Here is a 72,089-nt window from a genome sequence, read left to right as displayed (position 1 = left end):
TTGAAATGTGAAAGAAACACCCCAGACAGCCACTATCCAATCCCTGAAGCCTAGAGCTGAGGCCAGGTGAGCCCAGCTGAGGCCAGCTCAGTTCATAAAAATTACAGCTAACCTGTAGATATATGACTTGAAGGAGAACCCCGCTAGATGACCTGGAGAGCTACAGAAAAGAGGATAAAAGAGGATAAAGGCTTATTATTGGCTATCGGTGAATTTTCAATAATTTGTTAATAAGCAATATTATAACAGGAGTTAACTAACATGGCTACTTTGTAAAGAGGGTTTGTTTTTTGTTTTTGTTTTTGGTGTAGAAAACATTTTTTTTCATTTTTTAATTAATTTATTTTTATTATGTTATGTTAATCACCATACATTACATCATTAGTTTTTGATGTAGTGTTCCATGATTCATTGTTTGCAAAACATGTATGGATTAAATATATATTTGATAAAATTTGCTAAAATTTGATTATGCCAATTTGAATACAGACAAAAAAAATCCATTCAAAATTTTAAGAGTGAGATTGCTTTTAGGTATGTATTATTTAAAAATTGATGGTTTACTTACTGAGTCATTCCCAAAATTCAAATTCAGGACTACTACCAATGGACCCCGTAAATATGAAGAATTGAATAGCCATCTTCCAGGAGAGTGTGAAACAGAACATGCATGCAACTTATGACAAAGTTCTATACCTGCAAAAGCCTCTGTTGTACACGTTCTTCCTGTACAAGGAAGGATATAACTTCTGGTACCTGAAAATATGTAACTAGTATATAACTGTCACCTCAACATTTAGCGGGTACCTTCTGCCTTGAAAGCAAGAATATACTCTTTCATTACCTTTTTAAAAATATTTTATTTATTTGAGAGAGAAAGAGAACATGAGCAGGAGGAGGGGTAGAGGGAGAAGCAGACTCCCCACTGAGCAGGGATCCAGACGTGGGGCTCAATCCCAGGACCCTGGGATCATGACCTAAGCCAAAGGCAGACGCTTAACTGACTGAGCCACCCAGGCACCCCACTTTCGTTACTTTTTTGTATTATTCTCATTTTTTGACTCTGAAATTAGTGAAAATAGCATGGTAAATAATTTTTCTCAAATCTTATAAGGTTCTACATACTACCTTAGGACTGCTAATAACATATGACCACAAACTAGATGGCTTAAAATAATAGACATTTATTTTTGTATAATTCTGGGTGCTAGAGGTCTGAAATTAAGGTATTGACAGGGCAATGGGCTCTCTGAAGACTCCAGGGAAGAATTATTCTGTTCCTCTCCCTAGCTTCTGGGGACTCCCAGAGATCCTTGGCATTCTTTAGCTTGTGACTGCCTTCCAAACTCTGTTTCTATCTTTACATGGTTCTCTCCTCTTGTTATTAAGGACACCAGTTATTGGATTTAAGGCCCCTAATCTAGTATGATCTCATCTTAACTAATTACATCTGATAATATACTATTTCCAAATTAAGATCAAATTCTGAGGTTACAGGTAGACATGAATTTTTGGAGAACACTATTCAACCTCCTGTAGTATGCCCCCTGATCCTCTGCAATTCACATCCGTCCCACATTCAAAATAAATTCACTTCATGTCAACATGTCCCAAAGTCTTAACCTATTCCAGCATTAATTCTAAGTCTAAAATTATATCTAAATATCATCAACTGAAAATATTCCAAATATCTTCATCTAAATCATACATGGGGGAGCCTCTGGGTATAACCCACCCTAAAGCAAGATTTCTCTCCCTCTGTGGGTTTTAAAACTAGAAAGCAAGTTGCTAGCATTCAAAATATAATGGTGGGACAGACATAGAATAGGCACTGCCATTCCAAAATGAAGAAAATAGAAGGAATACATGAATCATTGCTCTAAAATAAGTTTATAACCAAGCCAAGTAAGTCCGTGGAATATAATCTTCTGTGGCTTTATGCTCTGTTCTCTGGGCCCTTGGCAGCAGTGGTAGCCAACTCTCTGCACAACAAACCACATTAAACTTAATGTCTTAAATGACAATTTATTATCATCACTAAAGATGCTGGGGGGTTGACTGGGCACAGCTGGTGGTACTTGCTTGGATTTCTCATGCTGTTACAAAAAAATTGCATCTGGGACTGGAGTCCCCTAAATGCTTGAGTGGTCTGGACAAGCCAAATGGTTTGCTGGAGAAGTTGGTAATTGATATTTACCATTGGATGGGATTGTTTAATGGAACTCATGACAGGGCATCTCCATGTGGTGGGGCTCTCGACATGACATCTGTGTTCTGAAATGGAATGTTCTAAGAATAACAATTTCAAAAAGTAGAAAGCTGAAACTATTGGGAAAACCAGGCACTAGTTCCAAAACTACTGCATGTCACTTCTACCACTGATTGGTCACAGCAATCACAAGCTGGTTCAGATTCAAGAAGGTTGAAAAACAAAATCTGTATCTTGATAGAAAAGTGGCAAAGTTACATTACAAAAGAGAGATAGAATACCACGTCACTTATTTGTGGAACTAAAAAGAGATGGGAGGTGGACGGTGGGCAAAATGGATGAACATGGTCAAAAGGCACAAACTTCCAGATATAAAATAAATAAGTCTTAGGGATGTAATATACAGTGTGGTAAATACAGATAACAATACTGTCTTGTATGTTTGAAAGTTGTTAAGAGTAGATTTTAAAGTTCTCATTGCAAGAAAAAAAAGTTCTTGTGTGGTGATGGATGTTAACTAGACTTATGATGGTGATAATCTTGCAATATATACAAATGCAAATATTGAATAGTTATGTTGTACATCTGAAACTAATATAATGTTATATGTCAATTATATCTGAATTAAAAACAAACCCAAAGAAAATCTACCATATTTTGCCTGCCACATGGTTACAAACCTGAATTCATGTATTTTAGATTTTTGTTATGGAGCAGTTCACACCCAAGTAACAAATTTAATTCCAAGTTATTACAGCTACATAACAAACAACTCTAACCTTAGTGGTGTAAAACAATAAACATTTTATGATCATTTTGGATTCTTTGAGTTGGGCATTTAGACAGGACACAGAAAGAATGTCTTGGCTCTGCTTCTTCATGTCTTGTAACTAAGCTAAGAAGACCTATGTGGAATGGCTGGTGATAAGCTGATTTGTATGGGAGTCAGTGAAATTGTGCTGGAATATCCACTTCCAAGATAGTTTCTTTATTGTTATGTTTGAGACCTTTACAGAATTGGACAGAAAGCTGGGATTAGCTGGGATTATTGGCAGGGAGTTTACATAAAGTATCTTCAGAATGGCAGTAGTAGAGTACTTGAAGATCTTTCCTAATGACTCAAAGTTCTGGCAAACAACGTAGAATCTGCATGCCCTTTTAGACTTCAAAGTCATTTCTGCAGTTCGCTGTGAGTCAAAGCAGTGGCAAACTCATTCATGTTCAAGAATGTTTCAAGAAATTAGTGGTCAAGTTTTAAAACCACCATGATGGGAGTTTTATTTTTATGTATGAAGTGCAGTGGTTCTGCTTCTCTAGAGAACTCTAATATAACTTTTGGTACTGAGAGTGGTTCTACAGGCACTGAACTTTTAGGATGAGTTTCCTGAGTTGGTTTTAAGGTTTCTGGAATTGGCTAAAGTGATTAGATTTAAAAAAATTGTTGGGGCGCCTGGGTGGCTCAGTCGGTTAAGCGACTGCCTTCGGCTCAGGTCATGATCCTGGAGTCCCTGGATCGAGTCCCGCATCGGGCTCCCTGCTCGGCAGGGAGTCTGCTTCTCCCTCTGACCCTCCTCCCTCTCATGCTCTCTGTCTCTCATTCTCTCTGTCTCAAATAAATAAATAAAATCTTTAAAAAAAAAATAAATAAAAAAATTAAAAAAAATTGTCTTTAAAGATTTAAAGACAATAGTGATTATTTTCAGTAGTAAAGAGAGCACAAGCACTCCACTATATGAACTAGTCACAGAGACATGCAAAATACCTATATTGGATACTCCTAATCTACCACTTACCAGAAGCAAATATGAGCTCAGGAATTTGAATTCCCAACTCAAGTAGCATAAAAAATGACCTAAAGATGTCCTTATCTCATGAAGCTGCAGGACTGAGATTGCTGAAAACTAAATAGAGAATCTCATCCTCTGATTGGGTGAATTACGATGCAAGTTGAACTCTCAACTTGGCAGCGGTGTTTACTTTTAAAGTGAGGGTATTGATTGGGAAAAAATGGCATCTTGTAAATCAGGACGGTGACATACAGGAAGACCTGGATGAAGCTGTAGGCATTAAGTCCCTAAATTCTGATTTTTCTTTGCCAGTGGAAGAGGCCTCTGGATTTCCAGCAGTATTAGTCTTTCCACCTCCATCCACATCACCTGAGGAAACTTCCATAGCCTCCCCTGAGGGGGTAGCCATGCAAGACAATGTTGATTCTTCTCAAGATCCACCCCCAGCAGATACATTACACTATGAAAGAATTATCTTAATTTCTAATTTATACAGAGAAATCCAAGAAACAAGTGTGGGAATGGATAGTAAGAGTACCAGACAACAGTGAAAGTCAGATAAAATTAAATCATGCCAAACTTATAGATATGGACTTACTAAGCAGAGATCCTGCATTTAATACTGCAACTCAAGGAGTCAGAAACAGCTGTCACAGTTTAGTTGGTCGGCTGCCTGAAACATAGGCCAAAATGTGGCCTATAGTGAGCAAACTGGAAATGCCCAACCTGGCTTCGTTTAATATAGAAGAAGGGATTCAAAGCCTTAAGGGGATTGGGATGTTAGAGCAGATTTTTTCATTTAAAACCTACTCACCCACATTAGGAGGGCCCAGAAAACATAGATTCCACTAATACTGTGAGAAATAAATTTGTGATGGGAGCCCCAACATTCTTGAAGGTCTTTGTGATTGCTTTTCTCCAAGCCAGACCTTATAGTAGTAGGAACCAAAGCCACTTAACTGAGAAACTTAAGTGCAATGGGAGTAATCTATTCCTGGGTGGTGGGGACTAAGTGGCAGCACTCAGCCACCAAAGGAAAGTTGGGACTGGTTACCCTCATAGACAGGAGAGTCAAAATAGCAATCAGAAAAGTCTGACTCATGTAGACCTATGGCATTCACTAACTGATCTTGGTGGTCCTAGAAGTGAAATAGGTATGAAGCCAATTAAATTCTTTTTTTTTTAAAGATTTTATTTATTTGATAGAGAGAGACACAGCGAGAGAGGGAACCACAAGCAGGGGGAGTGGGAGAGGGAGAAGCAGGCTTCCCGCCGAGCAGGGAGCCCGATGCGGGGCTCGATCCCAGGACTCTGGGATCATGACCTGAGCCGAAGGCAGATGCTTAACGACTGAGCCACCCAGGTGCCCCAATTCTTATTTAATTTGTAGAAACAGAAAAGTTCTAGGTCAAGTGAACAACAGTCTAGCTTGAATCATAAAAAGAGAGTCATGATCCCTCGATCAATTCCCAGACTTGATTCAGTTTACAGAACCAGAACCCCTTAAATGAAAGAGAGGATGGGTCCCCTTGAGGAATGACCTAGTACACTGCCAAAATTTAAACTGTCAATCTTTCTCCTGGTCTTTCCCAAAGGGACCTACAATATTTTACCATAGTAACTGTGCACTGGGGAAAAGGAAATGATCAGACCTCTTGGGGACTACTAGACAGACACTGGTTCTGAACTGACTCTAATTCTGAGAGACCAAAAATATCATTGTGGTTTACTAGCCAGAGTAAGGGCTTAAGGAGGTCAGATGATCAATAGAGTTTTAGCTCAGGTTCATTTCACAGTGGGCCCAGTGAGACCTCAAACCCATCCTGTGGTTATTTCCTCAGTTCCCAAATGCATTATTAAAAAAGATACACTCCACAGCTAGCAGAAGGTCCACATAGGTGCCCTGACCTATGAGTGAGGGCTATGGAGTGAGAAAGGCTAAGTGGAAGCCAAGAGAATTGACCTACCTAGGAAAATCATAAATCAGAAGTAATCCTACATGCACTCATGGAGGGACTGCAGAGATTAGTGCCACTATCAAGGCCTTGAAGGATGCAGGGGTGGTGATTCCCACCACTGTCCCATTCAACTTCCCTATTTGGCCTGTGTAGAAGACAGATGGATCTTGAAAAATGACAGTAGATTATCCTAAATTTAAACAGGTGATGACTCCGATTGCAGCTGATATATCAGATGTGTTTTCATTGTTGGAGGAAATTAACACATTCCTTGGTATCTGGTATTCAGTTATTGATCTAGAAAATGCCTTTTTTTTTTCTCTCTTTCCCTGTCAATAAACCCAACCAGAAGCAGTTTGTTTTCAGCTGGCAAGGCAATAATATACCATCACTGTCCTACTTCAACAGTATATCAATTCTCTAGCCCTATGTCATAATTTAGTTCACAGGAATCTTGATCATCTTTTATTTTTACAAGATATAACACTGGTCCATTACATCGACTGACTTATGCTGATTGAATTTATTGAGCAAAAAGTAGCAACTTAGTCATTAAGTATTGGTAGTAGTAGTTACTGGTAAGATACTTGTATGCCAAGGGTGCGAAGTAGGTCTGACAAAATTCACAGGTCCCTACCTCAATGAAATTTCTAGAGGTCTACTGGTGTGGGGCATGTCAAGATATCCCTTGTAGGAAGTATAGGCACCTCCTACAACCTAAAACAAAAAACAACAAACAAAACAAAACAAAACAGCCACAGTGCCTAGTAGGCCTCTCTGAATTTTGGAGGCAACATATTCGTCATTTGGGTGTGTTACTCTGGCCTATTTACTGAAATATCTAAAAAGTTGTTAGTTTTAAGTGGTGCCCATAATAAGAGATGGTGCTACAACAGGTCCAAGCTGTTAAACAACCTGCTCTGTATCTTGGGCCATATGATCCATGAGATCCAATAGTGCTTGAATTGTTAGTGGCATTCTTATTGAATGGTATTTGGAATCTTTGGCAGGTCCCTATAGGTGACTTGCAGAGCAGATCCCTATGATTTGAAAATAAAACCATGACATCCTTTGCAAATAACTCTCCTTTTAGAAAGGGCTCTTGACCTGCTATTGGACTTTAGTAGAGACTGACCACTTAACCCTAGACCATAAAGTGGGGTGTGTACAGCAACACTCCATGGAGATGGTATATATGTGATGAGGAATGAGCAGGCCCTGAAAGCACAAGTTACAAGAACAAGTGGCATGAATGCACATGATCCCTCCTTCTGCTACACTGCCTTCTCTCCCTTCCTGCACTTATAGCCACATGAGGAACTTCCCATGATCAGATGACAGAGGGAGTGAAGACTCACATCTGGTTTACAGATGGTTCTATATGATTTACAGGCACCACCCGAAAGTGGACAACTAAAGTTCTACAGTCCCTTTCTGGGACATCCCTGAAGGACAGTTATGAAGGGAAATCCTCTAATGGCAGAATTTGAGCAGTGCACCTATTTACTTTCCTTAAAAAGATAAATGGCCAGATGTGCAAGTATATACTGATTCATGGGCTATGACCAATGTTGGTTGGATGGTCAGGTACTTGGAAACATGATTGGAAAACTGGTGACAAAGATCTGAGTAAGAAGTATGTGGACTGACTTTTCTGAATAGATAAGAAATATGAAGATATTTGTGCCCCTGTGAATACTCACCAAAGAATAACCTTAGCAGAGGAGGATTTTAATACTCAATTCACCCATTCTGTGAATACCAGTCAACCTTTTCTCTAGTCATCCCTGTCATCATCCAACATGCTCATGAAATACGAGACCATGATGGCAGGGATAGAGGTTATGCATGGACTCAGCAAAATATTCTTCTACTCACCAAGGCCAATCTGGCTACAGCTACCCCTGGTGCCCAATTGGCCAACAGCAGAGACTAACACTAAGTCCCTGATATGGCATTATTCCCCAAAGTGATCAGTCAGCTACCTGATGGCAAGTTGATTGCTTTGGACCACTTCCATCATGGAAGGGACAGACTCTTTTTCTACTGGAATAGACACTTACTCTGAATATAGATTTGTCTTCCTTACACACAATGCTGCTGCCAAAACTAACATCCTGTCCATGTACTTACAGAATGTTTTATCCACTGTCAAGTTATTCCACACAGTATTGTTTCTAATCAAGGAATTCACTTCACACACACACACACACACACACAAAAAGTAAACAAACAAAACTTGCAGCAGTGGGTGCATACTCATGGGATCCACAGTTTTTATCATCACTGTTCATGATCCTGACACAGCTGGTTTTGTAGAATGACCTTCTGAAGATTTAGTTATAGCACCAACTGGGTGACATTATCTCACAGGGTTGGGGCAAGGTTCTCCAGAAGGCTATTTATGCTCTGAATCAGCATCTAATACACGGTGCTGCTTGTCTCATAGCCAGAATTCATGGGTCCAGAAATTAAAGGATGGGTATGGGAGTTGTACCACTTATTATTACTGTTTTTTTTTTCCTGTTCCCATTACATTATCCTCTTTTGGCCCTGAGGTCTTAGTTCCAAATGGAGGAATGCTTCCATAGGAGACCCAACAATGATTCTGCTGAACTGGAACCTAAGACTGCTGTCCAGGCACTTTAGACTCCTCATGCCTCTTAACCAAGTAAAGAAGGTAGCTACTGTGCTGGCTGTGGTGATTGAGCTTGTCTATCAATGGAGAAACTGAACTGCTACTGCACAAAGGAGGTAATGAAAAGTATGTCTGGAGTGTCTTTCAATGTTACTTTGCCCTGTGATTAAGGTCAACAGGAAACTACAACAACCCAAACTAGGCAGGACTACTAATGATCCAGATACTTGAGGAATGAAGTTTTGGGTCAACACCCCATGTAAAGAATCATGGCCAGCTAATGTGCTTGCTGAAGGCAAAAAAACCCCCCCAAAAAACAAACAAAAAAAACCAACAACAAATAAACAAAAACCGACTACCCCCCCCAAAACAACAAAAACAACAAAAAACCCAGAATGTGTAATTAAAAAAAGGTAATTACAATTACCAGTTATAACGTAATGTTACAATGTTACAATGACCAGTTATAGCAATGAGGACTGCAATCGCCATGAGCATTCCTCATTATTATGTGTGTTTATGTGTGAACTTGACTGGATGGCAGAATGCCCAGGTATCTGATTACTGATTAAACATTATTTCTGGGTGTGTCTGTGAAGATGTTTCTGGACACATCTGAATCAGTAGACTGAGTAGAGAGGATTGCCCTCCCTCATGTAGGTAGACATTATCCAATCTAATGAGGAAATGAATAGAACAAAAAGGTGGAGAAAGGAAGGATTTACTCTATCTGCCTGAATGCTTGAGCTGGGACATTGATATTCTCCCTTCAGTGCTCCTGTTTTTTCAGACCTTTGGTCTCAGATGAGAATCAACACCATCAGTTCTTTGGTTCTCAGGACTTTGAACTACATGTCCAGTTTTCCTGGGTCTCCAGCTTATAGATGGCAGACTGTAGAAATTTGCCATAATCACATGAGCCAATACCTCATAATAAATCAATCTCTCCCCCATCCCCACATCTCTATCTACTATTCCAACTAGTTGGTTTTTTTTTGTTTGTTTTGTTTTTTTGAGAACCTTGATTAATCCACTGAGGAATGTTAAATGTAAGGACCATAGACTTAGTTGATTTCCTCAGGATAACTACAAATATGTGGCAAAGCCAGGGCATGACACTACATATTCTTTCTTCTTATTTCTCTGTTATTTTCAGAATAGAAGGTACGAAAAATAATGGGTTATGGCTCAAATCAGTTCAGTTCTTAACATGAAATGAACTTAACATGACTGAATTCACTATGAGAAGTAAAAATGGTGGGAAAGAAAGCCTGAGGTAAACTTCTATCCATTATGCTCTGACTATTTTTTTGGATATAGCTAAAGCTTTTTGAGAAGCTCTGTCTTTCTCTTGGCATACTGAATTATATTTTGCTTGTTAAGTCTTTCCTCCAAGCATGCATTCTGCTCTACAAATAAACTAAATAATTATCAAGAACAAAGTAACTGTTTTTGTTTACATCACATTCTAACACTGCCCACGTGGGTTAATAAATGCTATTAATTCCATTAAGCAATTACATAAAATGTAATGTTATTTCAAAACAATTCACCTGCTATTTATGTCTACTGATGTGTGCATACATGTGTTCAAGTACAAAATCTTCACACCACATTACTGAAGGACTTTGCATTTACATTAAATGCTGAAAATTACATATTAAATTAAACTTTGGATATAAACTCAGCAAATATAGTTTGTCAGTTATTACCGATATTAAATAGACATTCCATAAAAATCAGGACAAAACAGATTGTCCATTTAGTATTTTAAAAACTTTTGTTTTCCTTAAAATAATTATAAATGTCTTACATTTGTATTAATATAGCATCGTCTTGAAACAGAAAATAATCCTCCATACTGCCTGCCTCTTTATTTAAAGTTATCTGAGTTCACAGATAACCTATAGAGTAAATATATACAATTTTATGATTTATAAAACATTCTTTTCCACTTTTTTATTGAGTAAAATCAGTGAATTGGGTAAAGTTTCATTAAAGAGTGCAGAAAAACAATGCTCATTTCAGCAGTATACAGTTTGCCTCAGTTAACACAACACATAGAATGTGATATGTAACAGATGGTGGCATAAAAGCAAAGTAGTGTTTCCCTTTTGGTACTTTTATATTTATGTGCCTATTTATTGGGAGAAGAAAACAGCTAACCTGCTATTTTTTTAAGAGAAATGGAGTTTTAAGAGAAAATTTCTAAAGACAGGATTGCTATTTTGCATGTTATACTGAAGCTACTACAAAACTAGAAATAAAAATAAAATTTCTTAAATTCACAGTCTGCAAAGTGGAAGAAATGGCAAGGGCATTTGTAAAATTTTGACTGTGTTTGCAAAACCATGCTTAAAAACTACACTTCTTCAAGTCTTCCCACTGAAGTTTGGTATTTAATGAATTAACTGACCTACCTTTGTTTTTAACATTGAACAGTATCATGTCAAATTAACTCTGTGTGTATGTATGTAAAAAAGGCTCCTTAACCTTGAAACAAATGAACTCAAATACACAAACCATACCACTGATTCTCTATCTTGTGTACATATCTAATGCACTTAATTTATATTTTTCCTTCTGTGATTTTCACAACCATTTAATCTTATTTTCTTAGATAAAGAAATTGAAGTTTAAGAAGTAATTTATCTAAATTTACAGAGCAGATATGTAGTGATCCTGCGGTTATACTTTACTATATAATTTTCAAATTATGCCACAAAGTCAAAGTTGCGGAAGTCAACACTGACTTCACATTTTGGGGTCTTGTTATTTTTTATGAGAATTCAGAATGAATTACTCAAGCATGAACAGATTAGATTTGTTATGACATTAATAAAATTTGGGCTTCAGAATCTCTTTATACTCTCTTATATAAAACCTTCTAAACTGGGCACACTTTCAGATGATCTACCAGATTTTAATTCTATTATCCTTCAGAACCCCTGTTTGTGGATTCTCCATGTTATCATATGGAGATATAAGAATCTACAGTGCTTTACACTGCGCTTGTGCTATAAAAGAATCTGTGGCCATCTTGAAAAAAAAGGAGCAATGTGGTAATAACTATGGATTCTTTCCATCAGAATATTACACTTTTTGAATTCCTTTTCAAGTGGTTCTGTCTTCAGTTCTATAGACCTTTTCCAAACTCTGACCTTGGATGTAAGAGACTTGAGAGCCAGGATGATGTGTTAGTCATCATTTTACTCCAAGTACCTATAACAACATTCTCCAATAAATACCTTGATATGCCAAAATGTCCCTCTTATTACAGATTTAGTTATTTCAGACAAGAATAAAAAGGTTAGTGTATTGAGGGCCATACAGCTTTATAAGCAAATAAGAACTCCTCAGAAACAGTAATTATTTCTAGCACTAATCACCTGAGAATGAAAGCTGTGCATCTTCTCAAATATAGGATATGGGATCAATATGGATGGGGTTTAGATAAGAGGGGAAGATATGCTCTTCTTATCTTGATCATAAAATAAATTTCAAATTGAATATATGTCTACATTGTAGATGCAAACTGGGAATGAGAAAAGTGAGACCTGAAGAGCAGACTACAACCTGGAGATATAATTAATAGGCCAAATTACATGATGTCATGTTATATTCTGTATAAATTTCTACTAATCTGGATATATGTATGTGGCTTCCAGGTTTCACTGTACCATACATTAGCACACATTTCCTCCTATTTCTTTGTTTACTAATGCAATACTTTTACTACCAACAAACATGCACAAACCTATAACACGCACATACACATTTGTTTTTTTTTTTTTGCACTAGGCTTTTTATCTATTGGGATCTTTATGCCTACTAATTTGACATTTTAGCATTATTAGAGTTGCAGTAAGATAGCATTCAAATCTGATTAAGTTTGTAAATTCAAAGAGCAAAATATTTTTAATGGAAAAAAATCTCAAATATATTACTTTTAAAAATCTCTTGTGGGGCGCCTGGGTGGCTCAGTTGGTTAAGCGACTGCCTTCGGCTCAGGTCATGATCCTGGAGTCCCGGGATCGAGTCCCGCATCGGGCTCCCTGCTCGGCAGGGAGTCTGCTTCTCCCTCTGACCCTCCTCCCTCTCATGCTGTCTCTCATTCTCTCTGTCTCGGATAAATAAATAAAATCTTTAAAAAAAAAAAAATCTCTTGTTCATCAACTTTTTAAAAAGACATTCAGAGAAGGACCCAGTCAACCGTGCAAAAATTTATGAGGGCAGGGCAGGGAGAGTCAGAAGAATTAGAGTCCTAGTAGGAAATCTAATATCATATACACAACATGGTTCTTCTTCTTCTTCTTTTTTTTTTCTTAGGATGGGTTAGACTGGCTCTTATATTTTAAGGATCTAATACATGTTGAATTACTTTGGTGAGGTTGACAGGAACAACAGTGTTTGAAACCAGAATTATATCGCTAAATATATTAAAACATAAAGCAGTACGTAACAAAGCAGTGGTAATTCTTCTAGCACTATTTAAAAATTCTATTGGATACAATGTAGTCGATGCCATCTTATCATGATGTTGTTCCCTGATAGCATTAAGATAAAGTTATTACAGAATACAAAGCCTTCTGTGAACTGAACCTGACCAAACATCCTTAGACTCAACACCTGAGCTAAACAAACCACATGCTTTCCCGTCCCTGTGACTTTGTACAAGGTATTCTCTGTATACCAAATCATTCCCTAATTTCAGTCTGTTTTGCTCACTCGTCATCCACATGATGAAACTTCAGCATCAATATCTCCAGGGAAGTCTTTTATAACACCCATGGTGAACTGAATACTTCTACTGGAGTATGAGCTCCAAGTTGTCACAGGTTATTTCTTTCTTCTTCTAACCTGGCACAAGGTAAAAAGAGAGGTATCTCTCCTTACCTACTAATATGAACATTTTTCCTTCTGTGTTAAGGACCCACCTATTTCCAAGACGAATATTCATCCCTACAGGGAGACAATACCTCTTCTTGTGACTTTGCAGGCACAGCATAGGGTATACATAATAAATGATTAGTTACTATATAAATAAATTATATAGCTTTTTCCTTATTTGATAAAAATAAAATTAAGTTGCAAGAGGGGCGCCTGGGTGGCTCAGTCCGTTAAGCGCCTGCCGTCGGCTCAGGTCATGATCCCAGTGTCCTGGGATCAAGTCCCGCATCGGGCTCCTTGCTCAGTGGGCAGTCTGCTTCTGCCTCTGCCTCTGCTCCTCCCCCCAGCTTATGCTCTTTCTCTCTCTCTCTCAAATAAACAAAATCTTTTAAAAATAATTAAGTTATAAGAAATTGTTAAGAATTCTGAAGAATAATTTAAAATAATATTTTATGTCAGAAACTAACCATGAATTAACCAATTAAATACAAATTATTCATGTTTTAGGGATATAGAGTATTTGTTGAGTCCATGTGTTCTTGTTTCCTTCTCTCGGTAGCTATTTTACCAAATTTTCTAACAAATATATTTTAATTTTAGGATTTTTATTCAAGAATTGTATTGTTTCTTTACTTGTTAAACTACTGGTGGGTAAGCACATTGCTAGATCAATTTATGAGAAACATTAAATTACATGGATTTGGTAGAGTTATGTAGAAGAATTAACATAGTAAAGTTAAGCAGGGAAGAGAAGTGGCAGGTATATCAAGGTCTAAAACCATATTCTTGTTCAAATCTCATTTCTGATATTTATTAACTTGTGACTTTAGACAATGTCATATTGAATTTTCCCATCTATAAAGAGAGCATAATAGTAGTCCCTTCTACTTAGGGCTGTTGGAGAAATTGAATGAAATAAGAATTATTAAAAAAAAAAATCAGTGTTTGGAACATAGTAGATGTTCAATAAATATTAGCTATTTTTCATTTTAATAATAAAGAGGTAGCTAGCATAATCAATAATACAGAAAACAAACAAAAAAAACAACCAAGCCGAATATCCAGGCTCTCTAGTTGAGGACCCCAGGAAATACACAGTTATTAGGATTACAAATTGTAAAATGAAAAAAATTGTAAGATGAAAGTCTATGTGAAAATTGGAGACTGAGATAGAAGGGTCCCACTAACGACCTTGGTGAGAAAAAACAATCAGCAGAATCACTGATCCATAAAGCATTGCTGCAAGGTAGCCTAAAGGAGATCTTTGAAAAGAGAAAATCAGCACAGAATAAAGAGGCACAGAATTACAGAAGCAATCGGGAGAAAACCATTTTGAGAAGTTTTGAATTGGTTTTTATTTTTACTTTCAAAGACATCTTGATGAAAGTTCTTTAAATGTATTCTGCAATTATTCTTTTAAAGTTTAAAGGAAAGAAAACAAATGGAACAGGTGCTGACTGCAAAAGGAATTCTACCTATGAGATAGCACTAACTGAACAATAAAGAAAAGTATACTACTTCATATTAACAAATTCTTTATCAAAGAGTATATAAATAGCAATATGCTTTGTTACTGTGTCAATGAAATATTAACAGTAACAAAGTGATTTTTTTAGGGAAGATTAATTGTTAATTTGTTTCATGCTTTAAAAACATACTAACTTTTCACTGGTATCTGCTGTCTAAGGAATTTATTCAAAACAGCATTAATTTAAAAACAGTGGCAAAATGATAGTGGACCAATGAACCCATGGAGCTGCATACTGTATAAAAGGAAAATATTAAAACAATGTTGTACCTGTAATACAACTGTAATTCCATTACCAATAACCCAAGTTTTCCATAAATCTGCAACAGTGTTGAAATTTCTGTCTGGGAATGGTTTTCATTGTTAATGGCATGAACAAAAGTTTGAGTTAAAAGTTCTTCACTCAGATGTCTAAATCTTTTAATATAGTAGAGAAGTAAGGTAATCCAGAATCTAGTAGTTTCAGTGAACCAGTAAAGACCCAGCTAAATTGTTTGGTTCAACATTGTAATAACCTCATTCTTAAAATATCTCTCATTATGCCTTGGGTTTCAGGCAGTACCGATACCCCTCTACCCTATAACAGATATGAAATAAGTATTTTATAATATCCAGCTGTTAGGAGTCATTTAATAAAAAATATGATTTAATCTAGAAAAGTAATTTTGAACAAAAAAATAAACAAATAAGTAGCAAGTAGACAAATCAAGGTACAAAGTACAAACTAGTTTAAATTTCAAACCAAAAAAGAGAGTTGATTCTTTTTTTTTATTATGTTATGTTAATCACCATACATTACATCATTAGTTTTTGATGTGTTCCATGATTCATTGTTTGCATATAACACCCAGTGCTCCATTCAATACCTGCCCTCTTTAATACCCATCACCAGACTAACCCATCCCCCCACCCCCCTCCCCTCTAGAACGCTCAGTTTGTTTCTCAGAGTCCATAGTCTCTCATGGTTCGTCTCCCCCTCCAATTACCCCCCCTTCATTTTTCCCTTCCTACTATCTTCTTCTTCTTCTTTTTTTTTTAACATATAATGTATTATTTGTTTCAGAGGTACAGGTCTGTGATTCAACAGTCTTACACAATTCACAGCACTCACCATAGCACATACGCATCCCAAAGTCTATCACCCAGCCACCCCATCCCTCCCAGCCCCCACCACTCCAGCAACCCTCAGTTTGTTTCCTGAGATTAATAATTCCTCATATCAGTGAGATCATATGATACATGTCTTTCCCTGATTGACTTATTTCACTTAGCGATACCCTCCAGTTCCATCCACGTCATTGCAAATAGCAAGATTTCGTTTTTTTGTTGTTGTTTTTTGTTTTTTGATGTCTGCATAATATTCCATTGTATATATACACCACATCTTCTCTATCCATTCATCTGTCAATGGACATCTTGGCTCTTTCCATAATTGGCTATTGTGGACATTGCTGCTATAAACATCGGGGTGCATGTACCCCTTCAGATCACTACATTTGTATCTTTGGGGTAAACACCCAGTAGTGCAATTGCTGGGTCGTATGGTAGCTCTATTTTCAACTTTTTGAGGAACCTCCATACTGTTTTCCAGAGTGGCTGCACCAGCTTGCATTCCCACCAACAATGTAGGAGGGTTCCCCTTTCTCCGCATCCCTGCCAACATCTGTCATTTCCTCACTTGTTAATTTTAGCCATTCTGACTGGTGTGAGGTGGTATCTCATTGAGGTTTTGATTTGGATTTCCCTGGTGCCGAGCAATGTTGAGCACTTTTTCACGTGTCTGTTGGCCATCTGGATGTCTTCTTTGGAAAAATGTCTGTTCATGTCTTCTGCCCATTTCTTGATTGGATTCTTTGTTCTTTGGGTGTTGGGAGTTTGGTAAGTTCTTTATAGATTTTGGATACTAGTCCTTTCTCTGATATGTCATTTGCAAATATCTTCTCCCATTCTGTCAGTTGTCTTTTGGTTTTGTTGACTGCTTCTTTTGCTGTGCAAAAGCTTTTTATCTTGATGAAGTCCCAATAGTTCATTTTTGCCCTTGCTTCCCTTGCCTTTGGCGATGTTTCTAGGAAGAAGCTGCTGTGGCTGGATTCTTAAAAACCTTTTATTTTGAACTGATTTTAGAATTATAGAAAAATTTCAAAAAAATAGTATAAAGAGTTCTTTTATATCTCTCATTCTGCTACTCAGAGGCAAAGGTTAGAAGAGAAACAGATTTACAACAATCTCTGTATCTCTCTTAAGATACTTATTTATCACAGGAGCAATGGTAATTCATGTTTCCATTGAGAAACATGGCAGACACCAACTAAACCAAATGATTAAGATAAACATCTAATGAAAATCACTAACATCCATGCCTCAAAGGAAAATATTGTTTTTAATAAAAAGGAAAACAATAACCAAATGTTCCTTACCATTCCTGGATATTAAGTAAGTCTTAATTGGTTTAGTAATAAATTTAGCCTCAGAAAATGCTAGAGAAGATCTTAAATATTATTTAAGAGATATGATTCTACTTAGAAATGTGTTCAGGGGCGCCTGCGTGGCTCAGTCATTAAGTGTCTGCCTTCGGCTCAGGTCATGATCCCAGGGTCCTGGGATCGAGCCCCGCATCGGGCTCCCTGCTCCACGGGAAGCCTGCTTCTCCCTCTCCCTCTGCCCCTGCTTGTGTTCCTTCTCTCACTGTCTCTCTCTGTCAAATAAATAAATAAAATCTTTAAAAAAAAAAAAAGAAATGTGTTTATTAATCTTAATAAAGTTTTGAGGGCACGTGTTGTGATGAGCACTGGGTGTTATATGCAACTAATGAATTGTTGAGCACATGAAAAACTAATGATGTACTATATGTTGGCTAACTGAAAATAATAATAAAAATAATAAAATAAATATTAAAAAAGAAAAAAATGAGGACATTTTACATTAAATTAAGGGACTTTTTTTTTGTCTTTTGAAAAGCTGGAAGATCTGGCTATCTTAGGTTTACATTCCTACATGGTGATTGCCTCTTAGAGAGAAACTGCAATGAGTCCCAGTCCCTACCACTTCTGTTGCCTATTTCAGAGCCACTTCACATTTTGCTTTACCTGCCTTGTTACTCAGATATTTGATTCTTGCTCCCCAATGTATAGTATTATGCCACTTTGAACGCCACTCCACTCTGTCCCCATTGTGTGTGTACACATGTACGCATGTGTGTAGAGATTATATACATACATATGTATAAATAAATACATATATATATTTACTTTAGCTTGGAGAAGGATAGGAGAAGAAATACAACAGACTTATCACTTAACTTCAGAAGAAATATAATTAGAGTGGGATGGTGAGAAGATTAACTTTTTATTTATATTTCTCTGTATTATTTGAATTATTAAAATGAGTATATGTTACTTTTGAATTCAAAATAAAATCGCAAAAATACTATTAAAGAGTGAAAGAAAAAAAAAGAAAGAAAAGGAAGCAAATTATCACTGGGATCAAGAAGCATGACCATACACAATCTACCAGGATCTAAAGAATTCCACAAAAAACAGGTGTAGTTTTGTCAAATCTCAGCTATATAGTTAACATTAAAAACTCATACAGGGGGCGCCTGGGTGGCTCAGTTGGTTAAGCGACTGCCTTCGGCTCAGGTCATGATCCTGGAGTCCCGGGATCGAGTCCTGCATCGGGCTCCCTGCTCGGCGGGGAGTCTGCTTCTCCCTCTCCCACTCCCCGTTTGTGTTCCCTCTCTCTCTGTGTCTTTCTCTGTCAAATAAATAAATAAAATCTTTAAAAAAAAAAAAACTCATACAGGAAAAAGGGGAAATTCTGGAGTTTGAAGAATTTAAATCCCTTTCCTTGAGAAATTTATAGTCTATTGGGAGAATATGAACAACAAATTAACCAAGAAATAAAACAAAACAAAAACAAGCAAACAAATAGATAAGAGCATAGTTTAAATAGTAAAAGAATAATTTTTCTAAATATGTGTAACACATATATCTAGTCCTTAAAAGTTTCCATTTTTTTCAAGTCTATTTTTCAAGTCTGTAAGTCTGTTAAGTCAACTTATGTTCACAATACATGTAATAAATAAGGAGATAGGTATCATCAATCCAATATTTCAAGTGAAAATAAAAAACGAAAGAAAGAAAGAAAAGTATGCTCAGAAAGGAATTTAACTCCTCATGTTTAAACCAAGCTGGAAGTAGAAGTAAAATTATCTGATTTCTCTAGACTACTAACTCTCCCTTTCACTACAATGTTCTACCTTAGAAAGTATTTAAAAAGGTCAGATAATGGTGTATACAATTTCATCTTCATAAGATAGAGATGGATTCTTACAAAACTGATATGTAAACATCACTGTGAGTAGAGGCCTACTAAGTTATCTTCAGAACATTTTTGCCTAATAGCTGTATGGCATTGGTCAGCCTCATTAGACTCTTCGGAGGCTGATGAAAGTCTCAGATTTTCAGTTGATGTAATACAGATTTTTAGCCCCAGTCCCATATCTGATTAGTAGGTCTGGGTTTGGAATAAAAATATGTGCATTTTTAAACCAACTTTCCAAGATTAAGAAACTTCTGATGTTTATACAAATGTAAAGACTTCTGGATTGCTAAAATAAAAAGGAGAGAGGAGAGGTCATGTATGTTGAAAAAATGTGAGAAAAAAGGATTCTGAATAGGTTTTGTTGTAAGAGAAGAACAATGTGCAGACAAACTTGACTTGAGTGGAGCATGTAGGAGTTTAATCTGGAGAAGGTTAAATGAGTGGATTTTAAAGTTGCTGTCAACTGGGCTCCATCTGGCCATGATTTTGCTGTTCTGAGAGTAGCTTCTCTTTCAACTCAAGGTCAGCATCAATGTAGTCTTAAAACATCAACGGGAGTAAATTTGATTCTGCAGGAGCCTGGGGCTATCGCTTGTATTTTCTCTGGTTCTATGTCCGTATCTGTTCCCAAATGCCCATTCAAATAATCATTCACATCATATATTAATAACAGAACTTGCAAGGTTAGACACAAAGTTTCCAATGAAAGTGCCCTGAGAAAAAGGAATCTTAAATTTATTCTGCAAACTTTGGAATAAATCAAAGCTCTTTAATCAGTGCTTAATATTTATGTTGCATTGTTTAGGTCAAATATTTTTGCAAAGTGGAGGGTCAGTTGAAGGAGGGGAATGATCAAAGGCTGGCTGAACAGGAAGAAAATTATTTAATAATCTCCATAAAATATGATATAGATGTGAACTAATTAGATGGGAATGGAATTAAAAAAAAGGCATTTGTGAGGGTATTTAAGAAGGAAGACTTGAAAATACTTGATGATGGAATAAATATGGAGGTAATTAGATAAATGTCAAGAATGTCATTGAGTTTAGTTTCCTAACAAAATCATGATGCTTTTTTTAGAGGATGTCCAGAGAACTGATTTTAAGAAATATTGATAAATTTACTTTTCAACATGTTGAAAAATTTAAGGTGAAAGGAATGCTAGATGGAGATTAAAATGATTGATAAACTTGAATGTTCAAAATTGACTATAAACTGAAGAAGCAGCTATGCATAAACTCAGAGATAGGAAGGACAAAAATGGTTGTTTAGATTTCATATCAAACTGTGTGGTGGTTTAAAAACACTGCCCCTCAAACTTTTAATATCCTCCTATTGGAAGGCAGAGTATATGGCCATCTCCTTGGATGTGGGCTGTTTTGTGAATGCTTTGACTAACAGAGTGCAACAGAACTGATAATTATGAGACGGCCAAGGCCACGTGGTTCTCTCAGGATGCTCTCTCTCCATAAATCCCCTCTCATACTTTTTCTCTAAAACACAGCCACCATGATGTGAGAAGTATAAGCCAATGAACAAGCCATATGTGGGCTCTCTCATATTCAGTCCCAGTGGAGCCCATCCTACAGGCATTAGCCCAGGTTCTGAACATAGCAGAGACAAAGACATCTTGTAGGTGGATCCTCCAGTCATTTGAGCCTTTCCAGCTATAGTTCCCTCCTGAATTCTTGGTACATAGAAACTGTGAGCTTAATAAAAAACTGTGCTGCTTTACACATTAAGATTAGGATGCTGCGTTACACAGTAATAGTAAGCAGAGTAGCCTCTATTAATAACCTCAGTCAGTTACATCTTCTTAAATGAGATCCAAGCATTATAGCATGACACAGCCTTACCTGCTATGCCTTGTCAGGATTCCTGATCCACAGAATCCATAAACGTTAGAAAACTTTTTTTTTATACCACTAAATTGGGGTAGTTTGTTATCCTACAATAGTAACTGAAACATAACCTTTTGAAAATCCATGAAATTCATGAATGTCTTCCCCTATATTGCACTATACCCAAAATATTGCTTATAACTATGAGGATTTCTCCCCCTTTTTTTATCACACTGATAAAAAACTATTAACATTGAATAGGGAAAACACCTTCAAGAACAATTTATCTGAAGAAATTGATCTGTCTCTCATAACAAACTACAGAGGTAAGTACTCCCATTATCTTAATTTAACATATATATGCCACTGCCTAGAACTCTAAAAGATAGAATATTATTACTATTACTTCAATATTAAATGTTAAAAAACCTGAAGCACAAAGACAGCAAGTAATTTTTCCAAATTCATGTGATTATTTAGTAATGGAGAAAGTGTATAAACTCACACAGTCTAGCTTGAGACTGCTTTTAACCTCTATACTAGGATGCCTCTCAACTAATCCTGGGGAGGACAAATACCTCAAGTAAGATGAAACACTTGGTTACAGATAGTTTCTAAACTAAATTTAAGTTTGTTAACTCCTATTCCATGAGTCCTCATTTTAGTCTGCCTCAACAAATGATTAATTAATAATTCTTCTACTTTTCTATGTGAATTGAACAGTAATTAAGTTAATTATGATGTGTTTTTCTAAAAATATAAGACTAAAACTTACACAAGAAGGATGTACATTGAGCATAGCAGGATACCAATCAGGGGTCATTTAAAAGTAAGTTAATTAAGAACATTAAACTGTTTCTAGGCATGGTGATCTGACCTAAAAATATACAGCCTTTTCCTACTCTATTAAATTTGAATTGTGCCCTTGTAGATCTCTTCCTTTTGGAAAAAGCTAAAATATACTTGGAAGTAGAAAATTAGAACATCAGAGGATATTTATGATCTCACAGGAATGTCTTATTATTGAACTTGACTCCAAGTGTTTTTATTATGGATGCTCTAACAAGAGAGAAGTGCTTATCATGAAGGATGAGTATTTTTTTTTTTTTTTCAAGGTTGATATTCCTTTAACTGGGAGCAGGAGGGATACTTACGAACTGGGGAATGACAGAAAGAGCCCTGTCAGCTAAATCAACTGATTCACATTCTGTTAATAGAGGGACAGCTGTTCATCTTAAACACTCTCATGCCCTCTTTTGCTGTGCTGTGTTTTACACTGTCATTCCCACAGTTCCCTTGGGCATGTGCTATCCCTTCTGCATCAGCAGGCTATATCTGAGCTAACAGTGCTTGCTATATAAGGCAATGAATATGACATTTGGTGTGTCCCAGTTCTTTTTCAAGCATCTTATATCACGTTGATTCTATTATTTGTGGTCCTGTTTGTTTTAATCATGCAGATACAGATAACCTTTGAAAAATGATGTAATCTTTATTTAATGTCCTTTGTTGTCTCTCCTCTACTCAGTCTGTTTTGTGATATAGTCTTCAGTGTAATCAATCCTTTATTTCTACAGTTAAACTTTGAAGTTTTTTCCAACATTCTCATTAATGGCTTCCTTCTTATTAACTTATTTATTCCATAAATTGACTCAGTATTATTCATTTCTTGCCTCCTTAAGGAACTGATAGAGAAACTGATTTCTAACTGTTTCCTTATTGTTCCAGAAATGTGTCTCCTTTTTGGTCAAACTACACATAAAGTCATATACAAGAAAGCCACTTATGGCATCATAAACGACTTTTAAAACCTGTTTTCTAGTAAGCTTTTTTGCCTTTTTTTTTTAAGATTTTATTTATTTATTTGAGAGACAGAGAGACAGGCAGAGAGGGAACACAAGCAGGGGGAGTGGGAGAGGGAGAAGCAGGCTTCCCACTGAGCAGGGAGCCCTGTGCAAGGCTCGATCTCAGGACGCCAGGATCATGACCTAAGCTGAAGGCAGATCCTTAATAACTGAGCCACCCAGGCGCCCCCCCCCCTTTTTTTTTTTGCCATTTTCAATGATATATATATATTTAATTTAAATTCAACTAGCCAACATACAGTACATCACTAGTTTTAGCTGTAGTGTTCAATGATTCATCAGTTGCACATAATACCCAGTGCTCATTACAACACATGCCCATCTTAATACCCATCACCCAGTTACCCCAGTTAATACCAGTGCAATTGCTGGGTCCAAGGGTAGCTCTATTTTTAACTTCTTGAGGAATCTCCATACTGTTTTTCCAGAGTGGCTATATCACCTTGCATTTCCATCAACAGTGTAAGAGGGTTCCCCTTTCTCCACATCCTTGCCAACATTTGTTGTTTCCTGTTTTGTTAATTTTAGCCCTTCTAAGAGGTGTAAGGTGGTATCTCATTGTGGTTTTGATTTGTATTTCCCTGATGACAAGTGATGTGGAGCATTTTTTCTCTAGTAAGCTTCTAAGTCTCTTCCTACTTCCACATTTTAGTTTTACTCTCTTCATCTTTATATTGGTTTTATTATTGGTTTTTATTTAACTACAAAGTGAGTAAGAATTCTCCATGATCTAGTCTTCATTTTTTTTTTTTAAGATTTTATTTGTTCATTTGAGAGAGAGAGTGAGAGGGAGGACATGGGAGGGGGGCAGGGAGGGTGCTGACAGGGAGGGAGAGAAAGGGAGAAAATCCGAAGTGGACTCCAAGCTCAGCGGAGCTGGACATGGGGCTCAATCTCACAACCCTGAGATCACAACCTGAGCTGAAACCAAGAGTTGGACACTTAACCAATTGAACCACCCAGGTGCCCCTATCTAGTCTTTATTTTTAAAACTTGGGTAGCATGTATTTCTAATGTCATTGTTTTTTATTTTATTTTTTTAAAGATTTTATTTATTTGTTTGAGAGAGAGAGAGAGCATGCACAAGTGGGGTGGGGGGAGGCTAGGAAGAGGAAGAAACAGACTCCGGATAAGCAGGGAGCCAGATGTAGGGCTCAATCTCAGGACCCTGGGATCATGACCTGAGTCAAAGGCAGACGCTTAACTGACTGAGCCACCCAGGTGCCCCACACCATTGTTTTTTAATTCCAGTATAGCCACCATATAGTGTCATATTAGTTTCAGGTATATAATATAGTGATTCAACAATTCTATACATTACTCAGTGCTCATCATAAGTGTACTTTTAATCTTATTCACCTATTTGACCCTTTCCCCCACCCACCTCCCCTCTGGTAACCATCAGTTTGTTCTCTATAGTTAAGAGTCGGTTTTTTGGTTTGTCTCTATTTTTCTTTGTTTTGTTTCTTAAATTCCACATGAGAAATTGTATGGTATTGGTCCTTCTCTTACTCCTTTCACTTAGGATTATACTCTCTAGATCCATCCATATTGTTGCAAATGGCAAAGAGTTCAGTCTTTTCTATGGCTGAGTAATACTCCACTGTGTGTGTACGTATGTGTATGTATGTATGTATATGTGTATGTATATACATTTATATATACATTTGTGATATAGTCTTCAATGTAATCAGTCCTTTATTTCTACAGTTAAACTTTGAAGTTTTTACTTTGAGATACATTATACAATGGATATATACATGTATATTGTATATATATGTATACTGTATATATACATATATATACATACTATATATACATATATAGACACATTATATATACATATTACACACACACACCACCTCTTCTTATCCATTCATCTATTTATGGGCACTTGGGCTGCTTCCATAATTTGACCATTGTAAATAATGCTGCAATAAGCATAGGGATGTATAGATCTTTTCAAGTTAGTATTTTTATATTCTTTGGGTAAATACCCAATAGTGGATTTACTGCATCATACAGTAGCTCTATTTTTAATTTTTTGATAAATCTCCATACTACTTTCCACAGTGGCTGCACCAGCCTGCATTCCCACCAAGAGTGCATGAGGGTTTCTTTTTCTCTACATCCTCACCAATATGTTTCTTGTATTTTTGATTTTCGCCATTCTGACAGGTGTGAGATGATAACTCATTGTGGTTTTGATTTGCATTTCCCTGATGATAAGTGATGATGAGCAGCTTTTCATGTGTTTGTTGGCCATCTGTATGTCTTCTTTGGAGAAATGTCTCTTCATGGTTTCCCATTTTTTCCCATTTTTTAATGAAAACTTTATTTTGTTTTTCTTTCAAGTTTTTATTTAAATTCCAGTTAGTTAACATACAGTATAATATTAGTTTTCAGGTGTAGAATTTAGTGATTCCTCACTTACATACAACACTTAGTGCTCATCCTAACAAGTGCCCTCCTTAATACCCATCACCCATTTAACACATCCCCCCTCCCACATCCCCTCTAGCAACCCTCAGTTTGTTCTCTATAGTTAAAAGTCTGTTTTCTGGCTTGCCTCTTCTTTTTTTCTTTTCTTTTTCTTTCTTTCTCTTTTTTGTGTGTGTGTGTGTGTGTGTGTGTGTTTTTAAAGATTTTATTTATTTATTTGACAGAGAGAGACACAGCGACAGAGGGAACACAAGCAGAGGGAGTGGGGGAGGGAGAAGCAGGCTTCCCGCGGAGCAGGGAGCCCGATGCGGGGCTCGATCCCAGGACCCTGGGATCATGACCTGAGCCGAAGGCAGACACTTAACGACTGAGCCACCCAGGCGCCCCATGTGTGTGTGGTTTTGATTTGCATTTCCCTGATGATTAATGATGTTGATCATCTTTTCATGCATCTGTTGGTCATCTGTATGTTTCTTTGCAGAAATGTCTGTATCTTCCACCCATTTTTTAATTGGATTATTTGTTTTTTTGGTGTTGAGTTGTAGAAGTTCTTCATATATTTTGGACACTAACCCTTTATCAGATATATCACTTGCAAATACCTTTTCCCATTCAGTACATTATCTTTTAGTTTTGTTGGCTGTTTCCTTTGCTGTGCAGAAGCCTCTTATTTTGAGGTAGTTCCAAGAGTTTATTTTTGCTTTTCTCTCTGGAAAAATATTGCTACAGTCAATGTCAGAGAAATTACTGTGTTCTCTTCTAAGATTTTTATGGTTTCAGGGCTCATATTTAAGTCCTTAATCCATTTTTAGTTTATTTTTGTGTTTGGTGTAAGAAAGTGGTCCACTTTTCATTCTTTTGCATGGAGCTGTCCAGTTTTCCCAACACAATTTGTTGACTAGACTTTTTCCCATTGCATATTCTTGCCTCCTTTATTGAAGATTAATTGACCATATAAACATGAGTTTATTTCTGGGCTCTTTATTCTGTTCCATTGATCTATGTGTCTATTTTTGTGCCAGTGTCATACTGTTTTGATTACTATAGCTTTGTAGTATATCTTGAAATCTGGGATTGTGATACCTCCAGTTTTTTCTTTTTCAAAATTGCTTTGGCTATTTGGGGTCTTTTGTGGTTCTATACAAATTTTAGATTATTTTTTCTAGTTCTAGGAAAAAAAACTGTTGGTATTTTGTTAAGGTCTCTAACACTATATAAATAAAGTCTGCCATTTCCATTTGAATGTTTGATTTATCTTCCTGATTCTGATGATTATACATATTATATACTACATATGTATATACATAAAGTTACACTATTTATATTAATGTATCAGTTATATTTATATTACATATTAAACATATATTAAACTGCTTTTTTAAATAACTGCATTAATTCCTACTATATGAGGATATATTAAAAGTACATATCTCTTTTTGGTTCTTAGACTAAATATCTTAATTATGACATATTTTTTCTTATGATCAAGGGTATATCATCCATAGAAGTAATAAGCCCTACATCAAGATCTTTTCATTTTCTGTAAGACTTTTCATTATAAAGTTCTTGCTCATCTATCCAGTCCCAGCTCCCGCCACAACCCTTTACTCTTTATGCTATAACAACAATGAAATATTTGTAATTTCTGAAATATTACAATTATACCACAGAACTGCAATTATTGACACCAAAGGCAAGGACTGTGTTTTTTCATTGCTGCTTCCCCAACAACTAGCAGCATGGGGGCATAAATATATTTGTTGAAGAAATTAATAAATAATCATTCATAGTATTTACTATATAAATACTTATTGAAAAATTAATACATGGCTTGTCTTGTCTTTTAAACAGGCTTAAAGGTTTTTAGTTTTTTTATACCTAAAATGTTTTCATCCAATCTTTATTTTCTGCATGTTCTCTCCAATCAGCTATTTACTTACTGATTTAAATTTTATTAAGTTCCATAGTCTTGGAGCATTCAGCTCAGCAAGATGTTTCAAATTGTGTGAATGACAAAGTCAGACTTATGAGACAGGTTTGCTAAATCCTACTCTTCTAAAATTTCTAGGGGTCCTAGGACAATGTTTTGGAATCTTAATTGTAATAACATTATTTCAATGATATAATACACTTAATACATTAATCAGTTGATTTTAAAATTCTGAGAAAATGTTGATTTTTTATGAGAAACTTTTCCTAAGTGAAAAATAGCAGTTTGTTAGTCTGTTACAATGTTCTTGATAAAAGTGCTGCTCTTTGTGATGGGAATAATTATCACTGTAGAGTAGGCATTAAATGTATACCCTGCAATAATCAAACACCCATAAATAAAATGCAAATTACAAAAATTTGTTGCAAAATGATTGAATGTACATAAATTAACTTAATCTAGTCCTAATAACTCTTATATTCTAATATCATTTATTTTTTTTTAAGATTTTATTTATTTGACAGAGAGAGAGAGATAGAGCAGGAACACAAGCAGGGGAGAGTGGGAGAGGGAGAAGCAGGCTTCCCGCCAAGCAGGGAGCCTGATGCAAAGCTCGATCCCAGGACCCTGGGATCATGACCTGAGCCGAAGGCAGACGCTTAATGACTGAGCCACCCAGGCACCCCATCTAGTATCATTTATAATTTAATCAACATATTTGGCTCAAATGCTTTTTATATCTCAAGTCAGTGCAGTGAGACACAGCACTGATGCCCATTGGTATAGTTTACTTCATTAATTCAAAGATGAACCCTTGAATTTGTCAAGTTTCACCCTCCAACACTTTCCTATCTTCCTTTAGTCCCTTGATTAAATGGCATCCTGTTTTTTCCTAAAACTTTTTGCCAAGTTTGATTGAGGAGAACCCAATGGAACTTATATAATGATACAACTGGGTATCAGTTATGGGAAAAATACACCAATGAGTTTAATTCCCATGTGTTCTTGACCGATAAGTGTAATCTCCATATTCACTTTTCTAATTTCCCCACTCTCTTATCTTTATATTAAATATCATCTCCTAATTAGCATATAATTTATTAATACTTTGTAACATATGGTAATGAAAGTACCTGTGTGTGCATGATGAACAGTCTTTTTGGTTTTATGTAAACCGAACTAGTAAGATAAATAGAATAGATTTTATTTTGCTTATTATTTAGAATATTTAGAATATTTATTAAGTAGTCACCTTGTAAATTTTTATAGTAATATCGGGAAATGCACAGTCCTTATCTTAAGAAATGATGTGAAGAAAACTATATTTTATTATGCTTCATCTGGCAAACATAAACATAAAGGATTTGTCAGAAGAAAGACTAAATGCAGAGATTTAGAGGGAAAATGGCTCCATTCTTTTGTCCTTAATGACCAGATTTTGCTTTCATTTCAGTCCAAAGAAACCATTTCATATCTTTCCCAAACACCCTTCCTTAAGCAAGGAATCCCACCAACATCTCCTACTCTCAGCGGACAACCTTGTTTCTTATTTCAGAGAAAATGAGGCCATCTCTTGAAACTTCTCTTATTTTTTTTTTCTTTTCCACCTTTAAACTTTTCTTGAGGGAAGAGCATCACCTTCTATGCACTTGATTATACCTTCTTGCATCTTTTTGGCAAGTTGATCTTTTAATTATAAGTTCTTTTATTTTATTTTCAACCTCCTCCCATCCAATGAGTCCTGTTTCCTCCCATAGGCACATATTTTAAAAGAAATGAAAAGAAACTAACAAAAAACAACAAAAAGTGCTCACATTTCCAACTTCAAATCACACTACATGTGATTTTCCTTTAAACATCAAATTCTCCCCAAATCCCTCATTAGCTCTCTCTTTTGTTCTTTCCTTGGCTCCTTCCTAAATTCTTCCCTTTCATTATCATTTATTAAGTAAAGCATATGTAATAAATACTTAATATGCACAGACCTTCTGTTAGATGCTGACACCATTTAGCCAAAGGAAAGACCATCCTCTACATCAGAGTTACAGAAGTCCGGCCAGTAACAAACTATTACAATATATTGTGCTAAGTCCAATTAAAAAAATTGAGAAATAAATGAAAACAAAAGGACTGATTGTTCATAAATTAAACATTCTTCAAAAATCTGGGGCGCCTGGGTGGCTCAGTTGGTTGAGCGACTGCCTTCGGCTCAGGTCACGGTCCTGGAGTCCCGGGATCGAGTCCCGCATCGGGCTCCCCGCTCGGCAGGGGGTCTGCTTCTCCCTCTGACCCTCCTCCCTCTCATGCTCTCTGTCTCTCATTCTCTCTGTCTCAAATAAATAAATAAAATCTTTAAAAAAAAAATCAACTAGAAAAAAAAACATTCAACATATATTCAGGAGTTATCCATTTATTAATTTCCTTCACAATAAACACTGAGATCAACTAACTATATGCTGAGCATTGTATTAAACAGTGAGTATAGACAGTAGAATGAAATGATGATACAGCCCTTGGCTAAGTAAATATTTAGTGAAAGTGATGTAGTAACTATGGAGGCAAGGGAGAGGTGACTATTCCAGCCTGGAGGTAGCACAGGAAGACTCAAGGGAAAAGGTTATTTGTGACTTGAGCATGAAATCCTGACAGGTTAGTCTATGGAGAGGTGGAGGAAAGTGTGATAGCCAAGAAGGTGCCTTGTGCACAGTCTTCTCACATTTTTTCATGGAAGTACTTTTAACTATAGAGAATAATGGCTCATATGCTCAGAAGCTCAAAGGGGTTTTGTACCAGGAAACTAACTTTCTCCATTCCACTTTAAAAATACATGCAAATTGTACATATTCATGAAAAAAAGCTTAGCTTTTTTGTTTTTTGTTTGTTTGCTTTCTAAATTCAATAGGGAGGTAGCAGAGAGTATTTAGATTGAAACTGACATGATTATAGTTGATATTCAGATGCATCATTTTGTCAGCCTTGTTAAGAATAAGTAAGTCAGATGGGATACATGCTGATGTTAAGAAGCTATTTAAACAAAGGAGGTAAAAATGGTACAATGTGAATGAAGGTTGTGGCAGTAGTAATGAAGAGAAGGGTAGAGATTTGACGATTAAGGAAATACAATGCACTATGTTTGAGGATTGTTTGGGCAAAGATTTTAAGCCAGGAGGAGGAATCCCTGGAAACTTGCAGGTTTCTGACCTGCACTTCTGAGTGAAAGAAGTTACTCTTTATTGAACTAAGTAACATAAAAGAAGTTTTGGAGAAGGGGGAAAGATCACAGCCTAAATACTTAAAAATCTATCATCTCTGTAATGTTTTTTTTATTACTGTATGACAAATAACCACAAATTTAGCAACTTAAAACAACTTAAAGTCAGAGATCAGAAGTCCAGGCATGGTATGACTAGATTCTCTGCTCAGGTCTCAAGAGGCTGAAACCAAAGTGTTGGCTGGGCTGCAGCTTCTCCCTGGGCCTTGGGCTCTTCTAAACTCATTAGCTGTGGTTAAGTTGAAAAATGGCTCCCAACAGTTAGCCACATCCTAATCAATGAAATCTGGGGATGTTACCTTATCTGGCAAAGTCTTTGTAGATGGGATTAAGTTAAGGATTTTCAGGTTATTCAGGTGGTCCCTACTGCAATCAAGAGAGAGGCTGAGGGAGATTAGAGCCACACACAGAGAGGAGAAGGCCATGTAAAGATGGAGCAGAAAAAGAATTTAAGATGCTGGCTTTGGAGACTGGAGTGATGTGGCCACAAGCCAAAGAATGCTGGCTGCCACCAGAATCTGGAAGAGGTAAAGAGCAAATTGTCCCCTATAGATGCTGGAAAAAATCAGGCTTTGGTACAAAATTGATTTTGGCCTAGTGATACTGATTTTAAACTACTGGCTTCTAGAATTCAGAGATAATAAATTTCTGTTGTTTTAAGTCACCTAGTTTGTAATTATTTGTTTAGAAGTAACAGGTTGTTGGCAGAATTCATATCACCGTAGTTGTAGGACTGAGTTCACCGTTTTCCTGATAGCTCTTGGTGTGGACCACTCAGCTTCTAGAGGCTAGTCACATTCCCTTTCCATGTGGTCTCCATACCAGTTCGCAACATGGAAGTTTGTTTTCTTTCAGACCATATGGAGTGCCTTTTTGACTTTCCCTTCTACAACCAGTTGGAGAAAACTCTGAATTTAAGGACTCACACAATTAGGTCAGGCGCACCAGGATTATCTCCTTATCTTAAAATCAGCTGGTTTGGAATCTTAATTATTCTGCAAAATCTCTTCATAAGAGTTTCTTGTGTTTGGCTGAATAAGAAAGAAGTTGGGTGTACAGAACTCAGGTTGCCATCTTAGAATTCTGCCTACCACTCTCTCCTTATTATCTATAGATTGTTTCCTAAATTAATATAAGAGTCAACTGCATACTTGTTAAAATTAATGATTTCCAGACCTCAACTCAGACTTACAGAAACATATCCAGAATTAAAACCTTGGAACCTGTTTTTCTTCCAGCTTCCCTGTGAGATTCTTAACATTGGTTTACTGAACACTGAAAATGTGTCTTTTTAAGAATATGAAAATCAATCCAAGCTTATAAAACTGGCCAGAGCAACACCCTCAGAGGTTGCTGGAGCCTCCAAAGGAAAAGCGGGGTTTTGAGTTAAAAATTGCAAAAGAGTCACTTGCAAGTCTTAAAAAACAAAACAAAACCTTGAGTAGTTACATGAACAAGAAATAAACTACTTTTGTGTTTGAGCTATTATATTTTTGAGTCTTTTTTAATAGCAGTTTAGGCTACCCCAATGACTATAGTGAGAATTTGTTGTGTATGCTTCTCTGAAAACAAAACTAAGCTAAATGTTAGACATTTTTAGAGAAAACATTAATCTAAAATCATAATGATGGAATAAATATTACATTATTTACACAATTCATAATATCTATCAAGATATAGAATTAGCTAATTCCAGATAAATGCTAAATATTAAAAGACATTTTGTTACTAAAGATGTAGTGTCACAATAGTTATGATAACAAAACTGCATTATCAAATTATTGTATCATGAATGTATACCTAAGTTTTTCTTATAAAATTAATAATATAAAGTTCATGTTCATAGCACACAATCTATTAAGTTTTAGGGGAAAAATTACATTAGTAAAGCAAAATAATAGGTTATATGACATTTAGTTTATATTTTTTCATTTACTCAAAATATTTTATTGAACACACACTGTAAGCAAATTACTGATCACTCATCACACAGTCTATTAGGAAAAATAAAAAACTAAATAGGCAATTACAATACAAAGGGTTTAGTGCTACATAGGACTAAATTCAAGTTACCAAGACCTCAGCAGTCAAATAAATTTGGAACCTGGTGGGATAAGTTTAATTTTGTTCTGTCCATAAAATGAGTGTACAGAGGGCGCCTGGGTGGCTCAGTTGTTTAAGCGACTGCCTTTGGCTCAGGTCATGATCCTGGAGTCCTGGGATTGAGTCCCACATCGGGCTCCCAGCTCAGCGGCGAGCCTGCTTCTCCCTCTGACCTTCTCCCCTCTCATGCTGTTTCTCTCTCCCTCGCTCTCTAATACATAAATAAATAAATCTTTAAAAAAAATGAGTGTACAGAATATTTGGACATTTGAGTAATATGTATATATATAACATATATGTGCACATACACACAATGATAATAAACATTTTAGTATCAGTTTTCACTAGATCCTCAAGACCAGATACTAAAATCCAAAATGAATGTAAAACTATCACACAAAATGTCTCAGGTTTGGTTCTCTGGCAGTGCATGCTCTGATAAAGTTTAGTATATGGGGTATTTATTAGAGATAACTCTTATAGAAAAGAAAGGGAAATGAAGCAGAATTGGGTAGAAGTCATCCTGCAATGCAGGTCCTGCAGAACCAGTCAATCACATCAGGAGCTCTGTAACAATATGGAATGTCAGAGCTGTCCTGCAGTGGCTCAAAATGGCTGCATCTTTATACTTAGGGCTTATGCAGGTCATTTAGGGAGGGGCACCCCCTTGGTAAAAGTGATTCTAATGAAGTAGAGACAAACCCTGAAATATACATCAGCTGGAAACTGTGTAATGACAGTTGGGGCAAGAAGTCTGCCCTTTAACAGGGAACCAGGAGGCACATAGCCATGTCCCCTGGAACCTGGAAATAGGTCTTCCTCTGAGCTAATATATCTAAAGAATATGAGTGTTATAAATAAGCTGGCTATGGAAGGGGGGAGAGGTGGCTGGTTAGGGTTGGTCCCATATTCCATACTTTGCCAGAGCAAAGGATGCTTGGAACATATACCGCATGTACCAGATAATAACTATGAACAAGAGGGAGCTAGCATGGGTTGTGATAGAACTCATTGATACAGTTTTGTTAAGGGGATAAGGAGACTTCAATAGAAAAAACCTAGAGGTATACACCCCCAGATAACTAGACATCAACAAAAGAGTTGAAAACAACAAGCCAGGATAAAGATGCATGTTAATTACTGAACTGAAGTTGTCCTTATGACTAGAAGTGCCTAAACAAAACAAAACTCTTTTTATTATGTGAAAATGATCAGAAGAATAAAGGATCCATTCTAGTTTTACTCTAGAAATACAGGGAAGAATTAGTCCTGTAGAATAAGATAGATGGAGAATGATAGAAAAGTATTATGTTGGTTTCTGATAATTTTCTGTGGATTCTACTTGTTCAACAAAATGATTACTCATATTAAACTTCATAGTTTTTTATTCCTGTTTACATCATTTTGCTTAAAGTATGTGTAAAAAAATTGTATTTTCCAAAATAGGAACTAAGGTTAAATTTATCATATGAAGTTATCATGATTCATTTCTCCTTTATGTATCCTGAACATCTTTTTGATACTTTAAAAAGGTATATTAAAAATGTTTTAAAAATATTTACTATAAAATATTTTTTAAAAAATCCTTTAAACAGCTTATGCAAAGTTTGCACTTTAAAGCCTCAAGAAATACCAAAATTAACAGGATTGAAAACATCAAATTAAACAATTTCAAGTGGAAGAAATTGGACTGTGTACTGCATCCTTATGTCCCTATATTTATTTTCTTATCACTTGAAACCATTTGCCATCTTCCTCAGAGAATAGAACAGGGAGCCTTGTCTTTGATAATGATATAGCTTTGTTTGAACTAAATTAGGAGAGACTTTAATAAACAATAAGTCTTAATACATAGTAATTACCTGAAAGAATGGCTTTGTAATAGTTTTCTTTCCTCTTTCACACACAATTTTGCCTATCAGAACAAGTACTGGTCACTTAATCCTTACTTGACTGAACTGGCTTACTCTACAATCTTAAATTGTACAATCAGTAAAACAACTCAGTTGTAGTTTTAACTTGATGTATTTTCACTGACATATTACAAAAAAGTGTAATCAGAAATTTAAAAAGGAAGTAACTGTATATTGTTTTTTCCACCCACTTATGTAAGTTACCACACTTCACAATTAGTGAATGACATTATTTCTGAGAATATTCACCTTGTGTAAAAATAGAAATCAATCACTGCAGTAATCATATCCTCAGGGAATAATAACACAATAGAGCTGGAAGGATTTTAGCTATCTAATCCAGCGTTTTATAACTGCATCTATGAGAATTAGGTTCTTTCAGAGATGCCACAAGGACTGCTCTGGGAAAAGGAGACCGATTTTTGGATTTTCACTCTATCATCTCAGCCAAAATACAACTTTTTATCTGTTCAATAGATTGGAGGGGAAATCAATTTGATTTACTAGAAAAATATTCAGAATCACAGAGTTCAAAACACATATTGTATGTATGAGAAAACCAAAACTAAGGAGAAGTAGATTCTTTAAACATGGGTAAAAATTAAGTTCTTCTCTACAACTGACTCTTAGTATATTTTTATCACTTTTCTTTGAGACCATTGAAATAGCTTCCTCTCTTGCCTTATTGCCTGTATCTTCTGCATTTCTAGTCCATTTATACTACGTCTTTTACTACAATGCCCTCATTGGCTCCAACCACCTACAAGATACAATTTAAACTCCGTAGTATAGCTGAGCAATTATTTTATGAACTAAACGTAGTCCTTTAAATCTCAACTTTAATTATTCAATTCTATACATTCCATGATACACTCCTGTTGTTCCCTGTTCATACAACGCTTTTCCACATAATACCTGAACACATTATTTTTACTTCCTGGAATAATACTGAGATATCTCTGCCTGTTTAGAAACAATACATAGCAAAACAAAACATCTTTAAGAATTAAGTGTAAACTCCTCTACAAGATTCTATTTCATGCAGGTTTAGCTACTGCTACTTCTATGCCTTTACAGATGTTTTCCACATACCCATCATGATGTGGATGGTACTATTTAACCAAAGTATACGTATGCATTAACTCATATTTGTGAAAGAGGTACAAGCCTCCAAGAATAGGAGATGATACATCTGATCATTTGCCTGTCATTTGACTATTTTTCTGAATACTGTTCTTTGCCATTCCAGTGCATGGACAAAGAGACACTTCTCTTCTTAAGAAGAAATTCTAATAGAAACACTAAACATGGTTTGAAGAGGCAAGCCCACTTTTCCTGGCTATGATATCTTCTATCTGTAGACTAATGAGGTGCTTCCCTGGGCTGGCTTGGCACTTACCTCCTGCTTCAATTCCTAATGTCCTTTTGGTGTCTATGACAAATTGCAACAATTGCATAACTACCTTTACCCCATTCCAATCTCTCTTCTCTTTTATTATTTATAGCTCTGTTTTTGAACACTCCATGGCCTCAAGCAACCATGCCAGATACATCTTTGTAACTAACACTATCTCTGGTGTTCACCAGTGGCAAATTTCCCAACTCACAACTAAGCAAGGAGGGATACCATGCAGAGATAGTGAGCTTTTTGATTTGAGTGTAGAAAGAAGACTTGACAGCAACCAAATGGGAACCAAAGGGTCAGGATTATCTAATGAACCAAAATCCTAACAAAATGAATCAAGGATACTTAGCTAACTGTGGACTTGTTCAGGGCTTGAAAACCTTTAGAATAGAGAGTGGTTAGCAGAGTTCTTATAAGATCCTTAAACCAGAGGAATACCCTCAACCACCATCATCACAGACTTATATTGATTTGATCTTGTAATATATAACTTATGTTTAATCTAATTGTTTTAGTCAAGAACGGAAGCATGGTGATTTATGCTGATTTTGTAGAAATCTCTAAGGTACATTTGTGTACATGTCTCTGGCAGGAAAGGTAAGTATCCTGGAGAACGAAGCTGTGATCCCTCCACCCTGGCAAAATTGAGCCAGCCATTATTAGAATATGTGTCCTTCAGAGATTTCCTATTTATCTTCCTTCATAAGCTGTGGATGTCTATGAGAATTTAACATCTCAGCCTTCACAAAGAGGGTACATTTTTGTTGTTGTTGTTCCAAACTCTCACATGGAGTATTTTGGCATATAACCTTTATAAATTAAGGCAAATAAACTTCTTTGTATCTAAAGGATCATGATCACTAAAACTCCTTCCAAATGTATGATTCTGTGATAAAACTGTATTGGTCACTTAAGTTTAATTAATAAATATTAAACAAAATTAAAATGTAATAGTACTGCACAAATAATAATAATCCAATAGAGTTAAGTTTTAAAAGTTTCTACTTTTATTTTTCCCTTACATCTCAAAAAAGAATTCTCTTGTTCTCTTAAATACTGTGACTCTTATAGTTGAAGCAAAATATCATGAGAACTTTATAAATTCTATAATAAAAAAATTCAGGGTCCCCTGGTAAACTGTGTAAATAAGATGTTCTAATTATTTTATTTTAAAGATAATGTCATTTTTATCTAACATTGTCTATTTGAACAAGAAAAGAGATACCTCTTCAGCCAACACTGACTGATTTTCAAAAGCTGGTGTAAACATATCAACTATGTCATGAATAAAAATAACAATTCTTTTTTTAAATTTTATTATGTTATGTTAATCACCATACATTATATCATTAGTTTTTGATGTAGTGTTCCATGATTCATTGTTTGCGTATAACACCCAGTGCTCCATTCAGTACATGCCCTCTTTAATACCCATCACCAGGCTAACCCATCTCCCCACCCCCTCCCCTCTAGAACCCTCAGTTTGTTTCTCAGAGACAAAAAATAAAATAAAATAAAATAAAATAAAATAATAATTCTCAGCTACCTAATTTTCTCTAGCACAATGTTTTAAACTATCAGTTTAATCTTTCTATATCCCCTATAATTTGAGGCATGAAATGTGATATTTTATGAACAAAATAATATTGTTTGTTGTTCATCTTCCAATATAAACTGAAGACATAAATTAAAATATATGTGTATGAACTAACATTGAACAAACATGATCCTTTTAAGTAATTCTAAAATGATTTAAATAAAATAAATTCCCTACTATTTAAGAACTATCATCTTGTTACGGAAGACACAGTTCTTTCAAAATAACTCCATACTTTACAACTTCTCAACAACCTGGTTGTATGGTATTTTGATTTTTATTTCTGCAAATATATGTAGATATACTCCAAATTATTTACTTGCATATTCTTCTCACAACCCAGTAGGTAATATATACCTCTTGGATTTATAAAGGGATGAAAATAATAAATGATAAAAAAAATCAGAACTGAGACACTGGATAAGTTTTCAGGGATGAAGATAAAATATAACTTCCACTGAAGGCCCACTGAATAGATTCAAACAGGTGTATGGTTACATGTCAGTGACATCCAAAAGAAAAATAAAATGTCACTGGAGGTAGTTTCAGGCAATTATATAAATATAAGCAGACATGATCTGTTCATAGATACTGACAGTGCAAAATACAACTTTAGTCACAAGGAATATCAGGGTACAAAGTAGAGCTCCAGAGTTGGAGAAACAGGGATATTAAACAAGTTATAAGGAAGAGGCGCCTGCTCTGCGGGAAGCCTGCTTCTCCCTCTCCCACTCCCCCTGCTTGTGTTCCCTCTCTGTCTGTGCCTCTCTCTGTCTAATAAATAAATAAAATCTTAAAAAAAAAACACAAAAAAACAAGTCACAAGGAAGAAACTTGGATATGGAATAAAAAAGACAGTGATGCAACTATTAGAACTAAATTATAAGGCAAGGGCTCAGCTATAGAAAAACTTTCTCACCCTTTCATTAACTCATTCAACCAATTTAACTATTATTAATTGAGAAACTGCTAATAATAACTTTAGGTACGGGGTATACAAAGATAAACAAGACATACTTCTCTCAAGAAACAATAATCATTTGGAGACAGACAAAAATGTAGTAGAGTGTGGTATGTATTATAACTGAAGTCTTCTCAAAGTATATGATGAGACAAAGGGAGAATGTTGAGTTTGTTAACAAGAGACACAGAGAGAGCTTCAGAGATGTTTTAAATCTTTAGTCTTAACATGAGTTGCAAGGCTTCCCTTAAAATGGCTGTAGTTGAGTAATTTGGGAAGAACGCTTAAAGAGTGAAAACAATATGTTTAAAGGCCTAAAAGTATAAAAATTTTTGGTACATTCTGGGAATGGCATAACTGGTTATGACTAAAGAAAACTATTTGAGGGATAAAGTGGCAGAAGTCATCACTGTCTTTTTGAGATGTATAATCACAAGTACCACAGTTACATCATGGGACCATGAATCAATCTAATAAGAGGCAGCACCTTCTTCCTACCAGTTCAGAATATGACTAAAACAAATCAACAGCGACCACTTAATCTTGGTGAAGAAAAGTTTGATAATTCTCTTGAAACGCTCGTCTCTTCATACACACAATAAATAATTGTCCTAACCTCATAATTCATGCATCTTGGTAGAGGTAATGCTAATATCTTAGATATAAGTCTGAGTCATCATCTTGCTATAGCAATATTGTCCAATGAGACTAATTTCAGAGACTGTGCTGATATAGCTATATATATTTGATTAGCATGTGAGAAGCCTAGCTTCTAATATTAAATCCAATACCATTTAGCTGAAGACCAAACTTTATACTTACTGTAGCCAAGCTGATCATTTGATTTGAATATTACTTGAAGCTTTGTTTCTCTGCAACACAGAATTTGTATGATTAACAAGTGGTATGGGCCCTTTCTAAATAAATGCCTACATCACTACTTGTTCTGCCTACTATAATGTCCTGAGTCCTGTCCATCTCTTGAGATTTTTCTAGGAATTTTTAAGAATCAGAAACATTCCCTTATATATGGCAACTCCCTGGTTCTGACTGTAAAAAAAGCAAAGGATCTATGAATCTCTTGCGATTTCTAATGTATCAGTGTGTTCTGAGTCCAAGACTGCCCCCACAATCACTGATCTCCAACATTCTGAACACACAGATACAAGGGAACCTAGATTATGCAATTCATGGTACCACAGCCTTGTGAGGTTTTGGAAGCATGATGAATTAATGAATCTCCCAGATACAATTCATGTTAAATTAGATTGACTGGGAATGTATTTCTGAAAAACTGTGGAATCAAATAATTATACTACTTAGAAGTTATAATATACACATGACCCAGAAATGAATGACCAACAATTGTGAACTATTATGAGATAGTTTTAATGGAATAGCTTCCTATATACTGAGATAGAGAAATGCAAATATATTCATCAACACTTCAGAGTGAAGACATCTGGTCACAAACACATTACCTCCATCTACTTGTATATTTCTTCTTGAATGAACCACTGGTCCTGGAGAAGTGATTATGCTCCTATGTTACATGTTCTTCCTTCCACAGAGGACATAACCTCCCTAATTTTTCTGAACCATAATTTCAGACAGAATGTGGAGTGATGCATTTTAGTTTATAAATAAAGGAATATAATTCTAAAAATATTTTTAAAATAGTATATATTTATATTACCAAGAAAATAATGACTATGTGTCAAAACACATCAAGAATCTGATGTCTTACCACCATTTGCCCTGTCACAATCCTGGTCCAAGCCACGGCCATCCTTAGCCCACATTATTTAATAGCTTCATAACTGTTTTCCAGGTTCTTGTCCCCACTCTTCTCTAGTGTATTCTCAAACAAAGTAGCCAGAGAAATTCTTTTAAAACCTAAATCAGATAGTATTGGCTGCATCTTCAAATAGCTTCTGTAGTTTCCCATCATGAGCAAAGCTTTCACCACAGCCTATAAGGAGCTATATACTCTTTAAATTTGCAATTTTTTCAACTTTATTTCCTTCTGGCACATACCCAACACCCCCAACCCTGCCTTATTCATTCTGCTCCACTTGTATTAACCTTCCTGTTCTTTGACCTCTGTAAACACGTTCTTCCCTCAGAAGAACGTGTTTATATTTGCTATTCCTTCTGTCTAGAACTCTCTTCCCCCAAATATATAATCCATCAGCTTCTCTCATTCACATCATCTGTGTCTCTGCTCACATACTATCTTAAACACAAATGCTTCCTTGACCACTCTAAATAAAACGGCACATTCCCACAACCCACTGCAGAGCATATTTGTGCTCATGCATGGGCTGTATTTTTCTCCATAATACTAATGTAACTTATATGTTAGTCTGACTTCATCATCAACTTAAGGCAAGAATTCTGTCCATATTATTCATTTATGTTTCTGTAGCACCTGGAATGATGCCTAGTATATGATAGGTATTAAATCAATCAATGAATCAATTTGTTGAATGAATGACTGGGATCATTACTTAATGATGCAACTTCATAACTATTGGATTTAATAACGAATTTTAAAGCAAAGTAGGCAAGTTAGGGCGATTTCTTCACTTCTACCAACTTTGAAACCAACTTAATCCCTGGATATAGGAATTATCTGAAGAGAAACACAAATATTTATTTATGTGAAGAAATAGTTTTTCAAAAAGTATTCTCTACCCACAAATTACTACAAATTATTATTCTATACCCATGAATTTTGTCTCCAGAATATTCAGTAAACTGTTATGTGATACCAGAGAGTGTTTCAGATGACCACTTCCCCTGTGACTATTTCCAGTATGCTACAGATGTGCTTCTTAGCAGTTTATTATAAATGGATCCTGATTAGGAACATTCAAGCAAAGGAACATTCAAGGATATCTATTCATTCCCTGAAAAGTCATGTGATTTATAAGGTTAACTCAAAACCTGTACCATCTGTGACAAAGCAGTATAGAGGACATTGTGTCTTCTGCTTCTTCTATTGTCCTCTAGATGGCTCTACAGTGCTGAATCTACTTTCTTTCCCTACTCCCCGAGTCACAGAGGAAATTGTGACAGGTTTCATTTAGAATATCTTTAGATCTCATTTCCTCCCACATGACATACATTTGTAAAAAGAAAGCCAACTTTTGATGGTCTTTAAGAATCAAGTTATGTCAATTTTTCACCATTAATTGCATTCTCAAGGCCTTCAAAATGCCTACCCACATGTGCAGTAATAGTGAAAGTGCACTGTATCTGTAAGAAAACAGGCATCTACCATACAGTTCTGGCAGATTTACTTCCAATTTTAACATGAACCTGGGGTATCAAGGGATGTCTTCTGAGTCATGTCATCATACTGGGTGCTACAAAGACTGGTATGCACAGCTCATTTCATGGGGAAGCAGCATAAAATCAGGGTGAACCTGAATGAGAACTCTTTTCTATCTTTACTTGCACTTCCCAGAAGTTAGAGTGTCATTCTCACTACACCAATATAGAATGCTACCTCAAAACTGGTTGGGAAAAAAAACAAAGCTGGTTGGCCTTGTGACAAAAACCTTTTTAATAACTTTTAGTTCATTTTTTTCATCCCTGTTGTCATTAGAAACAGGTATTCAATTCATATTCATATACATAACAACTTAGCTTATACATTAAAAAAAAATAGGACTCCATTTCTCAAAAATGTGATTGTGGTGAGGCATATACTCAAGGTTTAGTGCATTTTTCCTGAAAGTTGTCCAAGATGAGAAATAATATTTTGTGTTTTCTTCATAAAATAATTAATGGCTACTCCTTTATAGTTTTCAGAGAGTTGTGGGGATACATAGAATATTGATTCAATAAAACCAAATAAAAGCTTAAAAGTTATTTAAACCTTAATTTTTCACCGGAAATTGTGATCTAAAACCAAAACCAAACAAAAAAACAGACTTGTAGTGAGAAATTTTCTTGAGCAGATCCTGATTCTTCTCTCTTACAGAAACATATCAGGTTTTTCCTGTTGGCCTTGGCTCAAATCTCTCAGAAATTTTCCCTTGGTCATTATCCTACTTGGGCTCATGTGAAATGATGCCAGAAAACATGCTTTCCTTGGCTAGTCTGACTTTGAAGCTTATCTCTGTCTCATGGTTTTGGTGGCCTGAAAACTCGTTCATAGCTCAAAGCTTTAAAGGTATCTTTTAGTCTCTGCTCATTGTTTCTTTGGTAATACAATTCTTTAATGGGCTTTTAATTTATTCACTTCTAGTCAGTTCCTTGCACAAGTAATTGTTCTCAAAGTTTTTCTTCTTGATATGGTTCTCAAATCCATCTGATTCCTTTCTTTCACATACTCATGCTTCTCACCCATCTTGTTGTGGCTACCCTGAATCCAAGAGTCTTACATGGGAAGGGTGTACCTTACTATCTTCTTTGACTCTGTCACTTCTTCTAACTGAAAAATTTTATTGGGCCTTTATCATTGAATATATTTTTAAAAGTCTACCAAAACACAGTCAAGTTTCCCAAATTTGCAAAATTCTGAATTTATGTAATGCTATTTTTTTTTGCATTTTTGTTTGCAGACTGGTTCATTTCTATCTCATAAAGCTTGCCAAGTGTAGCCACTAAGTACAACACTACTAACATGTCTTCGAAACATTTCCTCTAAAGCTAAAATCAGCATGTGTCTTGCCTCACAAGTGAATGCATTTGCCCCTTTTACCATGTGTTGCCACTACACAGCATGTGCCATGATCTTTCCAGTCCTTGATACTGATTTAATTACTCCCTACAACCTCACTCCTAATTAAATAACAAATAATTTTTCTTCCAGCTATGTCTTCTGGAATAAGTTGGCTTCCAAGATCTCTCTAGCAGGGGATGTACAGATAAGATGATTGCATGGAATGATTTTTAAGAGCCATACCTGGGAGTGACATTAATTATGCCTATCCAAATCAAATGCGCCAAAACTTAGTCTTATGGGATCAGCCCCAAAGCAAGGAGTCTGGGAAATATAGATGGATACATGGATTGTTGGTGAAGGCTAGAAATGTTTGCCATAGTGGTTAATTTATGAAAGAGAAAAAACAGTTGTAGCTAAAGATGCAAGGTAAATTTTTATTTTTGGAAACAATGATTGTAAGTTGCTTTTGAGATACAAAGAGAGGTTAAGAAAAAAAAAGATGAACAGAAGTTTGAACTAAAAAACAAACACACACACAAGCTGCTTTAGAACACTTAAGTCCAAAGAGCCTTCCTAGGCTCTTCATAGACTCATAACCTCACAGTGACAAATGCATATGAAATATAAGGGATTCTTAAGAACTCAGAATGATAAGGAAAACTATCTTGAAAGTACAGCAAGCTGGGGCACCTGGGTGGCTCAGTTGGTTAAGCGACTGCCTTCGGCTCAGGTCATGATCCTGGAGTCCTGGGATCGAGTCCCACATCGGGCTCCCTGCTCAGCAGGGAGTCTGCTTCTCCCTCTGACCCTCCCCCATCTCATGCTCTATCTCATTCTCTCTCTCAAATAAATAAATAAAATCTTCAAAAAAAAAAAAAGTACAGCAAGGTGAACAACTCATATATCAAAACTTGGAAGAAAAAACTATTTAGAAAATATAAATGTTAAAGTTGGCAAGATTTTATGAGCTACAACTAATAAAACTAAAAAATATACTCATTATATTTAAGAATGTATTTCTTTGTTTAGAAATAATTTGGAGTACAATTTTCAGCAATAGTAATTTTGAGAAAGTGATGTTTCACTATTTTACAAATGGTAAAGTCAGTATATTTAGGAAAATTTAATAAAAAATTTAAATTTCATTTTAGAAGACTACCATCTTAATTGAGAGTAAAAAAAAAAAATCTCTCAAAAAGAAAAAATATAGGGGCGCCTGGGTGGCCCAGTCGGGTAAGCATCTGCCTTTGGCCCAGGTCATGATCCCAGGGTCCTGGGATGGAGCCTGGTCTCAGGGAGCCTGCTTCTCCCTCTCCCTCTGCCTGCCACTGCCCCTGCTTGTGCTCCCTCTCTCTCTGTCAAATAAATAAAATCTTAAAATATATATATATATATATATATATATATTTATTGCTAACAACAGATGCTACTCTGTAATAATCTTGAATGTACTGTACATGTACAAATGTATAGATTGTTAGAAATATTTAAAAAATTAGGTTGTAAAAGTGTTACACATTTCAAAAAATATATTTTTTACAATTATTCTGTTGTTCTATGAAACAGAAATGATCTTATAAGAATATGCAATATTTTAGAGAAAAGAAAGAAATTATATTCCATCTAGTTTAGGGGTATCTGTAAATGTTATTCATATACCCAAGACCAACTTTTTAAAGAAAGGCACCAAGAGAACTGAACTTTGCTGTGAAACAGAGATTGCTGAGCAGTAACTTGCAGATTATGTGTCATCTATCATCTTCTTGAAGGATGTTTTGACATGAAGCTTAATTTGAGCCATCAGTTACCATCTTTAAAAAATCCCACAGTACTTGTTTTCTAACATCCCTTTTTATCAATTGTCAGAAATGAAACTAACCCAAAGTGCTTTTATGACCTGCAATTTCAAAAATAATGCTCCTCTACCAAACTCAAATATGCATATGGATCTCTCTGACTTGCTTAAGAAAGAATTTTTTAAATTCTTTTTAAATTTTAAATTAAAAGGTAGGCTAACATTTCTTTCTCAGTTAAACTGTAAGAATAAATACAATAGCCCTTAGCTATTTCAGACAACGTGGAGAATGTGACAGATGACATTTTCTAGAGCATGACTAGAAAGGTAAGATGAAAAAAGCTTATATGCAAGACCAGGAATGATATTTAAAAGAATTGAGGATAGGCCATAATTTTTGCCTTTGAAAATTAAAAAAAAAAGTTTAATTCTAATAAAAGTGGCATTGTGCTGTATTACAAAATAAATCAGAATGTATGGATTGACTGTAGATAAAAAATGGATTTATCAAAAAATACACATAGTTTCAAAAAATCAACTCATATTTGGAATTTTAATTAGGAGTAAGAGAACTCTAAGTTTGTCAAATAATATACAATATTTTACAGAGGGGGTCTGTATAAGCTAATTTTGAAAGTGACACCTATCTAAATTCATTTTGAAAACTCAGACATGCTTTATGTTTCTCCAGGTGAAGCTGATATTAGGACACTGTAGGAAAGTTTTTATTCTGAACATATACATAAGTGATAATGATCTAATATTAATTTCTGGGAATTTTCTTATAGTTTGGAAATCACTGTATTCCTGTACTAATAAGTTACATAATATCCAACTACACAGTTACTTGATTTATGTTAATATAAAAGATTAATGGCCACTATGCCAAGATAATCAAAATTGTTCTCCTCATATTTCCATAGTGATGCCCCATTTCTTGAGCATATCAACCCATTCAAGTGGAAAATAAGCCATGAGTCACAGTAATTTGTATTCAGAATTTCTTTAAAATTCCAACAGTGAGACAGACTTCCAAGAAACAAATTAGAGAACACATGAAACATTAAATTTATCATTTCTTCATCACCACAAACATTATTAAATGCCTATGTACATATGTGTGAATAGGATTCTGAATTTCTATTGCTTGATATACTACAGGAACACTACAGAAAACAAAAAATCATTGGATTATGATATATGAAACCTAGTAACTATCAATGCTTCTTCTAACCAGAACTATAGCTTATAGGTTACGGTAAGTCACTTAATCCCTTGAGACAGACTATAAAAGGATCAGTCATTTAAAAAAATTTTATTATTTTATAGACTCCTGATTCTCTTATCAGATAATTTATAATATATACAGACTACTAAATAATTGTTCTGCAAAAGTAATTTGAAGTACCTACATTTAGCTGATCAATTAATTTAAATGCATTTTGTGCAATACCAAAGAATCATATTTAACAAAATAGTTACGGCTTTCCTTAATGTTGCAGCTTTATTTATGTTATGTTGATACAGAGGCATTAAAAGGACAACACAGAGTAGAGGTTAACAGCATGGAATGAGGAGCTGGGGCAACTAGATTTGAATCCCAGCTCTGATACTTATGAGCTCTACCATCTTGAGAAAGTTATTTAACATGTATTCTTAGAGTTTTTTCACCTGTAAAATAGAAATAATAAGAGTACTTAACTCACAGTGTTGATGTAAATAGTAAATAATATAGCCTACTGGAGTTTGTACTAAGTGTTGTTTCTATTACCACATGCATTTCTCCCACATTATTAAGGGTTACTTAAAAAAAAAAGATGGTTTTTGTCTTAAATAATTATGCATTTAAGGCAATTTTCAATGTGCTTTCATAGAAGTAGACCAATGCATACTTAGTGTTTTTTTTTTTTTTTTTCTATTTCAGAAAGCCTAGATTATGGAATTGTGTAAGTGAATTTTAGAATGTCTAATTAATGTAAGTTCCATTTATTTTTACTTCTTTTTGCCCTCCATGATATCTAGAGAATGCTGTGCAAATAGTATGCACACTGTGAATACTTACTACTGTTTACTGTATTGCATTGATTTCAGTTGAATTAAAATTTCTGTATAAAGTAGCTAAGGATTAGATTTATGCGTTTTGACAAAGGTATACAGGGTTTCTGAAATAGTCTCTAAGTTAGATAGATAAATTGGATAATATGGAATAAAATTATCTAATACTAACCTAACTCACTCACACACCAGATACAAAAGGCAAAAGCCTATTTCAATGGAGTTGACAAAGAGGAAGAGACCCAGGATTGAGTCCTACATCGGGCTCCCTGCTTGGCGGGGAGTCTGCTACCTCTGACCCTCCCCCCTCTCATGCTCTTTCTCTCTCTCTCTCAAATAAATAAATAAAATCTTAAAAAAAAAAGAATTAGATCTTAAAGCATCATATAAAAAAGTCTTATCTATGTCACAGCAGCCTCTGTTTTTCTAAGTCCTTTTCAAGAATGTCAACCATTGTGAGCCACTATTACTGATTAAAAGTTTCTCTGTTTTTTATATTTGTCCTAAAATAAACAGAGGCTAACAATAGTGACTATTGTTTTATAAATCTTGAAATGACCAGTGGAAGAAGAAAAAGTAAAAATAAAAATGTCAAATATTGAATTGCCCCATTAGATCCCCTTTTCTGTACCTGGAGATAGGACATAGCTTCACTAATTTTCATTTGAAAATGTAGACTATCTAAGATACTGGATCTTGATATATAAAGAGTATGTCAAAACCGATTCTGCATGTTACCCATGTTTTAATGTCAATCCGAATATATTTAGCTATGCTCAAGACATAGTCTAGTCTGAGTATGGACACACTCTCTTTAGAATTTCACTAAACACTTTTATTTTAAGGGTAATCATTTCCTTGATCATCTATTTCCTGGGAGAGTTCTCCAAATGAGAACATGTGAGATTATTTTAGGTTGACAGCTCTCCAGTGGCAGCTTACTTAAACCAGTAATAAGCTCATTAAATCTAAAGATTTCATAGAAACTGTGATAAGAGACACAATCAACTTAAGGGCTTTTCAGGGAAAAAAATCATAAAAGTATACTTTAAAACAACTGAATAAGAGCTATTTGATTGCCACCTTTCCAAGTACCACCAAGTCACTCTCAGATTGATGGATAATGAATACCAGAAATTCACCAGCCTCACTGTTCATTTCAGCAATGTACACCTTGCCTGGAATGCTCTTCCTTCCTTTCATCTATCAAAATCCTGTCCACTTATCAAGGCTGGGCTCAATATTTCTCTCCCATAAAAATTTCTCTGAATATGACAGCCTTCAATAATTTTCTCCTCCTCTGAATTTCTATGGTGATTTTAGTCTACATGATCTTGTTTAGTATTTCATCACAGTGTTTTGTTTTGAAATTCCATTTTTAGTGCTACAATCCTGTTTCACATAATTATTTACTACTTCTATTTAGCACTATATGCCAAATTATAGGAGCTTCTCAAATCTGAAACCATTTGATCTTTTGTAGGTTGAATTTCCTGGAAAACAAACTCAGAGACAGAGATTATTATGCAGGACATTTATTAGGAAGATACTTATTTTGGGATAAACATCTGTCGAAGATGGGGAGGGGAGGTTGGGGAAAAAAAGAGTAGTGTTGTGATTTAGTTTCACAGTGATCTCAGATGACTCCACAGGGAGCTCTGAAACTGGATGGCTCTTCAGAGGTGTCCTACATTAGAACAAAGAAGTTAAGTCTTCAGATTCTCTCACTAAACAGTCATTAGAAATAGCACATCCAGGGAAGGTGCGTGAGACAACTCTTTCTAATTAAAAGCAATTTATTTATTTATTAAGATTTTATTTATTTATTTGATAGAGTGAGTGAGAGAGAGAGAGAGAGAGAGAGCACTAGTGGGAGGAGGGGCAGAGGGAGAGGGAGAAGCAGACTCCCACGGAGGGGTGGGGCCTCAATCCCAGGACAACAGGATGATGACCTGAGCTGAAGGCAGCTGCTTAACCCACTGAGCCATCCAGGCACCCCAAAAGCAATTTATAAAAAGGACTTAAAACTGAGAGTTGCCTGCTGACAGTCTCAGCAACTGGGGAATTAAGTCTTTCAGTTCTGAATAGAGATTTAGGTGGCATGTAACAGTATCCATTACATAGTCTTAAATATGAAAACTGGAAAAACAAAAAAGGAAAAGTCAGAAAAGCAACTCAACTGGATGCATCAATTAACAAAGATGCAGTATCGGGTTACAGAAAACTATATCAAAGCAAATTAAGGCTGTAAAATGGATATATATTTGCCCCTCTCTGTAAAGCAGAACAATGCAGCAAGATTATTTTGTTATCAGAATTCCCCATGGGATTGTGTGAGTTCTTTACCTAGACTATATTGCAGCCCAACTTCATCTGCCCAGATCTGCTTCCTTTTTTCTATTACACACTTATTCTCCCAAAGGCACACTCCCTAATAAAATTCCTGCTAGAGAATTTGCATTTCAAAATTTAATTTAATAGCATATAGATGGCTTTCTGGGATCAGAAAATGGAAATATGGCTTTGTTGCTTCTTTTGAACTTTCTGGAGCACTTGGGTATCTGAAGAACCACTCCAAAATAGCAAAGAACTTTTAGTCTAAAATTACCACACTGAAGATATAAGATGAAAGAAGCCACACTACACCGTATATTGCAAGTCATATTTAACAGAAAAGTAGACTTTGGATTATGAAGTCTTCCCTTAATGCAGTGTCAACTCCTAATGATAGGACAATGGGAGGCTACAACCACATGGTACCAGTTTCTAGAGCACAGGCTAGCTGATCAGTATCACTTTAATGAAATATCAAGATTCAGTGATAGGCTGCATATATAGGAGCCTTACTGGAGAGTTGAGATAATGAGGTGGTATAAAGCAAAAATGTATCATGACGAGGGTGTTTAAAACGGTAGGTACAAGGAATAGTAGGTTATGAGATATCTGAAGAATTTAGAAGGGGGATGAACACTTAAAAGAGAATTTAGCAGTGGAAAGGTCATATTAAAGGTTCGAGGGACATTGTATCAATGGAAGGGAAAGAATTTGATAAAGGGACTAGGAACATAAAGGATATGAGAAACTGGTTTTGAGGCATCATGGATATTAAATGATCAAATAATGAATACATTAACATTGATAGCAGAATGATAGTCTCAATTTAGTTTTAAAATTTTATGTATGTGTTGTGTGTGTGTGTGTGTATTTGCTATGTATTATGAGAAAGTAAAAATTTGGTAAAAAGTAACAATACTAGGGACGCCTGGGTGGCTCAGTCGGTTAAGCCGCTGCTTTCGGCTGTGGTCATGATCCCAGGCTTCCTGGGATAGAGTCCTTGCCAAGCAAGGAGACTGTTTCTCCCTCTCCCTGCTGCTCCCCCTGCTTATGCTCACTCACACTCTCTCGCTCTTTCTCTCTCTGACAAATAAAATCTTAAAAAAAAAAAAGTAACGGGCGCCTGGGTGGCTCAGTTGGTTGAGCGACTGCCTTCGGCTCAGGTCATGATCCTGGAGTCCCGGGATCGAGTCCCGCATCGGGCTCCCTGCTCGGCAGGGAGCCTGCTTCTCCCTCTGGCCCTCCCCCCTCTCATGTGCTCTCTGTCTCTCTCATTCTCTCTGTCTCAAATAAATAAATAAAATCTTTAAAAAAAAAAAAAAAGTAACAATACTAAATATTTAGTGTGTACCATATAATTTACTAGACATTGGTTATTCAAGAAAATAAGCACTAATTCAACACTTATTGTCTACTATGAATTACTGTTCTTAAGGATGAAGATACAGAATGAGCAATATAGGCATTTCTGTCCTTACGGCATTTACATTCTAGTGGGTAATTACATTTTGCAGATCTCTTATTCAATAATTTTCTAAAGTGTCTTCACATAGGACAAAAGCTATTAAAAACTGAATGCTACACTCTCTATAACTAGCATTCTAGATGAAAATCAATGTGTACCTGTTAGATGAACTCTCATGAGATTTGGAATAAAAAATGAAAAAACTACTTTCTGCACTTTTTCAGCTTCTTTTCTTCTATAAGCAAACTGATGGAGAAGTTTTTCTATTGGATGCTTAGAGGCAATTACAATAGCAACAGAAGAAAAGATTTTTGATTCTAGCTTTGAAATAACAGCTAAAGGTACATGTTCTTGACCTCATGACTTGTGTCACAGTGTCACACGTAGTAAATTCTTAAGACAGTCTGTTGTTCTCATTTTCCAGGACTCATCCTGGAGACTCAGTTTTGGCTGCTCTCACAGATATTTGAAAAATTTTGTTAGTATCCAATTATCTATAAAATCTCTTCTTACTCTAAATACCTAGAGTGATTTCTGTTTCCTTTAGTGAACTTGTACTGATCATATAAGTAGATTACCTTATCACTCAAGATGTTTATAGTATAGGGAAATAGATTAGCATACACCTCTCAGAGGATGGATATATTCTTTTCACCTTGCTAATTTAATTAAACTGAATTCAATCTACCTGACAACAAAATTAATTCAAACACAAATAATAGTCTAACTTGCTCTGTTAGGTAACTGCAAATAAACATCTTTTTCAGTTATAACTAGACTTAATTAGTTTCAGTAATAACAAAACAATACTCAACAATTCCTCTACTCATTATCAGCGGATTTTGTTTTCCAATGTAACAAAGTAATACAACTGTCCCTCAATTCCTAAGTAAGAGGAATTCTTTCTCACTTAGTATTTGACCTTAGCTAAGACATCCTAGAGAGTACTTTACATGTGAACATGCTAAAGAGTCTTCTTCTACTGTATTTAGGTTTCTTTTTTTATCTTATTTTATTTAAACTTAATTAGTTAACATATAGCATATCTTTAGTTTCAGATGTAGAGTTCAGTTAATCATCAGTTGCATATAACACCCAGTGCTCATTACATCATGTGCCCTCCTTAATGCCCTCCCCATCGCCCCAACCCACTTCCCCTCCAGCAACCCTCATTTTGTTTCCTATAGTTAAGAGTCTCATACTTATGTTTCAATAATGTCTCCATCTCTAACATTATTAATCCTATCTTCATTTATTCTTGGTTCAAATTAATTTCATTTCTCTTTTCATAGTTAAATGTTCATTTGTATTTAAACAGAATTTATCAGACTTCATGAAACTGTAAATGAAGTCCTGTTGGCCATAAAATTTTTCAAATTTCTGCAAGGTCCAGGCTTTATTACTGAATGTCAGATATGACATTTGCTTATATACTAACATAAGAGACCCACATGCAACCTTATCTCTCTCAGAGTCATTTGTTTATATTCTAGGATAAAAAACTTCCCCATCCCTCCCTAGAAATGTGTTTACCTTAGAGAATAAAGTCTTTGTTTCTCTATGGTAAAAGAATAGCAGATCTGACAGCTGTTCTATTTAACCTCCAAGTCTTATAATTTCATCTTCTGTGGTGCAAGCTTCACTATCACAAGTACATCTGGCCTACATCGTATCACCCAGTGGAGAATTGCGTCAAGGGAAACCAGTAATGCAAAGATGATCTGTGAGTAAATAAGTCTCTTCTGATCAAGAGATGTATTTCTTGTCAGAATAAATGAGTAAATGTAGACATGGAAAAACTTAACAAGGTCATATTTTCACGAAGGCTTAAATTATGATGATTATTTTCTCCCAAACTCATTAAGAACTCAACAGCCTTCCGGACTTACATGCCTTTTTACTACTCTTATACTTGGAGACACTTTTTAAAAAACTCAACTTCATATGTAACTAAGATATATTTTCATTATGAAGGAAATATACCAAGACTGGATCTTTAAAAACTCATAACTCTGCATTTTTGTTCAAAGTTTTAACTCTGTCTAGAACGTGTCCTGTGCTGTGTGTCATGCTGAACATATAAATAAACATCTCCTTCTTGCAACAGTTTCTTACAAAACTACAAGGCATAAATCTTACTGGCTACTTTAATATTTATATGCATTTTTATTCAACCCTCTGCTTTTCTTGTATTATCTTCTTCAAGGTATAATTTGTTTTTCAACAATATTCCTTTTCAGTCACCTTTCTCTATCATGTTAATGATGATCATATTTATATATACTGATGGATAAATAGTATCCATATTTGGTCATTTAAAATTCAACTACCATTTATATATGAATGAATGAATGATCTTATTCTTCCTGAACATCCTCTAAGCCACAGATGTCTTAAAACTTTTCATATAGTTCAGAGCATGTTTTGATTAAAATGCCTAAGCTATGGATCATCCTTGCTACAAATATAAGCCTCAGTTAAATACTGAATTATAGAAAGACTTTTTTTTTCCCCCCCCCAGATGATGAAGTACAGGAAAAATGGAGAAGCCACTGGTAAACAGCAGCAGAATTGAGGATGATTTCTGGTCAAGACGGTGCTTTGAGTTTCAGATCTTGGCACTTCTCTGCTACAAACACCTCTTAATTATTATAGTTCCTCATTCCGTAGCAGAGGACTAGTTGACTTTGTGTCAAGGCATAATTGGGAGCAAAATGGCTAGACTGATTTTCAACATTAGTCCATCTAATAGCCTTGTGGATCATCCTCTTTGGTTATATACACAAGGCCTATTCTGGGGATCATAAAGTCTGTGAACCCTACATAAGCTAGTATAATCTGAGGGCCCAGAAGTTTTTAGGAGGCACAAAGGGTTTTTCAGAATGGATGTGTACTTTCTTTAGTAGTATAGACTTCTCAACAGCAAACTGGTTTTGAGTTTATTTGCTTCTTGCCTATTAATCATGGGGAATGACATCGACTGGACATTGGTTTTAAGCATCTAAACTGTGCCTATCTTACTCAATTTAATGGAGTCTACTTAGAGTCTAAATGGAACTATTGGCTTTCCTGGAAACCTATATTCTTACTCCTGAATCTGCCAGCCATCTCTTAACCTTTTGTATGGCACTACATATTTTTAATATCCTGTTAATGCTGCTGCTACAAAGATATTTCTTATAACTAATTGAGAGAATCATAAGCTGTTGGATCTTCAAACACTTTAAGACTGTAAATTATAGTGTTCTCAATTATCTTAGTTTTCAGAACTCAGGCAGACATTGTCATTGTAAGAAGAGATGTATTCCCTTTCATGGTTGCTTGTTTTGCACACTAGTTATTTCTCATGTAAATTTGTCTCTTTTGGGGAGCTTTGCTAAAACTATAAAGAAGCAAACAACATATACCAATATTCTGAATATTTTCTTTTATATTTCCCATTAAAAAAAAAAAAACTTGTTGGCTTCAAATTTGCTTCTGATAGCATGAGTCAAATTTACCAAATCTTTTACTTTAGCTTAATAAGAATCATTGACTTTCTAGCCTTCCATACTGAATTTTTGATACCTAACATGTAACTACTGAGACAACACCAGTTTTTTACGTGTATGTATGTATGTGCATATGTTTCAGGTTTTGTCATGAGGTTTGTCCCTCATTTCCAGGTTAGTTAGGTTATTACACTTGGTAGCATGGAACCAACTCCCTAAGTACAGAACCTTAAGCAAGATAAAGACTGACATAAAATTCCAAATGTAAGCAGTTCAGGCTTGCTATGGCAATATTGAGTCATTAAGGACCCATAATGCCTTACAGCCTCCTACTAATCCATCTATAAGGATATGACAATCTTCTTCACATATCAAGATGCAGTTGTAGCCATCACAACCACATTCAAAGAAGCATAATGAAAGAAAGGGCAGGGGAGTAAAGTCTTCAGTCAATATTAAAGGAAATATGCCAGAAAAGGCACTTCTGCTTATATCCCATAGCCAGACTTCAGGCACATGGCCAGAACTAGCTGCAGGAGAGATTAGGAAATGCTATCTTTACCCTGAGTGGTCATATACCCAGGTAAAATTATATTGCTGAGGAAAAGGGAGAGACTGCATATTAATAATGGTCCCTGCTAAACCTAGAGAAGAGATAATTCTAATCTTATACAAATCCTTTTTTAAATAGGAAAGATGAAAACCTATTCAACTTTTTCTTTTGGGCTAATACAAATTTTTATAACCAAAACCCAATATGGACACTGTAAGAAAATGAAACAAAACAATCTAATCAAATGCAATGCAAAAAAAAATGCTAAATAAAATACTAACACACACACAGTAATATATTTTAGTAATTCATATTGAAGATGATTCAATAATTGAAAAAAGGAAATTCCTTAAAAGACCACTTTAACAGATGAAAGAAGAAAAATATATGATTATTTTAATAGATGGGAAAAACACTAAATGCAATTTAAAGGATATTTAATTAATAAATCAACATCTATATAGTATAGGTCATCTTTATATCAGGAAGTCACAATTTTAGGCACTAGATATGGTAAAATAAAAGAAAATCTCCCTGCTATCTTGGAGCTTAAATTCTAGGGGGAAAAAAAAATCTCTCAGGATACTAAGAATGAAAGAGAATTGCTTAACCTGCCAGATTATCAGAAATATCTAGTAAGAGGTTAATCTCCAAAATATAAAGAACTCCTACAACTCATGTAGCACAAAAAATTTAATAAGCTGATTAAAAAATGAGCTAAAGCCTTAAATAGATTTTTTTTTTCCAATGAAGACATACAAATGGCCAAAAGATATATCAAAAAATGCTCAATTTCACTAATCATTAGGAATGCAAATCAAAACCACAATGAGATATCACCTTACATTTGTCAGGATGGCTAACAACAACGACGACAACAACAACGACAACAACAACAACAGACCCCAAGTGTTGGTTAGAATGTGGAGAAACTGGAACCCTCAAATGCTATTGGTGGGAATGTAAAATGGTGCAGCCACTATGAAAAACACTATGGGGAGTCCTTAAAAAATTAAAAATTGAACTATCATATACTCCAGCAATCCCACTTCTGATTATTTGTCCAAAAGAGTTGAAATCCAGATCTCAAAGATATATTTGCACACCTATGTTCATTAATGCACTATTCACAATAGCCAAGATGTGGAAACAACCTAAATGCTCATCAACAGATGAATGGATAAAGAAAATGTGGTATATACACATATACATATATACATCCATTTATAAATACAACAGAACATTATTCAGCCCCCCAAAAGAAATTCTGCAATACATGACATCATTCAGGATATTAAAATAAACGAGTCCACAGAACAACAAATACTGCATGATTTCACTGGATATAAAGTTATTAAAATAGTCAAAAAAAAAAAAAAAGAGTGGAATGGTGGTTTCCACCAAATGAGGTCATAGTTTCAGTTTAAGCAAGATAAATAAACCCTAGAGATCTGCTGAACAACATTGTAGCTATTGTCAGCTATAACGTACTTAAAAAACTATTAATGGGGTAGGTCTTATGCGAAATGTTCTTACTACAATAAGTTTTTTTTTTTAAGTAGATTAGTTATAATACTTAATGATGACACTTTATAAGCTTTCACATCAAAATAATTAAAAGGTATACATGGCTTCTATCACTGCTGTTTTGCACATTATTAAAGATGTCCTGGTGAGTAAAATAAGAAAAGAAAATGACTTTGAGGGAGAACTTTTAAGAAAGAAAAGATTAAAGATTCTTTTCCTCTTATGAAATTGAGACAGAAGAGTTGTGTGGGAAGACTAAAACAACATGACTGTCCCAAATATTTTCCAATAAAATCTATTACAAACCATGAACCAATAATGTACCAAAGAGAGTCCTTTCAAATCCGTGGAGAAAGACTGGATTATTTAAATATGATAGTGGTATAATCAAGTCTTTTTATGGAAAAAAAAATTAGATATACGCCCTATACAAATGGAAACAAACAGACTTAAATATAAAGATCAATTATTTGAAACTGACAAGAAATATAGAAGACTACCTTATGTCCCCAATAAAAATATAGAGAAAAACACAACTTATTGAGGTGAGAATGGATTAATTTAAACACAATAATTTTAAAATTTCTTTACAAAAGAGTCACCATAAGGAAAGTAAAATTATAAGCCTTGGAATGGAACAAACTATTTTGCCACATATTAATACAAGCAAAAAAAAAAGAAAAAAAAGCAAACACAGATATTAATGAATAAAGGAAATGAACAAATGATTCACCCAAGAGACAGTTTTATATGAAAAGATGCTTAGCTTCATTAAATAATTAGGAAAATGCAAATCAAAACCTTGAGAAATCATTTCACATACTTCAAATCTTTAGCAATCTTTGAAATGTAAAATAAATCTAAGTATTTGAGATATGCTTAGATGATACTAGTGGAATTCAGAATTTGTACAAATTATTTGGGTAGGAAACTGGAGGTTGATAATACTGAATGAAGATGAACCACTATACCTACTTAAATAAAGACCCTAGAGAAATTCTCACTCACCTGCCCAAACCAACATACATAAATGTGATCATAAGAACACTGTTTGTTGAAACAAAAGTTGTAAATAATTTAGTATAATAGGAAAATGGATTAATAAAGTATACGTTTTACAGTAAATCATATACAGAATTTAAGTGATATACAAAGCTTGTCAGAATAGTTAAATTCCAAAAACATGATGTTGAATGTGAAATTACACTTGGGAATGATAAGTATTCTGAAAACTACATTTTTTTTTTTTTAAAGATTTATTTACCTGTTTTAGAGACAGAGCATGAGTGGGAGGGGGTAGGGGGAGAGCAGAGGGAGAGCAAGAATCTCCAGCAGACTCCCCACTGAGCACAGAGCTGATGGACAAGGGGCTCAATACTGAGATCATGACCTGATCAAAATCAAGAGTCACATGCTTATTAACCCATTGAGCCACCCAGGTGCCCCATTACAATTTCTTGAAAAAAAAAATCTGATGTAGAAATAGCATAAAGGCATGCAAGGAAATGTTAAATATCAAATTTACCCTAGAGATCAGATGAAGAAAGAAAAAGGAGAAGGGTAATGTTTGATTGCTTCTATTATCTTGTAGTATAAAAAAATACTAGAAAGGAAAATACTGGATACCATGGTTATTTTTCCTCCCTTTGAAGATTATTTTAATGAAGATGATTTCAGCAGAAAACAGTAATTACAGTTTTAAGATAGCCAATTAGTTACTATGCATTTGCTGTGATGTAAAGGTCTCTAAAAGCAATAAACACTTGCTTCCAGTTAATTTTAAAGACCTTTGGTTCATTGTTACAATTTAATTTCTAAAGTAATTTCCATGCTAATTAAAACCTTTAGTACCTACACTGAAGGATCCTATCAAAAGCAACTTAATTTTTTATGAATCTGGAAAATAAATCTAGGCTTTAGAAGATCTGAAGTAATAAAATGTGATATCTGGGAAGCACTGGATTACAGTGGTAAGAACAGTTTTCTCATAAGCCACTTCCTCATTTTACCCTTTCGTCTCAAATAAAATTAATTATCAAGAATCCATTAAACAATAGGTGAATTTATAAGAACAAATAATGGGAAACAAGCCCTCATGATCTTTCCTTATTTTCCAAGTAATTACGGGCCCTTTTTTCAAAGGAGATATTTATGATTGGTTGTAAATTCCCATATTAAAAAGATATTTAAAGATTTGTATCTAAAAGGTATTCATCAAATAGTTATGAGGAAAAAATATGTCCACATTGTGCTGGAATTTGAGACTAAAAACAAATGAAAAGTTGTAGGCCCTACCTTCAAGCACTCAAATAAGATTAATTTATTTGATGTTGATAATAGCATAATCAAGGAAATATATGCATAGGAAAAGAATCTATTCTGTAACTACTTCAACAAAAAAATCAAATCTATTCCAACATAATTATGCAATTCAAACCATCAGCCTTCGGCTCTGCCACTCACTATTTGTTGGACCTTGAAAAAATATAATTCCTTTAAGCCTCGATTTCTTCATTGGTAGAATAAAACTAATAACACCACATAGGGTTGTTAGGATGAAATGATATGATCCACTAATGTATAATGGTACATAGTACAATGCTTGGAACAACAGCAACACTATTAATTATTGTTATTAGGTTTATAATTCAAAATTTTACAATGTCAGCAAAATTATTTTTAATAAGCAGATTATCTTCTATGCAATACATTATAGGTTAAATATTTAAATGAGACCTTATTTGTAAATATATGCCTTATCTTTAATTATGATTTTTAAAAATCTAAGTTAAAATATGCAGTTTATCCCACTAATGTGGCCCTTGTAAATGAACTGCATTTTGAATTAAGCTCTCAGCCAACTGCAGTTTTGAAATATCATATTGTAAAATATATGTCATATATGTGGAAAAAATTCAGTCCTATTGTTTACACTGAAATAAAAAGAAGATCAGAAAGGATAAATAACAGGGAAATAACCCATTGATAGTGTTCTGAAAAAGAAATGTGGTCAATTTAACAAAAATAGCATCAGTTATAGGCACAAATACTTCTGTTATGATTAAATAGTTGATTATCACCCTTCAAATTTGATTTTACCATATGAGCATTTATGTAAGATAGTAAGCTAAGAAGTAAAACATGAAAAATAAGAAAAAAGTTAGTTATGAATCATATGAAACTGGAAAAGAATCTCAAACTATGAAATAGCCTATTCACTGATACCATGAGTCTTAGAAAAAAGAGGATGATTAAAATGTCTGTTGCTATATAGCACTCTGTGTATTCCTTTGTGTAATACTTATAGTTGTCTTTGTAAATCTTTTAGCCCTTCGATACATGCGCTGCTTATGTATTCATTTATGAATTCAATAAATTTCATTAAGTGATTCCCATATACCTATCATTCTAGTAGATGACCTAATAGATTCTTAGATTTATTTTGAATCTTATGTAACTGCTACAGTTCTTAATGCATAGTAGATACTCAGCAAAAACTTGTGATTGGCCAAAAAATGAATGAAGGTGATGTGTAGTAGCTGATTTAGATTGGGAAGTTAAAAAAAAAAAAGCCAACACTGCCACATGCCACATTACGTTAATTAGCAGCCAAATATCACTTTAGGGTAGAAAACTTTGAAAAAAAATTCATAGTAACTATACCAGCTAAAAAAATACAGATCTGAAAAAAGTATGAAAATTTAATCATGCAGATTAAAAGACAAAAATAATTTGTTTCAACTCTTTTGCCTCTCATAAATAATGCTGCAATGAACATTTTTGCACAAGTTTTGCATTGACATTTTTATTTCTATTGAGTAGATACCTAGGATTAAATTTGTTAAATAATATGTTAACTCTACTTTTAATATTTTGAGAAATTACCAAGCTGTTTCCCAAAGTGCTTACACCATTTCATATCCCCACTAGCAACATATGAGAGTTCTAATTTCTCCACATCTTCACCAAAACTTATTGCCTTTTTTTTTTTTAATAGCTATTCTGAAGGGTCTGAAGAAGTATCTAATTGTAGTTTTAATATGATTTCTCAAATGTCCATCAACCGATAAATAAGCAAAATGTAGCATATCCACCTAATGGGAAAATATTTAGCAATAAAAAAGGAATGAAGTAATACATGCTGCAATATGAAAAAAGCCAATCTCAAGACCACATATTATATGATTCTATTTGTATCAAACACACAATTAAGGAAATCTAAGTACCAAAAAATAGGTTCGTGGTTGGCTAGGGTTGAGGGAGTTAAGTGGGTACAGATGAGAGGGAACAAGGAGTGACTGCGAAGAGGTACAAGATCTGTTTTTGGCATGATTAAATGTTCTAAAATTAGATTATGGTGATGCTTAAAAACCATAAAAACCATAAAACCATATGGCAATGGCTAAAAGCCATAAATAACCAAGATTTAACTATAGACAGCACTCTGATGGTTACCAGAGGGGAGTTGGGTAAGGGCATGGGTTAAATAGGCAATGGGGATTAAGGAGTTCACCTGTCCTGATGAACACTGGGTATTGGATGGAAGTGTTCAATCACTGTATTGTACACTTGAAGCTAATATAACACCCTATGTTAACTATACTGAAATTAAAGTTTAGAAAAACATAAAAACGATATGGTGATACACTAAAAATCTTTGAATTGTACATTTTAAGGAGCTGAATTTTATGGTAAGTTATAGATCAATAAAATCTATAAAATATGAGTTTTGTAATTTAAATAAAAAATTAAACATTAATTAAATATCACAAATTATTTCAACAATTATTTTTGTGGATACCACAATATGTGTTTCAAATTTCATGAGTAATTTATTTATTTACTCAATAAATACTGTTTGAGAACCTATAACATGCCAGGTACAATGGCAGATATTAGAATAACATTGATGAAATAGACAAACATTTTCCTATCATTATGCAGCTTAGAAATTTTTAACACCTCTGCAAACATCACTGATTTTCATATTTTTAAGCAGAAGAACCCTTTCTTCAAAGGAACTTTTATGTGTATGAACATGTAAAAGAAGTGCTATTCTTATTGAATCAAGGGAGCCTTATCCATTCATCCTGCTCCAAGCTACCTTTCTTATGGGCTCTGTGAAATCTTTTGATGTTTAAAAAATTTATGACACAAGTGAAAATTAGTATGCTTTCATATAGTTTTTGGTCCAGTTTTATCTAAACATTTATGATATCCCAAAGATAATGCCATTGTAATTGTAAATAAGCTTTACAATTCTTCAATTTGTTCTCTAATGTTTAGCTTCTAAATGTAATTCAGGACTTCTGTTTTTAACAAATTATGTAATTCTGAGGAAAACTTAAAGAACAGACCAATAATTAAAAATCTCACTGACAACTCTGGAAAGCTTTACAGGCCAATGAAGAAATACCAAACAGGATCCAGAAGAAGACAGAAACCCAGAGGGATGAGTTCTGATTTGGGTGGCATTTTTACACTATACACATCAGCAAATTTTCAAAGAGGTAACTGAAAAACAGAGATCCTGAGCACAGTTTTCAATATTAACAAAGGTTAGGAGGAATTGCCAAAGAAAGGCCTAATAACTTCCACTCCCCTATGACTCTCTTGCTATTTATATTTATATTTATATCCCACCCCACCCCACAGGCATATCCATAAGATTACAATTTTAATTGTAAATTTAACCCCCAGAAAGTTATACTCTGGAGGTGACAGTGAACCAGAAATGAGTCAGCTTTTCAGGAACTGAGGCTGAGAGTTAAATCTTTTAAATTTGTAATTTAATCTGTACATTAGACTGATTAGACTGATTCTGTATCGCAAGAGCCCTAAGATGCCTGCCAGAAAGGAAACATACATCTGCATTGGAGAGAGACAGTCTGGTCTCAGGTCCCCAAATATACCTAGATTCACTGATTTTAAGATAACTGTTGACTATCTTTAAGGAAATAAATGACTAGTTTGAGATTTTCTTTAGTAAACTGGAATCTATGCTAAACAACTAAATGCACGTTCTAGAACTGAGAAATACTTTGATTGAAATAAAAATCCCAATGGATGTGTGTAACAGCAGACAGAAGGGAGAACTAGTAAACTGAAAATTAGGTCAATAGGTGCACTGAATTATAGAGAAACAAAAAGATGGAAAATAAGAAAGAAAATGAGATGCTGGTATTAAGAGTGAAAAGGTTTAATGTGTATAGCTGAAAGTCCAGAAGAAATTTTTTGTTTCTAGTGTTGTTTATAACTTAATTAATGTGTGTTTTAAATAAACTATGTTTAATTACTAAAAACAACTCTCTCTTTAACTGATATTTTCTTTACTTGGAGTCGTTTTATATTCTCAAAGTTCCCCTCAAACCTCATTTTCTTTGTAAAGAACAAAGAAAGATAGATCTCATCCGCTGAATGTGCTGGGAGAAGCCATGATTATTTACTATTCTTTGGCTTAGTTTAGTGGTAGGCACAGCCAGGCTAATTATGTATATTCTAAGAGAGTCTCTCCTGAAGCTTTCCCTAAAAGGCAGGGATATTTCTGTGTTTATGGACATTCAAATCTTGATTGCTCAACAAGTATTAACTACTTTGTATCATTTTCATTCTCTGCTATCTCAAATATGATCGAATACATTGCTTCAGTCCTTCAGTTTAAATTTTGATTCCTATAGCTCTTGGTTTCAAACTTATGGATGGAGCAGAAAAGCCTATGGATTTTTTGTTATTTTTGTTAGTTGGTTGCTTGCTTTTGTCTTTTCTTGCTGTTGTTCTCGGTCTTTCTCTTTGATTATGGCTTTGTGTATCCATAGCAAATCTTCTGGGTTACAGTGCTTCCAGTTCAATGTGGCTACTGAGAGTCTTCCTTCATTTCGTCCTATAGCAACCCTCTCTATCTGATCTAGCCTCATGGACAGAAACTGTACAATGTCAGTGGAATCACAGAACAAAACAAGTTATAGCTCTCTAAAATCAAAACTTCATTCATCTAAAAACCGTTTCTCAGGTTTCCAGATGTTATAAGCCAAACTCTTGAAATTGATATAAAAATGCAAAAAAGACATATTGTCCACTTCCAAGACAATTACTGTCAAGTAGAGCAAGTAAATAAGTAAATAAATTATTACAGTACAATAAAGTGTTTTCTTTGGATTAGATGATGGACAGGACACTACAGAAACATATATAAAAGTTATATTTCATCTTTATCCTAAAAATACAGGAGGACTATTGTGTATGTTGGTGTTTCATGTTCTTCCAGGAAATATTAAGGCAAATGAAAGCTTGTCAACAAAACACTTCCCTCCCCACCCCCACTCTTTTCCCTTCCAGGACATCTAAAGGCTAAAATTATCTTTCACCTTCGCTACATCTAAGATGATTTAATCACTGAAATCCCAGAAATACAAACCTTTGTTATGAGCTCTGATGTCCAACTACTAGACAGAGTCTGTTGTCACTATATGGGCATCCTGTCCTGGTAGTGGCATTTAAATTTGGAACATTTTCATTACAGTAGCAAATTGGCAGACAATCAAGAAAAATGACAATTTCTATGAAACGAAACATGCGGATTGTGGGGAGGTGAAGGAGAAGGATGTACTGCAGATGGGGGTAATGAGACTTATTACATAGAGTTCCTGCTACTAATCAGCTCCATAATGGATCTGAGGCAGTGAAGGTTTCCAGGGGCTAGCAGCCTGCTCCTAATGAATCTTTGGCTGAAAACCTGACCTTCATTTTAATAGAAATGTATAAATACCAACTTTATCCCTTTCTTGGGAATTTCACCAAGTTGTTTTAACTAGAGAAAGCTTCTAATATTAAATGAAGTTGCCTGGGGAAAGATTAGAGATTATTATTAACATTTGGTCTTAATGAGGTAGCTAAATATTGTGTCACCATTTAAGGGTGAAACATATTTTTTTGTTATTGCTAATTGATGGGCCTCGGATTTTGAAAGCATTCTTTCAACTGAACATTCTTTCAAACTTTGTAACTCATAGTCTGATAATCCTACCAATCTTCATATATTTATACACACACGTAGTTGTAAGAGATTCTCAGCATGAAATGTATTTGAATATTCAGTAAAGGGACAATTTAATCATGTTACTTTTCAAGATAAATAGGTAGCCTATAAATGACCCCCGGGTGCCAAGAGTTGTGAAAAGCCTCATATTTTACCCTACTTGCAAACTAATGTGTTAGTCTACCACATTTTCATGGACGCTGGCTGAAGACATGAGACTCCTGGTCTGAGACCAAGGACTTTATTACTCATGACACAGAAAGCAACATGAGCATTAACATATTTATATCAGTTCATCTTGCCCCCAACTCCTGCAGGGTCAATGGGGATAGGCATAGAGGGATGCCAGCAAATAAAATGGGCTGTGTTACAGGAAAGGAATATTGAGCTTAGGAAAACTGGGTGCCTTAATGGATATTAAGCATGCTTACCCTCTTCTCTGAAGGAGGATGTCATCTTCATCATACTGGAGGGTAAGCACACTTGTCTTTTCCTCTGAAGGGAGACACTGTATCTTCTAAGGATGTGCACTATGCAAACATCTTTAAAAAGATGGACTGGAAAAAAAAAAAAAAAGATGAACTGAAAAAAATAATTAAGAAGGCAAATCAATGTCTTGCTTACAAGAAATAACTAAACATGAAACATGAGAGACACACATAATATTGTCTCATGAGCATGCCACTTGATCGATGATTCTGATTAAACTGTCCTACAGAGACTGTGACCATATCTGTTCAATTTTGTCAAACATTTAATTAAGGCTACTGTCAACAGGTCTCTAAGTTTCAGGATGAGGCCTCAACCATCCCCTTAATGTCCTAAACAAAATAAACTGAACAAATCCCATAAAGCACCAAAGTCTGCCTTAAAAATCCACGTGACTTTCTCATTAAATTTCTGTATCTACCTTTCCACCTTTCCCAAAGTGCTAATCCACATTGAGAAGGTTGTTTTAGCAATTGCGTGGACTCCATCATGGCTTAAAAGGTTAAGTTTAGGGCAAGTCCATCATTCATAACAATCCTGTAAAAGAGGTTGAAGCTGACCTGAATGCCTTTTGGTGCTCTTTTCGCTGAAAATTTCATCTAAAGTCAGGGACAAATACCATCAAACATTTTTAATTGGGTGACTTGCATTATAGGAATAACTCCCCTTAAGATGCACATGAATAATGTGTTCATTTTTCTTTCCAGGAAGATTGCCTAAGTAGCCAAAGATAGAAAAGATCTTTCCGGTTACCTGAGGGCCACTTTAAGGTCTCTCCAGCGTGACCTCTATCAGTTGAGGGCACGAGTTGACAGGGCCTCCGATGTGATTTCTGGAAGGAGAGTTCACTTCAAAGAGTTCACTTCAAACTGATTTTGAAGTGCTGGTCGTGAGAGCAGAGGGCCTGGAACGCACACAGAGCCTTGGCGAAGGGTCAGAGAAAGGCAGAATCAGGCTCTAGGAACTGCAGCTACAACTACACTCCCCAGAGATAGCCTGATCTCGCGGGATCTTGAGAGATCTACGGGGGCCCATAGGCAGTTCTGGGACGAGAAACGATCTCGCCCCGTTTGGAGGCTGTGCCGAATGCCTCCTCTTTGACTCCACGTGTCAGTGAGGCCGTTGGCTCACACCTTCTGTCGGGCCTTACCCCGTCAGAGCCACATTGCTGCCGCGCCACGTCCTGAGGGCTCGCCAAAGTGTGCGCAACCCGCCGTGGCCCAAAACTGCGCGCGCTGGGGAGACCGTCAAAGCTACACTGGGGAACAAACAAGACAAGCACAGGCTGCGAACCTACAACCTTCCGCGGTCCAGCCCGGCCTGTTTGCCCCTGCCTCTAGCCCAGTGGAGTCCATCTACCTCGCAGATCTGCTGTTATGACCGTGAGAATCGTGTGGAGATACCATCTGGAGGTGTTGGCATATGTTGAATGGTAAGTGCAGGGGCTGGGAATCCTCCCTTGCTGTTTCTGATAGATGTTTCAGTAAGATTAAGATGAATGGTGATAGGGGCGCCTGGGTGGCTCAGTGGGTTAAGCGTCTGCCTTGGGCTCAGGTCATGATCCCAGGGTCCTGGGGAGTCTGCTTCTCTCTCTTCCTCTGCTGCTCCCCCTCTAAAAAAAGATGAATGGTGATCAAATCGTGGTCAGTGAAATCTGTCAGGGGACAGCAAGGTTTAAATTTAAAGGGTCTGCAAGGTTTGGGAGACTTGCTCCAGAATGCTTTACTTCTTTAAGGAAGGTTTTGTCGTGGACTTTAAAGAGATAGATCCTTAGTGTTCTTCCATCCCTCAGACTTCTCTGGGTCTAAAACACCCACCCCCCTGAAGTGTGTCTCTCTCCTTTGCCATAAAAGTCAGTGTGTCTCATTCCAGTAGGTATAACCTCACCCTTTTCTTCAGCAATTCCCTTTCATCTGCTATAGTCAGTTCAAGGACAGGGAAATGTTTAAAAAATTTACAGTTCTAATATGATCTTACTTTGGCCCATTATAGGAAGATTTGGCAAGCCTTGTGATCCAGGACTCTTTCAGTCAAACAAAATAATCTAGATGGCTAATTCAAGAATTAAATTTGGGCCTTCCTTTGGGCAGGGTTTTGTGGTTAAGGAAGGGAAGGAAGCATCATGTCCCAGAATGAACAGGTGGAATCCTGAATTTTCAAAAATAGATTTATATAATCTCCCACTCCTTTTGTTCTGATCATTAACCAGGAAACACTGGAAGTGAGTGTTCCCATCCTGGGGATAGATGCATACAGTGACAAAACTTGCTTATTAAACATGAGGAAAATTTGGTCTTGGGAGAAAATAACAAGGTTGTGAAATTCAAACAATCACCTTGCTATTTGTTTGCTTTAGTCAAATAACCTAGTAGGTCTAAAATAAACGAGTTAATCTTTTTGTTTTATGTTTGCTTCAATGAGAAAGAAATTTTCAAACATTGGTTTTAAAAATCAAACATTATATACTCTGGCAACAGTAGAACATTTATCCTAAATAGACTATAGCTGTGTATCATATTGAGAACATTGAACCTGGCTCTAGGTGTGTCTTAGAAAATTCTATTTGCTTCTCTATACATGTTTTCCTGTTTGTGAAATGCAGGGACTGGACAAGCTGGTCATTAACAGATTTTAATATCTTAACCACAGATAAATACCTCCTAGAGAGTTTTAAATGGGCTTGCATTTGCTTCCCTGTAACGAATGTAATTTATGAGTAATTGGGTGATTTTGCCTACTCAAATTATTTGGCTAGAAATCTGGAAATATCTTTTTTTTTTTTTTTTTTTTTTGGTACCTTACACATTTCCTAGTTCCCACTCATAATGGTGACACAGTATCATGGTGTATTTTTTTCCCAACTGTATTGAGATATAAATGACATATAACATTCTGTAAGTTGAAGGTATACAATGTGGTGATTTGATACACAGAAATACTCTAAAGTATTACCACAATAAAGTAAGTTAATGCATCTATCATCTCACATAATTACCTTTTTGGGGGGGAGGGGGTGAGAACATTTAAGATGTACTCTCCTAGCAATTTTCAAGTACGTAATACAGTATTATTTACTTAGTCACCATGCTGTGCATTAGATACTCAGAACTAATTCATTTTACAACTTGAAGTTTGTACCCACTGACCAATACCTCTCCATTTCTCCCATCCCTAGACCTCAGCAACCATCATTCTGCTGTCTGTTTCTATGAGTTCATCTTTTAGATTCCACATATAAGTGAGATTATACAGTATTTGTCTTTATCTGATTTATTTCACTTAGCATAATGCCCTCAGGGTCCATCTGTGTTCCCACATATGGCAGGATTTTCTACCTTTTTTTATTTTTATTTTTTTCCTTTTATCCACTTATATATATTTATTGCTCCCCCCATCTAGTTAATTAACTCTCATCACCTCACATATTTTTCTTCTTCTTTGTGAGAACATTTAAGTTCTACACTCTTTATAAATATCATTATAGAATACAATGTTATCCACTTTAATCATATTATACATTAGATCCTTAAACCTTATTCATCATATAGCTGAAAGTTTGTACCCTTTAACCATATATTGTTACTTTAATATCATGGTACCTACTTTTTGCTCTGTCTTTCAAGTATCTTTACCAAAAATAGTATCCTTACCTATGTCCTGGGAATGGATATGGGGGAAAGTTTTGTGAATTGTAGTGTGTGTAAAAGAAAATTAGATTCTAAAGAAATAATCTTCGAGGCATGTTCGAGCCATATTAAAGCTAGTATTTTAGGTATAGAATGCATTACCTTTGTAAAACCAAGTAACCAAGGTAGTGATTTAATTTTTTTTTAATTTTATTATGTTATGTTAGTCACCAGACAATACATCATTAGTTTTTGATGTGGTGATCCACGATCCATTGTTTTCATATAACACCCAGTGCTCCATGCAGTACGTGCCCTCCTTAATACCCATCACCGGGCTAACCAATCCCCCACCCCCTACTAAAACCCTGTTTGTTTCTCAGAGTCCATAGTCTCTCATGGTTCATCTCTCCCTCCGATTCCCCCCCCCCTTTTTTTTTAAATATTTTATTTATTTATTTATTTGAGAGAAAGAGCACACAAGTGGGGGAAGGAGCAGAGGAAGAGGGACAGACAGACTCCACTCTGAGTGCAGAGCCCAAAATGGGGCTCAGTCCCATAACCCTGAGATCATGACCTGAGCCCAAATCAGGAGTCGGGTGCTTAACTGATTGAGCCACCCAGGCGCCCCAGAATTTTCTACTTTTTAATGGCTGAATTATATTCCATTGTTTACATAAACTGCAGTTTTTTTCTCCGTTGATTCGTTGTTGGGCATTTAGGTTGTTTCCACGTCTTAGCTGTTGTGAAAATACTGCAGTGAATATGGGGTGCAGATATTTTGAGAGTGATTTTGTTGCCTTCAGCTATATACCCAGGGGAATTGCTGGCTTCTATGGTAGCTGTATACTTTTTTAATGAATTTCCATACTGTTTTTCATAGTGACTAAACAAATTTATATTCCCACTAACAGTGCACAGGGGCTCCCTTTTCTCCTTATCCTTGCCAACTTTTGATATCTTTTGTCTTCTTGATAATAGCCATTCTAACAAGTATGAAGTGATATGTCACTTTGGTGTATATTTGCAGTTCCTTGATGATCACTGATGTTGAGCATCTTTTTATGTATCTGATGATCATTTGTATCTCTGCTTTGTATGTTTTCTGCCTATTTTTAATCCAATTATTCATGGGTTTTTGCTATTGAGTTGTATGAGTTCCTTACATATTTTGGTTATTAACTCCTTATCAAATATATGATTTGCAAATATCTTCTCTCACTATATAGGTTGCCTTTTAATTTTGTTGATTTTTCTTTTGCTTCACAGAACCTTTTCAGTTTGATGTGGTCCCATTTCTTTATTTTTTACTTTGTCGCTTGTGCTGTTGTTGTCACATTGAAAATAATCATTATCAAGTCCAATGTCAAAGAGCTTTTTCCCTATGTTTTCTTCTAATTTTACAGTTTCAGCTCTTACACTTAAGTCTTTAATCTATTTTGAGTTAATTTTTGTAAGTGGTATGAGATAGGGGTCCAGTTTCATTCTTTTCATGTGGCTACCCAGTTTTCCCAATACCATTTATTGAAGAAACTGTCTTTTATGCATTAAGTATTCTTGGCTCCCTTGTCAAATATTAGTTGGTATTTTTGATGAATTAGATTATAAAAATAAGCCTATCTTTCTAATGAAGTGGTTAGGAAACAAATGGGAGATACAGAAGGGGAAAATATGACAAAGGAAATATTAAAAGTGAATTTTCTTTATTTCCTATGAGTGCAAAGTATCTCTCTTCTCTCTGTATCCCTATCCATTTTTCTAGAAATTCAATCATACTGATGCAAGTCCCTTGGTGTTTCACTTATCTACTTATCTAATTTTTTGAATGTGAAGTTACTTAAGTAAATACTACAAAGGATGCTCCCTCTTCTAAAATTCAATGATTTAATAATACTAACCAGTGTAATATTTTGTACTATGGATCTATAAGAGGATTCTAACATTCTCTATATCCTAGGGGTATCTAAATACATCACTGGACGTAAGACTTTTACCTTAAATTGTTGGGTTTTGAATCCCCTATCTCTTGACTAAAAACATATTCCCACGAGGTTGACTTCATTGTTTAATCTGAAGGCAGCATTTATGACTGCAACCCAATTCCAAATATTTTCTAATTTCTACCTGTCTATTCTGGTCCTCTTCGCCATTCCATGGTGATTTGTTAAATCAAAACAATTCAAGTTAATGTTAGGTTAGTTATATCTTAAAATATGTTAAGTCTAAAATTCAGTAGCAGATATTTTGTTTATGAATATAGTGGTGCCATTCTTTTTTTTTTTTTAAAGATTTTATTTATTTATTTGAGAGAGAGAATGAGAGAGAGAGAGAGCACATGAGAGGGGGGAGGGTCAGAGGGAGAAGCAGACTCCCTGCTGAGCAGGGAGCCCGATGCGGGACTCAATCCCGGGATTCCAGGATCATGACCTGAGCTGAAGGCAGTCGCTTAACCATCTGAGCCACCCAGGCGCCCCTAGTGGTGCCATTCTTTCTGAATGTTTTATAGATACAAAACAATTATCACTTGTTTGGTATATATAATTTCTAGTTTTTCTTTCATTTTAATTTCAGTCATGATCAAACAATTTTGAAATCCAACATTTGGTTAAGGAAATGCCAGAACATCTGTTGGCAAACAAGGAAATGGAGGGGATTTCTGGGGCAGGATTGGTCTCAGAATTGTGCTTTGGACTTGACTTACACATGAAGAAATGGAATTTTTTCATCTCTGAAAATGTCAAAGTATGGAACGAATTTTCCCTCCCCTGCAATTTAAAAAGAACGTCTTTCATTAAAAATAAGTGCTAAAAATAGCAGCTTTGATAAAAAAGAAATTGGAATAGAAATTATTAAAACCAACTTGTGTCAACTTTCTAATTGGGGGCTCAGCCAGCATTAATTGTAAACTTTTTAGTATAAAATTTAAGGTTTTTAAAAATGAGTATTTGGTCTCAATCTACCATGCCAAATGAAATTTATAATACTCCATTCATATATCTTATATTCAGAGAACTCGAATTCAAATTCCCACAAGGTCAGCAAATAATGTAATAAGTGAACTACGCAATGTTTCATAATGGTGATTCAAGAGCATATTAAAGCTAAATAAAGAGAAATACTTTTCACTTCCCTAATTTGTCTTCTATTTTTCCTTATTAATATTTTCATATGTTGACACAAAATATACTTCAAATTCCTCTTCAGTGTTTGAAAAAGGAAAAAAAAAAAGAGATTAATGCAACGTTGGTGATAAATGATGACTCCAAGTTTCATTGTCAGGGGGACAAAAGGGAATATTGGAGACTTTAGTAAAAATAAGAATGAATCCTTCATATAAAAGATACGTGTGCTCCTGGGATCCAGACAGTCATTGTTATGAG

This window comes from Neomonachus schauinslandi, chromosome 3 (genome assembly GCF_002201575.2).
Source record: "Neomonachus schauinslandi chromosome 3, ASM220157v2, whole genome shotgun sequence".
NCBI classification, from domain to species: Eukaryota; Metazoa; Chordata; class Mammalia; order Carnivora; family Phocidae; genus Neomonachus; species Neomonachus schauinslandi.
Note: the sequence above shows the minus strand (reverse complement) of the source record.